The sequence below is a fragment of the Neomonachus schauinslandi genome, chromosome 16, assembly GCF_002201575.2.
Source record: "Neomonachus schauinslandi chromosome 16, ASM220157v2, whole genome shotgun sequence".
NCBI classification, from domain to species: Eukaryota; Metazoa; Chordata; class Mammalia; order Carnivora; family Phocidae; genus Neomonachus; species Neomonachus schauinslandi.
In genome coordinates this window covers 3,505,348-3,576,543 of record NC_058418.1, presented here as the reverse complement: position 1 = coordinate 3,576,543, position 71,196 = coordinate 3,505,348, and the positions used below count along the sequence as shown (strand labels likewise).

At 46.6% G+C, this 71,196-nt stretch overlaps 2 protein-coding genes across 2 annotated transcripts; both read right to left on the bottom strand.

Annotated features, from left to right (window-relative positions):
* Nucleotides 1-30,541: 30,541 nt before the first annotated feature.
* TARM1 (T cell-interacting, activating receptor on myeloid cells 1) lies at nt 30,542-38,953 on the bottom strand. The gene is made up of 5 exons (XM_021689533.1): nt 38,920-38,953; nt 32,996-33,031; nt 32,575-32,865; nt 32,004-32,300; nt 30,542-30,745 (listed from the first exon to the last, which is right to left on the bottom strand). Exons 1-5 carry the CDS (start codon nt 38,951-38,953, stop codon nt 30,603-30,605), a joined length of 801 nt encoding a protein of 266 aa, XP_021545208.1. The 3' UTR covers nt 30,542-30,602.
* Nucleotides 38,954-42,997: 4,044 nt separating this feature from the next.
* On the bottom strand, nt 42,998-53,718 carry LOC110579901. Its single transcript, XM_044911337.1, has 7 exons — nt 53,704-53,718; nt 46,021-46,065; nt 45,525-45,605; nt 45,395-45,422; nt 44,899-44,960; nt 44,537-44,574; nt 42,998-43,141 (listed from the first exon to the last, which is right to left on the bottom strand). The coding sequence occupies exons 2-7, from the start codon at nt 46,037-46,039 to the stop codon at nt 42,998-43,000; spliced, it is 372 nt and encodes a 123-aa protein (XP_044767272.1). The 5' UTR covers nt 46,040-46,065; nt 53,704-53,718.
* Nucleotides 53,719-71,196: the final 17,478 nt, after the last annotated feature.

Sequence of the window (71,196 nt, the reverse complement as noted above, 5' to 3'; positions counted from 1 at the left end):
ATTGGGGCTTAAGGTTTCTACATGCGAACTTTTGGGAAGTATTCTTACTCTTGGCTACTCTTTGGCTTCTGTGCATGCACGTGCTTTTTTCTCTCTCAAATAAGTAAAAATAAAATGTTTAGGAAAAAAAAGATTAAGACCTAAATGTAAAATCTAAAGCTATAGTAGTTACATAAGAAAACATAGAAAAAAGATCTTTGTGACCTTGAGTTGAGCAAAGATTCCTTAGGACAAAATTCTCAAGCCATAAAGAAAAAATAATTCATAATTGGTGAGCTTAACCAAAATTTAAAACTTCTGCTCTTTAAGAGAGGTTTAAAAATGAAAAGACAAGTCAACAAACTGTAAGAAAAAACTTGCAAAGCAGATGTTTGTTAACAGACTTGTGACCAGAATATGTATATATTCTTTTTTTTTTAATTTTTAAAGATTTTATTTATTCATTTAAGACACAGAGATAGAGAGAGAGAGAGAGAGAGAGCACGAGCAGGGGGAGAGGCAGAGGGAGAAGCAGGCTCCCTGCTGAGCCAGGAGCCCAATGTGGGGCTTGATCCCAGGACCCTGGGATCATGACCCGAGCCGAAGGCAGATGCTTTTCCATCTGAGCCACCCAGGCGCCCCTGTATATATTCTTGCAATTCAGTATTAAGAAGACAAATAACCCAATTAAAAATGGGCAAATAGGGGTGCCTGGGTGGCTCAGTCATTAAGCGTTTGCCTTTGGCTCAGGTCATGGTCCCAGGGTCCTGGGATCAAGCCCCGCCTCGGGCTCCCTGCTCGGCGGGAAGCCTGCTTCTCCCTCTCCCACTCCCCCTGCTTGTGTTCCCTCTCTCGCTGTGTCTCTCTCTGTCAAATAAATAAATGAAATCTTTAAAAAAATAAAAATGGGCAAATATTTAATCAGATACTTCATCAGGAATTAAAATAAACGTCGTATAGTGACAGATGGTGACTATGCTTACCATGGTGAGCATCAACTAACGTGTAGAATCGTTGAATCAATATGTTGTGTGTCTAAAACTAATACAACATTATATGTTGATTGTATTTTTTTTAAAGATTTATTCATTTGAGACACAGAGACACAGAGATACAGAGAGAGAGAGAGAGAGAGAGCATGAGCAGGGAGAGAGGCAGAGGGAGAGGAAGAAGTAGGCTCCCCGCTGAGCCAGGAGCTCGATGCAGGGCTCGATCCCAGGACCCTGGGATCATGACCTGAGCCGAAGGCAGACGCTTAATCATCTGAGCCACCCAGGCGCCCTTGATTGTATTTTTTTTTAAGATTTTATTTATTTGACAGAGAGAGAGACAGAGGGAACACAAGCAGGGGGAGTGGGAGAGGGGGAAGCAGGCTTCCCGCAGAGCAGGGAGCCCGACGTGGGGCTGGATCCCAGGACCCTGGGGGGATCATGACCTGAGCCTAAGGTAGATGCTTAACCACTGAGCCACTCAGGTGCCCCATTTGATTGTATTTTGATAAAAAATTTTAAAAAGGCCAATAGTATGTGGGAAGACACTAATTATTATTAGCTATGAGGAAAATGCAAAATAAAGACACACCAAATAACTAGAGTAATGATCCCAGAAAGAGGTTCATCCATGTATGGAAATTTGGGGTGTGACCTAAGTGACATGTCATATTGGTGTAACCAAATATAGAGTGTTCAGAGTGGCATAATCATTTGTTGGGTGGATTTTTATGCCCCGTCCTGTTCTCTGCTGCAGGTGAGGAGTACAGAAGAGGAAACCATCATCTTGTCCAGGAGGGGCTCTCAGCAGAGGTGAGAATGCACGATCCACTGGAAACTGTTCAGGGTCAGTGGGTCCAACTTCATCAACAGTCATCATTCCCCTCAGCAGCTGTGGGACTTGTAAGTGGAGAAGAACCGAGAGAGAGGTCAGGCGAGGGAGGAAGAGGAAGATATGATTTCTCCTGGCCTCCAAACACAGGTCTCCGCCAGTGGAACTCTCCCCCCGCCCTCCGTATCTAGGGATGTTGAGAGGGCATGGGAGTGTTAGTTAGTATGTCTACACAGTGACTGGGGCTTCAGCTGATTTAACGAGAGATGAGGGAGATGCTGAATGTTCTTGCAATGAACCAGACAGTCCCTACATGGTAAGAAATGTCCCACCAGAAATACCAATCATGCCACATTGAGAAACATAGGAGGTCCCCACAAGGCAAGTTTGGTGTTGACATGCTCCCTATCACTAGGACAGCCCATGAAAAAGAAGGGTGCTCAGTTGTTTACTTGGGTCCATGCAGACACTCCTTGCGGCTCTGCCAGGCTTCAGCCAGGACAGCCCCCACAATAATCAGAAAGGGGGCCGCCAGACCCAGTCGGAGGTGGTTAATCTTGGTGTGATTTCCTGGTGCCCCATTTGAGGAAATTGAAAGAGACAAGCGTTCAGCACTGACCACAGAGCACCCTCCCTCCTACTCGGTCAGAAGTCAGAGCCCATTTGTGTGTCCTGGTCAGTGAGCTTACCATCCTGAGTTGTCAGCTGAAGCAGAAGCGCCAGGACACAGAATGCACTGTATCCCATTGCCTAGGATGATGGTTTCTTAAAATTCCTAACCAACTAAAAATATATAAATGTACATTGGTGAGGGCCAAGGGATAAGTCTACACATGCGATGCATCGTGACAAAGAAGAAATAATGCAAGGAGGAGAATGGATGGGGAAAGAGGGGACGTCTTAAAACCCCCAGAGGCAGAGATTGCTGCTCGTCACAGGTTAGGTTTGTGGGGGAGAAAGTCGCCGTCCTGTATCACACTCTGTATGCGAGGGTCCCTTCCAATGTGATTCTTGGCTTGTGCTGGCTCCCAGGGGCTCGGTTCTCCCACCGTGACACTGAGAATGACAGCTCTGTAGAGAGAATACACTTGCACATGGGCTGCTTGATGACAGAGTCCCTGGTCCCTGAGCAAGACGGAGTCCCTGATCCAAGGATTTCCCCAGATCGAGAGGACCGAGATCTTGGCTTCCAGTTTCTGGTTGCCCATGGAAGTCACTACTCCGTAGTAACAGTGAGGAAAAGCAGAACAAACTGAAAAGTCTGTAAGTCTTGTGAGATCTGAAATGGCAGTGAGGTCACAGAGCAGCCCTCTGCCCTGCGACTGGAGAGGCCAACCTGTGAGTCCTGAGAATCAGAGTTTGCCGAGCAAAAACCCACAAGCCGAAACCTCCCTGGGGACCAGAGCCAGGTCCGGATGCTCGGCTTGGACAAACCTGGGAGTTAGGAACTCCGGGGAGCTGGTCACGGGGTCCCGGTCATGGGGTCTGGGAGTTTCACCTCCTGGAGTTCTACCAGGTTCTCCTAGTGAAGAGCCAAGAAAACCCCCTCCTGCTTCTGGCAGGGAGAGGGGGAAACTCACTTTGAAATACAGCAGAGCACTGTGTTCTTCTTAACAAGGCCAGGGGAAACTAGCTCACTGGGCCTAACCTCCTGGGGTTTTGTCAGAGCCTAACTGACCTGGAAGAAGAGAAACACCCAATCCCAGCCAGCTCTGGCCACCCTGTCCCACCATAGCAGGGGGACTGAGAAACCCTGTGAGGGTCACATCCCAGGGGCACAGGCTCTGTGCAAGTCAGAGTCCTAATCCTAGGAAAGATCCTACCAAGTCACTCAAGGCCAGTCTCCAGCAGTTCCTTTGCCCGGCGCATCATGGCTGGCCATCAGGAACAAAGGACAGGGTGTACTAAAAGCCAAAAAAGAAAACCCAAGCAAAAACAGTTTGAAGAGACATAGCAGCAGCAGAACCAGATGCAGCTATGGCAGAAATGCTGGAATGATCATCTCAGGAACTTAAGCCACAGTGACTCATATGCTAAGGGCTCTCGCAGGCAGAGTAGGCAGCATGCGAGAACAGATGGGTGATGTGAGCAGGGAGGTGGAAATCTGAAGAAAGACTCAAAAAGAAGCTCCAGAGACCAGAAACCCTGTGACAGGAATGAAGAACGCTTTTTGATGGGCTTGTGGGTGGACTGGGTGTGGCTGAGGGAGTGAGCTCGGTGCCTGAGGATTCACCAGCAGAAGCCTCCGAAACCAAGCAGCAAACAGAAACAAGGCTGGAAGAACACAGAAGGGAGTGTCCAAGGGCTGTGGACCAAGGTGTAACCCGTGCGTCATGGGATCAACAGGAGGAGAGAGGGAGAGAGAGAAACAAGAAATATGAGAAATAGCAACTGAGAATTTTCTCCAAATTTCAGACACAAAACCACAGATCCCGGAGAGAACAGCAAGCAGGATGAGCATCAGAAATGAAGCAAAAAACAAAACAAAACAAAAACCCTACCTCTATGCGTATCCTTTTCAAACTAGAAAGGCAGAGGTTAAGAAACTCCCGAAGGAAGCCAGAGGAGAAAGCACCTCAGCTGCAGAGGAACAATGGTAAGAATTGTATCCGACTTTCTGGAAACGATGTGGGATGAGAGTGGAGTGAAGTATCAACGTGTTGAGAGAAAAAAACCACCGACCTAACATCCTGGACCCTGAGATACTTTCCTTCAAAAGTGAAGAAGTAAAGCCTTCCTCCGACAAACAAAAACCGAGGGCGGGCGCCTGGGTGGCTCAGTTGGTTAAGCGACTGCCTTCGGCTCAGGTCATGATCCTGGAGTCCCCGGATGGAGTCCTGCATCGGGCTCCCTGCTCAGCGGGGGGTCTGCTTCTCCCTCTGACCCTCTTCCCTCTTGTGCTGTCTCTTATTCTCTCTCTCAAATAAATAAAATCTTTAAAAAAAAAAAACAAAAAAATCCGAGGGCATTTATTGCCAGTACACATGCCTTGCATGGAATGTGACCAGAAGTTCTTTAGCGAGAGGGGAGGTGATGTGGATCAGAAACTCAGATCCGCGTGGAGAAAGGCGAAGTATCGTAGAAGGAATAAGTACAGGTGAAAATAAGAAGTTTTCTTTTTCCTGTCTTTCAGTCATCTAGAAGCTAAATGTTTGAAACGAGCACAGCAGCACTGTATTCGACTGTGTTTGCTTACTTCGGTGTATGTGTTTGCGAGTAAGTGAAATGAACACTCCAAGGATGCAAGGCATGACAGCGAGGGGTTAGGGTTATTTTATTATAAAATCATCCCAATCTTTATCTGTCACCCACAGTTCTAGCTGTTGCTGGGCCGTGAGGCCCAGAAAGGAGCCTCGGTTTGGTAGTATACACATCTGTTACTGCCACCGTCCCTGACTCTCCGACGGCGAGGTGAGCCACGTTCCCTGATGGTCTCTGGGACGTCAATAGGCTCAGGAATTCCCCGCTTCAGCAGAGCCCACATGATGAATGCAATCTCGAGGTCTGTCTTCTGGCACTGAAGAGTCACGTTCTCTCCTGGTGTCACTGTAAGCCTCTTCTGATTGAGGAAGTTTGGTTTAGGTAAGCTTCCTGGAGGAGAAAGAGGGTCAGAAATAATGGGGAGAAGCTCAGGGTCCCCTCATCCCTGGTGTTCTCGAAGGTCTTTCCTGGGAGCATGGGACCAAGGATACCAGACACACCTTTGCCCAGCTGTGGGCAAAGTCTTGTTGAGGATCAGAATTTCACTTTCATTAATCTCCAAATCAGACTGCTCCTACTGTCCTCAGGCCCCTCTGTGGGAGCAGAAACCACTTCCTGTCCTCTCCTCTGAGTCCCTCTTCGTCCTTTTATGCTGGGGGTGGGGGCAGATGGGTCAAGCCAGACTCTTTCTGGGACACTTCCTTCTCACCTGTAACCACGAGAAGGACATCTCTGGCTGGGGAACACTGGCGGGGGGCCTCTGTCCGGCAATATTTGCAGGTGTATTTCCCCGAGTCTTGCCAACTCAGGTTAACGAGGGGGACTTCAGCCATTCTTCCTGAATGATACACGGACACCATGGACTTTGAGGGTAGCAGGATTCTTCCCTTGCTGAAAGTAAACTCTACATTCCTGACAGGAGTCCAGCATCTTAGGGTCATGTTACTCTTGGCAGGAACCAAAAAGCTGGGTGAGGCTCTGAGGAAAGGCTTGGGGAGTATCCCCGAAAAGAAGTAGAGCCCGGGGCTGGATTTGATGAGCTCGCCAGTTCTCAGGGGGCCCTTTGATGAGATGTCACCTCACACCTGTCAGAATGGCACTCATCCAGAAAACGAGAGACGAGTGTCGGCGAGAAGGAGGAGAACAGGGAACCCTGTGCACTGTTGCTGGGAATGTAAGTAGGGGCAGCAGCTACAGAGAACAGTAGGGCGGTTCCTCAGAAAACGAAAAGTAGATCTACCCTTCGATGCAGCGACCCCACTTCTGCGCATATAGCTGAACGAAATGGAAACACTGTCTCATAAAATTATCTGCACCGCATGTCCTCTGCAGCATATTTATAACAGCCAAAACATGTCCAGTGATGAGCGAATGGATAAAGAAAATTTGGTGTGTGGGGGCGCCTGGGTGGCTCAGTCGTTAAGCGTCTGCCTTCGGCTCAGGTCATGATCCCAGGGTCCTGGAATCGAGCCCCGCATTGGGCTCCCTGCTCAGTGGAAAGCCTGCTTCTCCCTCTCCCCCTGCTTGTGTTCTCTCTCTCGCTGTGTCTCTCTCTGTCAGATAAATAAATAAAATCTTTAAAAAAAAATTTGGTGTGTGTGTATGTATAATGGAATATTATTCACCCACAGAAAGAAGGAAATATTGCCACTGTGTCAGTACAGATAGATCTGGAAGTATTGTGTTAAGTGAGATAAATCAGACGGGGGAAGACAAATACTGTATGCTGTCATTTATATGTGGACTCTAAAAAGGAAAAAAGAAGGAAAGAAATCGTAGATACAGAGAACAGACTGATGGTTGCCAGCGTGAAATGGGTGAAGCGGGTCGAAAGGTCCAAATCTCCAGTTATGAAGTTAGTCCTGGGGATGCAACATGCAGCATGGGGACTATAGTTCGCAATGCCGTAGTGCTTATTTGAAAGCTGCTGAGAGAGTAGATCTTAAAAGTTCTCATAACCAGAAAAAACAACCAAAAAATTGTTAACTGTGTGGTATGTAGGTTGACTACATTTATTGTGGTGATCATTTCCCAGTATATACAAACTTTGAATCCATTATGCACCTGAAACTAATACGATGTTATATGACCGTTATATCTAAAAAGAAAACATGGGGGCGCCTGGGTGGCTCAGTCAGTTAAGCATCTGCCTTCGGCTCAGGTCATGATCCCGGGGTCCTGGGATCGAGCCCCATGTCGGGCTCCCTGCTCAGCCGGGAGTCTGTTTCTCCCTTTGCCTCTGCCTCCTGCTTGTGCTCTCTCCCTCAAATAAATAAATAAATAAATTCTTTAAAAAGAAAATGGGAAGAAGAAGCCTCTGCCCCTTGACGAGACCCGGAGAAGAAGAAAGAAGAATCAGGGCTGCGGAACAAAGGTGAAGAGGGTATCACCAAGAATCACTCACCGTTGGTACCCCTGCTTCCTTGGCCAGCACACAGCCCTGCAAGAGAACCATCCATGTGACATGAGCATCCACCTGGAGCCCTGTCCTGAGGGGCCTCCCCGGGGGCTGCTGCTGAGCACGGACCCTGGAGGTCATGCATCTGGGGCTTCTCATTTCCCCACCTGGACTGTGGCTGCAGCTCTGCTCTGGGCTCCTTCCCCACTCTCCCAGAAGGTCTCCTGTGTGGCTCACTCCTCCCACGGCCCCAGGACCTGGCCTGGTTCCACAGATGTCCACAAACCCTTCCATTCACATCCTCTGTCCAAACCACCCTTATTCTTAGCTTTGCTACTAGAGTCCACGTTCTATTTCCTTGACTCCCCGTCCCCCAGGGAGGAAAGCAGGACCGTGCAGGAGTTTGGTGAGCCTGGACTGAGCATTGCTGCCAGTTTAAGTCCTGAGGATCACCAGACCGTGAGTGGGCCTGGCCCCCTCCCTGTCCGCAGACAGTCTCCTCTGTGATAAGAGCATCCCCCATAATGAAGGCTGCCTGGTGCTCTGGGGGGCGTGAATTAAGACAGAAACGATTGGGTCATACAGTCTTCGAGTTTATAAAGTCTGCAGCTCATGCCACGGGAGACAGAAGATGTCACTACCTGGGAACAGCTAGAAGGCAGGGACTCTGTGTTCTTCACCTCAGTGTGCCCAGCGTCTGCACAGGTCCTGGCACATAGTAGGACCTCAGTGAACGCACACTGGCCGGCTGACGAGATGCCTGTGTAAGCACAGCTCAGATTTTATAAGGAGGGTAAAAAATGCAAACTCAGGGCGCCTGAGTGGCTCAGATGGTTAAGCGTCTGCCTTCAGCTCAGGTCATGATCCCAGGGTCCTGGGATCGAGTCCCGCATCGAGTCCCGCATCGGGCTCCCGGCTCAGCGGGGAGCCTGCTTCTCCCTCTGACCCTCTCCCCTCTCATGCTGTTTCTCTCTCGCTCACTCTCTAAAAAATAAATAAAATCTTAAAAAAAAAAAAATGCAAACTCATAGGGCTGTTTTAAGTCCTATCTTAATCCTCAAGGACCAGAAAAGGATGGGCCTTTCCAGATAGATACTCCATTTACGAACCTGACTGATGCTGAGTCCTCCACTAAATTGTGGTTTTTTTTTTTTGGAGATGACCGATGTCCGTTCATCCCGTTGTATTCTTGGCACCGTCTGGAAGTCCCCACCCAGTAGATGGTCCGTTCATTCAAACAGTGCAAACTTCCGATAACTGCTGTCATTCCTCCAGCCCCTGGGATGACGCCGTCCTCACCCACGTCCGTGTGGCTGGACGGTGCAGCGTGCCCTTTTGTGGGAAGGAGCTCGTGAGGACAGCCTCAGCCTTTTGTGCTAAAACGTTTCTGAGCCCATCTTTTCCATTATGTAGTTTCATCCCGTATTTCTCCAAGCAGGACAGAGCTCACTGCACAGCGCCCTAAAACAGATCTCGGGAACAGACCATGTTTCTCCCCTGTCCCACACAACGGCTGTGTTTGCAGCAGACTCCAACACTGGCTGCGCATCGGGCTCCCCGGGGCACTGTGGAAGCTCCCAGCGCAGATGGTGACATCAGCAAGATGGTGGGCTGCAGGGGCCCCGGTGCTCGGGTCCCCCACAAGAACAAACTGAAAGCACAGCTACCAATGGGTGGAAATAGCTCCGGGGAATCTCTGGACTGCAGCGGAGAGGCAGCAGAGATGCGGAGAGCTCAAAAAGCAGGTGTGGCCACGTAGGGAAGCGAGGTCAGCCTTTGGCCTGCAGCCCTGCAACTCCCAGGCCAGAGCAGCTGGGCGCCGGGGGGAGATCCCCTCGGAGGGCTTGTACCGCGTGGGGGAAGGGAGGGCAGGAGAACCCCAGCAAGCCTCACCCCAAGAGCCCCACGGTATTCACCCGACGCTGACCCCGGCTGACAGTGGCCCTCAGTCCCAGCCACTGGGGCTCCCTGGGACCGGAGCTGTCACTGCCGTGGGACCTGCCCCAGGAGCCCCAGTTGCTGCCGTGCCCTGTCATCCCAGGGCCTGTGCTGCTGCTGGTCCCCCTACCCGGCTGCGCTCCCGAGACCCGGTCCCGGGGGAGGCCTGCACGGCCCACACCTCAGGCACTACGGCAGTTGCCCTCGAGGAAAGCCTCCCCCCGAGCCAGACCCGAGAGGCCGGGAGAGGCGACCGCTCCCTCAGACGTGCACCACTAGCAGCGTGAAAATGCAAGCAGACAACACCATCAGGGAACACAGCCGTTTGCCAGGAAGGGACTCCAGAGAAGCAGAGCACTCTGAGTTACCAGAGAAAGAATTTAAAGTAACGATTTTGAGGAAGCGCCGCAACATTCAAGAGAAGACGTGTTCGCAACTCCGTGAACTCCAGAAAGCACGGCATGGAGAAAACAGACGTTCAGCAAGAAGCAAGACCCCCAACTGGACAGAGCCTGGTCTCTGTGCACTAAAGCCCTGGGGCCTGGACCCTTGTCCCTCCTGCCCAGTCCCTGCCAACAGGTGGAGCCCCCCGGCAGACCCTTCCCCGTTGTAATGACCATGCTGGGTGGGCAGGATGTGCGCCATTTCGGCTGTTGTGTAACTCTGCGTAAAGGTGGAGGATTCACACCACACACGGAGCAAAGGGAGCGGACAGGGCAGTGTGAATGGGATCTCTGTGGACAGGAGTGTGAAGGCTTAGAGAATGTGCAGGCTGCTGTTTGCCCAGAGCTGGTGGAGAATCAGGGCAGAGGAGGGATTAAGGAGTGAGAGTCCAGTTCATCTCGGTTAAGAAAAGATTCTCAGCATCATGAAGCAGGTCCTAAGCGATTCCCATTGGAACTCAGTACCCTCGCCCTGCCGTCTCCTGACTGATGATCACACAGTGTTCTGAAACATCCAGACCTCTTCAGTTCCTGCCTTTGCAACACCCGCCATCACTCACCCCTGCAGAGACTGCTGGGGGCGGGGAACTGGGACCCTCTACTGCCTCCCAAGTGGGGTATCCCTCTGAGGCTTGAGGGCTTCACCCAACGTGGTTGGGAGAACATGTTGACTGGATACACACTTGACCACCTAGCTTCTTATCTAATTGGCATCTTCTGTCAACTCTGCACATCACCAATACAGTGATAAGAGGAGACCATTCTCAGAAGTCTTATCTTACAAGGGGTCAGTGCCTCGGAGCCTGATAACAGGGGCACACATTCTGTCAAGGACAGAAGAAAGCAGGGACCTGCATTCTTCAGTGACAGATGATGGAGACTTCTCTGTGAGCAATTTCCAGCAGAAATAGCACCTGAGCCAGGGAGGGGGGGGGATGATAGAAGGATTCATTCCCCCATGGAAATAACAGTAATCTTCCTATGCAGACACAGTCTCTCATCACTGTGACGGCCCTGCAGATGGTCATAATTATCCTCATTGTATGAATAAGGAAATCAAGCCCCAGCACCATGTGATGTATTTCAAATGCAGTCAACCAGCATGTGTAGGAGTGGAAGCCCAGAACACACACCTGATTCACTCCTCTCCTGGAAACGCAGGTGGGCGGCTTACGATGTGGACCCCTTCACCATCCCAAGATGACACTTTTAGATCTAGTCTAGAGTATTGGAATCAGAGGAATGTGGTGAAGACAGAGCTAGGCCATGGCGGCCACTGCCTGGAGACCATGCCCACTCCCCTTGTGGACACCAGGCTTTCGTGGTGCCTACAAACAGACATCCTGAGATGCACTTCCTCCCCACACTTGTTTGAATCACTCCTGTGTCACCTCTTTAGATTCCTCAGCCTGTGTCTGTACACTCCCCCTGAGGACATTTATACTCTGAAGACCCCATGCACACATTCCTCTTAATATCCCGTTATGACTGGGCAGAAACAGCAGTGATTTTGGAGCCAGGCCTGGGTTTGAATGCTGACTTTTCTGCTCCTTTTCTGTGTGGCCATGAGCAGGAACCCTCAGCTTTTGGTCTCAGGGACCTCATCTATGTCTACGGGCCTAGTTCCCATCACAAAGGATACTTTGCTTAGAGTGGTATTTCTCACAGCATGAGCTAGGAACCATAGGTGCTCTGTGGGATGATTTTAGGGGATTCAGTGACTAGCATTCTGTAGTATTGATCACGGCTTCAGAAAGTTACTTCAGTAACTTCCAGTCACATTAAGCCTTTTTATCACAGCGAGGATAAAGGCTCAGGTAGGGATGGGCACCTCTGTGTCTTGCTAATCACCCTTCTAACAAGAGGTGAGCCATCTTGGGCTCAGAAACTTGACCAGCAACTGCACATGGCTAGAAATCCTAACATTTTCTTCTTTTTCCTCCTGCATACACTTACAGAAACCTTCCATTCTTAGTAAGTGAATCTGGATTATTGTTGAAAGTATTGCTTGAAAGTGTTCATCCTTCATTAGAAAATACCGAGTCGCTAAAACTAAAATGTTAAGTAGAGGCAATGTGGGCGCAGAGCACAGTCATGGATACGGAAGGTAAAATTTTAAACGTTGACATCACTTGTTAGAGGAAGCCTGTCTGGAGCTGCCAGCGGGGCCCTGACACCTGTGAGCTGTGAATGAAGACAAGCAGATGGTACTCCCTTCCCACTTCATTACCTTCCCTAGGTCTCCCACTCAGTCCACCCTGTCTCGAATCCCAGTATATGCAGTCCAAGGAACTTACCAAAGCAGATAAGGGAGAGGAACGCAGGGATCATACTGGCCCTGGAGCCTGCTCTGGGGGCCCTGCTTCAGTGTTGCAAGCATGGGAGGGAGGAGAGCCTCCCCCCCCCCCCCGGGGCATCTCTGGCCAACCCTCCCCTTCCGTCCTCTCCTGTGACTCGTGGGTTTTGTGACTTACCCGCATCCCTGTAGTGAGAACCAGGTGTGTGCATGAACAGCCCCACAAGCAACCACTTCTTTTGTCAAAATCCTCATCTGAACACACTCAACCGCAGGTTCCAGTTTTAACTTAGAAAAGCCCTTAGGGACCAGAGGATTCTCTGTGAGGAGACAGAATCAGGTTGATATCAAGGATATTGCCCATTCCCTAGTTAGTGGGAAAGATGCTGGGCACCAGGATGAAATGAGGTCATCAGCACTGCTGAATAAGTTTTTGAATGGCTATAGTGAGACATTCATCAACATCCTTAAAAAGTCCATGAAACGCTGCCACCCATCTGCCCAAACACACACACACAAGGGTCTTCCGTCTTGGAAGGTTTTTATCTACATAGTTATTGATGAAACAAACAAAAATATCACGCTAAAGAAGTTGGAACAACGTGATTAACCAATTTGACCTAATTAATATTTTTGGAATCCTGCTACACCCAGCAATTACAGAATGTATATTATTTTCAAGGACACATGGAGCATTTACCAAAATAGGTATATGCACTGTTAAAAAGCAAGAAGGAAGGAAAGCGAAAGGAAGGGAAGATTTGTGTCTCTCCCAAGTGAGAGCTCTAGATCCTAGTTTAATATGTATTTAGGAGCTTGGAGCCTGCTGTGGTTACCTTGGACTTACAGTGGTTTAAACATGTCCATATATTCTTTTCTATTCATCACATCAAAAGTTAGAGTCAAAATCTCCTCTCCTTGAACATGGGCCATTTTTTAGTGGTTTGTTTCTAATGACTAGAATGCAGGAAAGTGTGCAGGGAAGGGTGAACTCAGGTGGCCTGCCTTGCTCAAACACCGCGTATTACTAAGAAAAGCCTGTCTTCCCCTCAGGGCTTACCTTTGGCAGCTCCGGGGGATGGGCTCTGAGCCATTGGAATATTCTGCCGGGTCAATGCAGCAGGGAGTGTGGTGTCCCCTCTGTAGTCCTGCACAAATCTCTGTAGATAATCACATGCTCTGAGAGGATTTTTTTAGGAAATCTTTAGGGAAAGTGAAGTGTTAAAATCGATCTAACAAGACAAGTCAAAATGGTGTGCCACTTGCCAGGAGGTAGTGAGAACCCAAGATCATGTTTGTGAAGGTCCTATTGAAGATTCACAGATAACCTGAATCTAAATGTGAGGAGAAAGGAAACTAACCGACCTGAGACCTGTTCTGCAAAGTAACTGGCCTGTAATCTCAGGGCCTGAAAATCAAGGGAAAACCATTCAAGAGTGAAGAAGACGAAACACGGCTGCTAAATGCAACACGAAACCCTGAACTGGGTCATCTTGCTGCAAAAGGAGGTCCTGAAGCAATTGGCAGAATTCAGACGAGCTCTGAGTACTAGAAGGCAGTCGTGGATAGTGTCTAGTCCTGACTCCGAGGTGTCCTGTGGTCATAGAGGAGAATGCTGTATTCATAGGGATCACACAACGGATTGAATGTTGGGAGCATCACTATTATGCACTCTTAATTGGTTTGCAAATCAGAAAGCTTTCATGTTGTACTTGGAAACCATGTGTAGGTTTGAAGTTGCTGCAAAATGAAATATCTACAAAGTGCGTCTTTCTTTAAAAAGATGTTATTTGTATGGTGTGAGATTATTTTAATTTTTTTAAAGTAGGCTCCATGCCCAACATGGGGCTGGAACTCACATCCCTGAGGTTAAGAGTCACATGCTCTGCTGACTGGAGCCAGTCCAGCACCCCATGAGATTATTTTAATCTTCATTTTCTGTGTTTTCTAATTTGATATATACTTCTTTTATTCCATTATATAGATGTTATTTAGGTTTTCCTTAAGAATCAATAATGGAGGGGCGCCTGGGTGGCTCAGTTGGTTAAGCAACTGCTTTCGGCTCAGGTCATGATTCTGGAGTCCCGGGATCGAGTCCCGCATCAGGCTCCCTGCTCGGCGGCGGGGAGTCTGCTTCTCCCTCTGATCCTCCTCCCTCTCATGCTCTCTATCTCCCATTCTCTCTCTCAGATAAATAAATAAAAAATCTTTAAAAAAAAAAAAGAATCAATAATGGAAACATTCCCATTATTAATAGATTTCATGAACTACTGTAAGCTGAATAAATACCAAAGAAAGCTCCATGCATTTTATATCTTTTGTAGTGTTCGGTAATTGAAAATTGTTGCTCCATAATAATTCTTAGTTCAAAAATTCACTAGCATACGGGGCGCCTGGGTGGCTCAGTCGTTAAGCCTCTGCCTTCAGCTCAGGTCATGATCCCAGGGTCCTGGGATCGAGTCCCACATCGGGCTCCCTGCTCCGCGGGAAGCCTGCTTCTCCCTCTCCCACTCCCCCTGCTTGTGTTCCCTCTCTCGCTGTGTCTCTCTCTGTCAAATAAATAAAATCTTTAAAAAAAATTCACTAGTATAGACTAGGGTTTTTATGTCAAAAAGAGAATCAGGAATCAAACTTTGATACTGAAGAAGTTTTAAGAATTTCTTAATCAAATTATTAAGTATTTTCCTTGTGCTTATTCTTAAATTGTATCTTTCTTATATGTTTTCTATTATAGCAGGTATGATAAAAACAATAAAGACCAGCCAATAAATACACACACAAAAAAAAAAGTAGGTAAAATTCATGTCCTAGGGTTGGTCCTCTGACTATAAGAAAGAATAAGAACTTTATTTCACGAGTAGAAATATCTCTATTCAATATACTTTTGTGTGTGGGGGGCGGGGGGAGAGGCAGAGTGAGAGGGAGAAAATCTTAAGCAGACTCCATGCTGAGGGCAGAGCCTGATGTGGGGCTCCATCCCACAACCCTGAGATTATGACCTGAGCTGAAATCAAGAGTCAGACGCTTGACTGACTCATCCACCCAGTCACCCCTGCAATATACTTTTCATATGCTGTGCCTTTAAGCATTGTTTTCCATAATCTGATAAATAGAGTCAAGTGGAGAAGTGGTTACAGCAATTCCAACTAAGGATATACAAGCACTTCCTTAAATAATAGGGGTAGACAGGCAAGTCAGCCATCTCCTATATGGGTTGATTTGTGGCCCCCAAAAAGATGTTGAACTCCTATCCTCCAATACCGATGAATGTGGCTTTATTTGGAAATAGGGTCTTTGCAAATGTACACTTGTTCAGATGAGGACATTATGGTGTGTCCTAATTCAGTATCACTGGTGTCCTTATAAAAAGAAAAGAGACACAGGGCGCCTGGGTGGCTCAGTTGGTTAAGTGACTGCCTTCGGCTCAGGTCATGATCCCGGAGTCCTGGGATCGAGTCCCACATCGGGCTCCCGGCTCAGTGGGGAGCCTGCTTCTCCCTCTGACCCTATCCCCTCTCATGCTGTTTCTCTCTCTCTCTCTCTTTCAAATAAATAAATAAATAATTTTTAAAAAAATTAAAAAAAAAAAAAAAGAGAAGAGACACAGAGGGAGTAGACCAGGTGACCAGAGAGGCAGAGAGTGGATTGATCGCTCTGAAAGGCAAGCACGCCAAAGATGTAGCAAGGCTAGAAGCTAAGAGAAAGGCAAGGAACAGATCTCCCCCTAGAGCCCTCAGAGAGAACATGGCTTTTCCAGTACCTTGATTTCAGACTTCTAGCCTCCAGACTGCAGGAGAATAAATGTTTATTGTTGAGAGCCACCCAGTTTGTGGTACTTTGTTGCAGCAGGTGAGGAGATGAATACAGTCACTAACGTTGATTACATCATTCCATACCAATATCCAGCAAATTTTTGATTAACCAAAGAATTCCTGATAGGCTCAACACCAACCTCAGTCAGATCCTTCAGATCTTAGGGGTTTGGGGTCCTTCTGTGTGAGTTAGTGCTTGAGGCCTGAATTCATGAATTTGACCATGTCTGGGCACTGATTTCACATGAATGAAAATCTTTTGTGTTGGAGAGGGGTGGTCTACATTAATGGGATCAGACAGCCTGTGAGTTTTTGAGATTGGGTTTTTTTTTTTCACTAAGAAAATGCCCTTGATACCCATCCAAATTGTATGTCTCAATCTCAGTAATTTGTTAATTTTTATTCCTGAGCAGTAGCCCATGTGGGTGTATGAGTTTAACTATTCACCTGCAGACATTGTTGATGTTCCGTGGTTTTGGCTATTGCAAATAAAGCTGATACAAACACTTATGTACAAGTTTTTTGTGGATGTGTAATTCCATTTCTGTGGGATAAATGCCCAAGATTGAGATTTCTGGGTCATATGGTGAGTACACATTTAGTTTTATTAAAAAAAAAAACACACGAAAAACAGGGGCGCCTGGGTGGCTCAGTCGTTAAGCATCTGCCTTTGGCTCAGGTCATGATCCCAGGGTCCTGGAATTGAGCCCTGCATTGGGCTCCCTGCCCCACGGGAAGCCTGCTTCTCCCTCTCCCACTCCGCCTGCTTGTGTTCCCTCTCTCGCTGTGTCTCTCTCTGTCAAATAAATAAATAAAATCTTTTTAAAAAATTAAAAATTAATTAAAAAAAACCAAAACTACCAAAATAATTTGCAGAGCAACTATACCATGTAAGCTCCCAGAAGCATTGTATGAGAAGTCCACTTTCTCTGCATCCTTCCACATTTGATATTGTCATTATTCTTAATTTAGATGTTCTTATTGATATGTTCCTTAAGTTGTGGTCTTAATTGGAATTTTCCTAATGGCTAGTGATGTTGAACACACATTTATGTGCTTATTTACCATCATATAATCTCTTTGAGGAAATGACTGTTTATGACTTTTGCCCACTCTCCAATTTTTTTAAAGATTTTATTTTTAAGTAATCTCTACACCCAATGTGGGACTTGAACTCAACCCTGAGATCAAGAAATGCATGTTCTACTAGAGTATATTATGCTAAGTGAAATAAGTCAGAGAAAGACAAATACCATATGATTTTACTCTGATGTGGAATTTAGGAAACAAAGCAGATGAACATAGGGGAAGTGGGGAAAAAAGAGAGGGATGCAAACCATAATAGACTCTTAACTATAGAGAACAAACTGAGGGTTGATGGAGGGAAGTGGGTGGGGGATGGGCTAAATAGGTAGTGGGTGTTAGGGAGGGCACTTGCTATGATGAGCACTGGGTGTTCTATGCAAGTGATGAATCACTGAATTTTACTCCTGAAACCAATATTACACTATATGTCAACTAACTAGAATTTAAAAGTTTGGGGGAAAAAAAAAGGAATTGCTCTACCAACTGAGCCAGCCAGGTGCCTTGCCATTCTCTAATTTTTTCCCAATATTTTTATTGTGGTAAAGCACACGTAATGTAAAATTTAGTACCTTGACCATTTTGAAGTGTGCAGCTCAGTAGTATTAAGTACGTTCACACTGTTGTAGAACCACCACCACCATCTACCTCCAGGGCTCTCTTCTTGCAGAACTGAAACTCTGTCTCCATTAACCAACTCCCCAATTAAAAAAAAAATTCTTTATTGTTGATACTTGAGAGTTCTTGATTTATTCTAGATAGAAGGCCTCTGTCAAATACAGGATTTGCAAATACTTTCTCCCAGACTGTAGCTTGTCTTCTGACCCCTTTTGAGTCTTCTGCAGAGTGGTAGTTCTTAATTTTGATTAAATCTAACTTCATGCATTTTTCTGTAATGGGTCATGCTTTGGTGTTGTGTCTAGTAACTCTTCACCAAGCCCTTGATCCTGATGATTCGCTTCTGTTTTCTTTCAAAGGTTTTTTTTTTTTTTTTTTTTTAAGATTTTATGTATTTGACAGAGAGAGACAGTGAGAGAGGAAACTCAAGCATGGGGGAGCTAGAGAGGGAGAAGCAGGCTGTCCTCCCCATCCCATGATGCTGGGATCATGACCTGAGCCGAAGGCAGGCGCTTAACAAATGAGCCACCCCGGCACCCCTCTTTCAAAGGCTTTCTAATATTACATCTTAAATTCAAATCTTTAATCCACTTTGATTTCATTTTTATAAGGTGTGAGGTTTCAGCAAACCAGGAACATAGAAGGGAACTTCCTTTGAGGTATAAAGGACATCTGTGAAAAACCTATGAGTAATAGCATATTTAATGGTGAACAACTGAATGCTTTCACTGTAAGATCACGTAGAAGGCAAGATCACTAATTTCCTCAACAGCATTCTGGATATTCTAGCTAGAGAAATTAGGCAAAAAAAAAAAAAAAAAAAAAAAAGTAGTATACAGATTAGAAGTGGAAGAAGTAAAACTGTGTCTAGTCACAGAGAATATGATGGACTATGTAAAAATTTCTAAGGAATCTATAAAAAGTTAAATAATGTCTGAGCTTGGCAAGGTAGCAGGATGTCTTGGTAACAAAAAAATAACTGAACTTATATGCACATGCAGGGAACCACTGCAAGTGATAATTTAGGAGGGAGTATCATTTGTATCATGTAAATGAACATGAAAAACCTAAGGATAAAATTTAGTTGACATATGCCAGACCTGTATGTTGAAAAAGGCAAAACACTGATGAGAGAAATGAGAGAAGTCTAAATAAAGATATAAACTGTGCCCCTGGATCAGAACACTCATTATCAAGATATCCATTCTCTCTGAGTTGATATATAGTGTAAACACAAGGCCAATCAGGATCCCAGTAGCCTTTGGTAGAAATTGACAAGTTGATTCTAAAATGTATATGGAAATTTAAAAGATCTAGAACTGCCAGAATAATTTGAAAACCTGATAACGCCAACAGCCTCTGTTTTCAAGACTTAAAAAAACTACAATTATAAATATAGTGTGGTATTGCATCAGTGGACCAACAGAGTTCAGAAAGCAACTAGTTAATCTATGGTAAACTGGTTTTTATTTATTTATTATCTTTTTATTTTTTATTTATTTGACAGAGAGACACAGCGAGAGAGGGAACACAAGCAGGGGGAGTGGGAGAGGGAGAAGCAGGCTTCCCGCCGAGCAGGGAGCCCGATGTGGGGCTCGATTCCAGGACCCTGGGATCACGGCCTGAGCCGAAGGCAGACGCTTAACGACTGAGCCACCCAGGCACCCCTAAATCAAGGATTTTTTAAAAAAGATTTTGTTTATTTATTTGACAGAGTGAGAGCGCACAAGCAGGGGGAGCGGCAGAGGGAGAAGCAGGCTCCCCGCTGAGCAGGGAGCCCAAATGCGGGGCTCAATTCCAGGACCCTGGGATCATGACCTGAGCCGAAGGCAGATGCTTAACGACTGAGCCACCCAGGCACCGCTGGTAAACTGGTTTTTAAACAAAAATGCCAAAATAATTCAGTGGAAAAAGAATAACCCTTTCAAGAGATGGTACAGGAACAATTGGGTTAATCTGTATGTTAAAAGAATGAACCTTGACTCTTACCTGATACCATCTCTATAAATTTTGAAAAGATAATAGACCTAAATATAAGGGGTAATACTATCATACCTACAGAAGAAAACAAGGACTCACAATCTATGTGTGGCAGAAATTTCCTAGATAGAATACAAAAGCTCTAGCTGTAAAAGAAAAACTTTCATAATTTATAGGCTTCATGAAAATTCAAAACTTTAGCTTTTAAAAAGATGCAAAATTTCAGAGAGTGCAGAGAGGAGTAACAGACTGAGGTAAATATTTGCAGTACATGTCTGTTAATAATGGACTTGTGCCCAGATTATATATATATTCTTACAACTCAATATCAAGAAGATTAACAACCCAATTTAAAAATGGGCAGAGTTGGGGTGCCTGGGTGGCTCAGTCGGTTAAGTGTCCGACTCTTGATCTCAGATCTTGATCTCAGGGTCATGAGTTCAAGCCCCAGGTTGCGCTCCTGGAGTCTGCTTACAAAATGGGCAAAATCCTTCATCAGATACTTCATTAGGAATATATACATATATCCAGTAGTACATGAGAAGATGCTCAACGACATTAGCTGTCAGGAAAATGCACAGTAAAGCCACATTGACCAAATAAATGATGATCCCAGAAACAGATCTATATACTTACGGAAGTTTGCTTTATAACAGAAATGGTACATCATATAGTAGGGAAAAGATGTCCTGTGTTACATAAATTAATATTCTGTTGGATTAATCTTTATGCCCAGGCCTGTCCTCTGCCCCAAGTGAGGAGTACAGAAGAGGAAACCATCATCTTGTCCTGGAGTGGCTCTCAGCAGAGGTGAGAATGCACGATCCACTGGAAACTGTTCAGGGTCAGTGGGTCTAACTTGATCAATATCCATCATTCCCCTGGGCAGCTGTGGGGCCTGTAGGTAGAGAAGGACAGAGAGAGAGATCAGGGGAGGGAAGAAGAGAAAGCATGTTATTTCTTTCTTTTTTTGCCTGTTTTTTTTTTTTTTAAAGATTTTTTATTTATTTATTTGACAGAGAGAGACACAGCGAGAGAGGGAACACAAGCAGGGGGAGGGGGAGGGGGAGAAGCAGGCTTCCCGCTGAGCGGAGAGCCCGATGCGGGGCTCGATCCCAGGACCCCTGGATCATGACCTGAGCCGAAGGCAGACGCTTAACGACTGAGCCACCCAGGCGCCCCGAAAGCATGTTATTTCTCCTGGCCTCCAAACACAGGTTCTCCACCAGGGGAACACCCTGCTCCCCATTGTCTGTATCTAGGGATGTCTGAGAAGGTACTGTAGTACTTGTCTTTTTTCTTCTTCCACGCTTATTGTGGGTTTTAGCTGGTGTTTAGTGGGGAGGGAAAATAGATGCTAAGTGTTTCTATAATCAATAGGACAGTCACACGTGGTAAAGAAGTATCCCACCTAAAGGCCACTGGCCCTCCTACTGAGAAACGGGAAATCTCCATGATATAGTTTGGTGCTGAAAGAACCCTGTATCACTATAAAAACCCATGAAAAAGATAAGTACTCAGATGCTTTATGTGGATCCTCATGGAGACTCCTTCTGGCTATGCCAGGCTTCGGCCAGCAAAATCCTGGTGATAATCAGAAACATGGCAGCGAGACCCAGTCGGATGAGGTTAACCTTGGTGTAATCTCCCAGTGTGGTACCTGGGAAAACAGAGAATGAGGTCATCACTGGTATCCCTTCTTCTCAAATGAATCTACCAACTGTGACTCTCACACACCCACTTGTGTTTCCTGGCGTGGTCACCTACCTGTACCTTCACTGAAGTTTTATTCACTGAAAACATAGGCTTTCAAGAGGGCTATAGTGGTCCTTCTTTGGTCTTCTTTTCTTTATATTCTCTCTGCCTCATCTCTTTCTTCGTTTATTTGCTCTTTATTTCATTTCCACCCTCTCACATTTCCTTTCTCCCTCCATAGATTAGGAATTAGTCTTAGGAGCACACAAAAAGACTTAGAGTGCTTTTATTGGTTTCCTAGGGCTGCTGTAACAAAGTCCCACAAACTGGGTGACTTAACAGAAATGTATTATCTCACAGTCTGGAGGTTAGAAGTCTGAAGTCAGGGTGTTGACAGGGCAATACTTCCTCCAAAGACTCTAGGGAAAGATCCTTCTCATCCTTCTCTCTTTGCATCTTGCAGCTTCTGGAAGCTCCAAGCCTTCTTTGGCTTGTGACAGCATCACTTCAATCTCTGCCTCTCTTGTCACATAGCTGTCTTTCTTCTGTGTGTCTCCGTGTCTTTACTCTTCATCTTTTATGGACACCAGTCATATTGAGTAAGAGTCTTCTCTAATCCACTATGACTTCATGTGAACTTAAATGATTATCTGCAAAGACCAAGTAATGCTATTTCCAAAGAAGATCACATTCACACACACCAGGAGTTAGGAGGACCTAAACATACCTTCTGGGGGACAAAAATCAACCTATTACAGCACCAACAGAGTACTGAAATCTAGGAGCTGGCCCAGTATCCTCCTAGAGCACAAAACTTAATTTCATACAGGGAGTGAGCTCAGGAATTTTGGAATTCAGCAGCTAAGCATCTGGGTCATGGTGCATTTCAGCTGCACCTAAGAAGAGCTTGAGTGTGGCAGTGGCTCTGATTCCTAATGAGGAGCCTGTGCATGTCCCTGAGGCAAGGTCCATGGAGAGAAATTTGTAATGATGCCACCAACTTTAGAAAGCCCCCTCCACCCCTCATTACTGACCATACAGACCTTTCTTTCTTTCTTTTTTTTTTTTTTTAAAGATTTTATTTATTTATTTGACAGAGAGATAGAGAGAACAAATAGGCAGAGAGGCAGGCAGAGGGAGAGGGAGAAGCAGGCTCCCCGCTGAGCAGGGAGCCCGATGCGGGGCTCGACCCCAGGACCCTGGGATCATGACCTGAGCCGAAGGCAGACGCTTAACCGACTGAGCCACCCAGGCGCCCCCAGACCTTTATTTCTAATTATAAAATATTCACTGGCTCTGGGAAGAATCAGTAAGACAAAAAGGAAGTTATAAACTGAGAAATTAGTGTGTAGCATCCAGGGAAGCAGAATTATAGTAGGACCCAAAAGATAATTTTATTTATTTTTAAAGATTTTATATATTTGAGAGAAAGCGAGAGAAAGCATGAGCTGGGGGAGGGGCGGATGGAGAGGGAGAGGCAGACTCCCCACTGAGCAGAGAGTCCGATGTCAGGCTCTATCCTAGGACCCTGGGATCATGACCTGAGCTGAAGGCAGATGCTTAACTGACTGAGCCACCCAGGCTCCCTGAAACAAAAGATAACTTTAGAAGGCAACAAGTAGTGTGGGCCAGGATATACAAGTATGTACTGCACCCATGCAGAAAAGCAGTCTGCTGGGGAAACACCACATTTGGAGAACAAGATAGAGTCATCGAGAATGAAAGTCACTCATACCAAGATAAACCAAAATTGTAATAGCTGCAGACAACAGTAGAAGGAATTCTGCTGGTGACTAGCTTAGTAATTTTATTTTATTTTATTTTTATTTATTTATTTTTTTAAAGATTTTATTTATTTATTTGAGACAGAGAGAATGAGAGAGAGAGAGAGAGAGAGCACATGAGAGGGGGGAGGGTCAGAGGCAGAAGCAGGCTCCCTGCTGAGCAGGGAGCCCGATGCGGGACTCGATCCAGGGACTCCAGGATCATGACCTGAGCCGAAGGCAGTTGCTTAACCAACTGAGCCACCCAGGCGCCCTAGCTTAGTAATTTTAAAGAATGACATGAGAAATCGTCCAAGAATGCAAAATAAAAAAGGCAAGGAAATGGAAATTACAAGAGACATAAAAAGAACATAATGGACATGATGGAGAAATGAGAATCAGAGACTAACAGAACACTCTCTGATTTAAAAAAAAAAAAATCTGGCGCCTGGGTGGCTCAGGTCATGATCCCGGGATCCCGGGATCGAGTCCCGCATCGGGCTCCCTGCTCGGCGGGGAGTCTGCTTCTCCCTCTGACCCTCCCCCCTCTCATGCTCTCTCTCTATCTCATTCTCTCTCAAATAAATAAATAAAATCTTTATTAAAAAAAAAAAGATGGGGCGCCTGGGTGGTTCAGTCGGTTAAGCGACTGCCTTCAGCTCAGGTCATGATCCCGGGGTCCCGAGATCGAGTCCCGCATCGGGCTCCCTGCCCCACGGGAAGCCTGCTTCTCCCTCTCCCGCTCCCCCTGCTTGTGTTCCCTCTCTCGCTGTCTCTCTCTCTCTCTGTCAAATAAATAAAAATCTTAAAATAAATCTTTCTTAACATCATGTAAAACCTTACCTGTTACCAGGATTTCAAGGCGGTTACTGGGGTGTGAGGCCAAGAAAGGAGCCTTTGGTCGTAGACACAGCTGTAGTTTCCAGTGTCACTGACTGTCACGTTCTGAAGGGAGAAGTCTGCTCTTCCTTAGGTCTCTGGTGCTGTACCTGCTTTCTAGTACTTGTTGTCAGGAGAACAGACATTACATCTTCAAGCATATTGTCTGGCCTGTGGCACTGCGGAGCCACATTTCTTCCGGGGTTCACCTTATGCCTTCCGAGGGCCTGGAGACAAAGTTTGGGCAAACTTCCTGTAAGAGAAGGTCACTTCCTGTAAAGAAAGGTCACTTCCTGTCAGAGAAGGTCACTTCCGGTAATGGAAGATCGCTTCCGTTAACAGAAGGTCACTTCCGGTAGCAGAATGTCAGCGGTAGCCTGGTTTCTCTTCTTCCCTTGGCCTTCCGGGAGCGAGCTCTGACATGGGAGAAAAGACGGGAGATCCCTGATCTTGGCCCTCTTTCGATGTCAGGGCAGGGTTATGACTCCCACCAAGGCGTGGATTCAACCAGCTGACTCTGGATTATTCTCTTTTTCTCAGTTGGGGGCACGGAGGGTGAGAGCGTCTCATCTCCCAGTCTTCTTTTAGTTCTGCCTCATTCTCTGTGCCAAGGAAGGCTGTATTTGATGCCAAAAGTCATCCTAAAGTACCCCCACCTCACCTGTAACCACCAGTAGAGAAGTATCACTGGCTGGAGAGCTGCTGAAAGGGGCCTTTTCCATGGAGTATTCGCAGGTGTACTCCCCAGCATCAGTGACTCAGGTGAAAGGGGTAGATTTTAACCTGGATCCCTGTAGAACTGGGTAGCGGCATGGGATCCAAGAGTGGCTTTCCTTCCTTTCTGAAAGCAAATTTTACGTTCCTGGTAAGAGTTGAGCACATCAGAATCACATTACTCTTGGGAGATACCACCCAACTGGGGAAGGCACTGAGAGAAGGCTTGGGAAGCAACCCTGGAAAGAAGTAGAGCTCAGATCAGATGACACACTCACCTTACATTCCATTTAGAGGAGAAGGAAAGGATGGGGAATTTGGGATGAAAAAACTAGTAACATTTAAATAAGAAAAAAAGAGCACTCACGAACTATTGTGTCTCTTTGGCCAACACACAACCCTGTAAAGGAATCAGCCATGAGATATAAGCCATTATTGAGGGAGAAGATTCCTGGTCACTTTATGCCAGATGGCCTTATGTAATGGCAGGAGTTGGCTAGAGTCAGACCCAGTCACTAGGCTTCTGCATGGTTACTGCCTCCTCTCTCAGGTGGAGCAATTTAGAACATGTAACACAGGCTGTAGAAGAAATGGCTAGATTAAATGCAGTTTGGCATAGAGGATGGTAATAGTACGATTTGTGGAGTATCTGTGTGGGGTGGATACTTTTGCCTGAGTGCTAAGATCTCCTGGAAATTTATATCATATACATGAATATTATTGTAAGAAGGATATTATGTTAACAAGGAGAAGTAGGAGTTTAGCTAGGCCTGTGTTTCTAAGAACAGAAATTTCATTTCTTTCTCCTGTATGGAGGAACAGTTTGGTGTTTCAGGGGGAAGGTGAGAAGTTACTGGGACTTTAAGGTGCAAACACATGCAAACATCATGAAAATTAAATCTGCAGTCTGAGAAAATGGAAGGTAGTGGACATGTGCCAAGGTATGTGAAGGAAAGCTATTGCGAAGTCAGAGGACCCCAGGAAATGGAGGAAGGACAAGTGTGGAGACAGCAGAGGCCTGTGGACACCTGAATCCACTTGGAAGCTGCACATGGGAAGCAGCATTGACCCCCACTTCTGGACGGAGCCTAGTCCCTGTGCATCAAAGCCCCGGGGGCCTGGACCTTTGTCCCTCCTGCCTAGTCCCTGCAGGATGGGTGGAGCTCCCAGGACAGACACGTGCCACCTCAGATGTTGCTGAAAGTAGGTAAAAGGTAGAAGACCTACATCAACTTCATGTAACTGCACAGAGCAAAGTGAGCAGAGTTAGTGATGAAATGAGATTTTCTATGGGAGCAAGTGTGATGTTGTAGAGTCAGAGAATATGAAGGTACTTTAAGCTGTCCATAGTTGTTGGAAAATCAGAGCAAAGGGAGGAATTCAGGTGTGAGAACCCAGCTTAGCCTATAAATTAAACTTAGTTAAGAAAAAAATACCATCATAAAGCATCATGAAGTGATTTTAAGTGAATTCCTACTAGAACTTAATGCCCTCAATGTGCCATCTCCCAGCTAAGGACCACACAGGGTTCTGAAACATTCAGACCTCTTCAGTTCCTGCCTCAACACCTGCCCTCACTCACCCCTGCAGACACTGCTGGGGTGGGGGCACCGGGACCCTCTACCTGCCTCCTGAGTGGGGTGTCCCTCTGAGGCTTGAGGGCTTCACCCAACATGGTTGGAAGGACATGTTGGTTGGATACACACTTGACCACCTGGCTGCTTATCTAACTGGCATCTTGTGTCAACTCTGCACATCACCAATACAGTGATAAGAGGAGACCATTCTCAGAAGTCTTATCTCACAAGGGGTGGGTGCCTTGGAGCCTGTTAACGGGCACACATTCTGTCAAGGACAGAAGAGAGCAGGGACCAGCAGGGACCTGTGTGCTTCACTGACAGATGATGGAGAGTTCTGCATGAGCGATTTCCAGCAGAAATAGCACCTGAGCCAGGGAGGGGGGATGATAGAAGGATTCATTCCCCCATGGAAATAACAGTAATCTTCCTATGCATACACAGTCTCTCATCACTGTGACGGCCCTGCAGATGGTCATAATTATCCTCATTGTATGAATAAGGAAATCAAGCCCCAGCACCATGTGATGTATTTCAAATACAGTCGACCAGCATGTGCAGGAGTGGAGGCTCCAGAACATACACCTGATTCACTCCTCTCCTGGAAACACAGAAGACCTAAGAATGGAATCCTTTTCATTTTCCCAAGGTGCAGGTCTGACATAAAGAGAGCCCTATAGACTATCCTAGAGTCTAGGGGTCAGAGAAATGTGGTAAGAATTCAGATCTAGGGACGCCTGGGTGGCTCAGTTGGTTAAGCGGCTGCCTTCGGACCAGGTCATGATCCCAGGGTCCTGGGATCGAGTCCCACATTGGGCTCCTTGCTCAGCGGGGAGCCTGCTTCTCCCTCTGCCTCTACCTCCGCCTCTCCCCCGGCTTGTGCTCTGTCTCTCTCTCTCTGACAAATAAATAAAATCTTTAAAAAGAAAAATTCAGATCTAGTCATGGTGCCCCAAAACAAGCTGAAAACCACACACTGTCCTTGTCTGAGGAAACTAGGGTTTTTCGCACCTGCAAATAGACATCCTGAACTGTACCCCATTCCACACCCAGGAAATTTTAAACAACTTTGTCGAGATGTAATTCACATGCCTGCCATATAGTTCACCTATTTACTATGTACAATTCATTGGCTTTCCTATATTCACAGATATGTGCAATCTTCACACAGTCAAATTTAAAACACTTTCATGACTTCAAAATGATACCCCATTACTCTTCTACTTTTGTTACATTTCCCTACCTCCACCATCTCCAGCCCTAAACAACCACTAACCTACTTTCTCTGTGGGTTTCCCTATTCTGGACTTTCATATGAATGGAATCGTGTAGAATGTGGTCTTTTGTGACTGGCCTTTCACTTGCCATGATGAGCGGCTCCTCTTTTATGCTTTAGAATTTGCCCTACTCAGCATCTGTTCAATCACCCCAAGGACATTTCTGTTTTGGAGATACCATACTTGTATCCATTTTAGTTTCCTGTTATAACCCAGTGGGAACAGTCATGACTTTAGAGGCAGACAGGCTGGGCTTGCATTTTGTCTGTTCTGCTCATTCTCTGTGTGGCCCTGCGCAGGAACCCTCAGCTGTCAATCTCAGCGTCCTCATTTAACCCTGTGGGCCTAATTCCCACCATGCAGGACTGTTTGCAAGGGTCAGAGTGGTATTTCCCACAGGTTGGAATATGAACCACAGGTGCTCAAGGAGATGATTTTAGGCAACACAGTGACACAGTATCCTATAGCTTTGATCACAGCATCAAAAAGTTATTACCCTTTCAATCAAACCTTTCTGATTACATCAAGGAGAGAAGATCATTTTGACGTACTTTAGAACAACTTTATCTCTGGCTCATCGCCCTTTATAGCTAGGAAGTGGTCAGCCATGGGCTCAGAAACCTGAAAACAGCATAAGGCTATAATGTCCTAACATTTTCTGCCTTTCCGTAGTATTATATATTTGTATTAATTCTCCTTTTTCAGGTAGGTGACACTGCATTGTTAAATTATTGCTAAGTAGTTTCCATTTTCAAATAAATACCTTTATTTAAAGAAAAATATTGACTCACTGTCAGTAAATAATATATTAAGTAAAGGTGGTGTAGGCATAGCATACCATCACAAATGTGGAATGTACATATTTGAATATTGGCAAAAACTTGAGCGGTGGATGGATGTAAAGCCTCCAGCGTGGGTCCTGACGTGTGTGAAGCCATCAGTAAATACAAACTGACGTTATTTCTTTTTTTTTTTTTTTTTTTTTCTTTTTTTAAAGATTTTATTTATTTATTTGAGACAGAGAGAATGAGAGAGACAGAGAACACATGAGAGGGGGGAGGGTCCGAGGGAGAAGCAGGCTCCCTGCTGAGCAGGGAGCCCGATGCGGGACTCGATCCAGGGACTCCAGGATCATGACCTGAGCCGAAGGCAGTCGCTTAACCAACTGAGCCACCCAGGCGCCCCAAACTGACGTTATTTCTTTTGTATTCTTCTATCTCTCAGTCTGTCAGTCCACCCTCATCTTGAACCCCAGCACACCATCCTAAGGAGCTTACCAAAGCAGAGGAGGGAAAGGAGTTCCAGGGTCATACTGGCCCTGCAGCCTGCTCTAAGGTCCCCTCTTCAGCTTTGCATCCATGGGATGGAGGGAAGCTCAGTGTGGGCAGTGACCTCTTTCCTCCAGCCTTTCCCTTCTTTCCTCTCATATGACCCACAGGTTTTTGTGTCACACCCACATTCAGGAAATGAAAATAATATGACATAAAACATTCAGAAAATGACAGAATTTTAAAGATGGAGAACAAGCCAGTGGTTGCAATGGTGTTGGGGAGAGAGATTGGGTGTGACAGTAAGGCACACCGTGAGGAACATCTTTATGGTGACAGACTACACCAGTATGTTGATTATACCCATGGCCAGTTGAATCTAAATGTGATAAAATTATATAGAACCCTACACACTGTACTAGGGTCAACTTTTTGGTTTTGGTATTGTGATGGACCTACAATGGAACCATTGGAGAAAATGGATGCAGGGTGCAAGTATCTACTGAGTTTGCAACTTCCTGTGAGTCGAATGAGTTCAGAATGAAAGTAGGATCTGATTGAAGAGGAAACACAGTCTAAAGTAGACGTGGGCAGTCACACATTAGGGAACAGGAACATCATGAAGGCTTTTCCATACATGGCCAAGGCAGATACTGCAGCAAGAGGTGGTTATAGACTGAGCAGCTGGTGTCTGTCTGATGTGCCACACATAAATCCAGAGTTCTGTCCATTTTTACCACTCTTGACCAAGTAGCAATGAAAGGGGTCTGTTGTCAGGAGGAACCATGAGTTTTACTACTCATTACTACTCTACTCCGATCAGAACTGGGTTTTTATAAGTGTATTTCCCGGGTTATAAGAGAGGAGATAACAGTTCTAGAATAAGAATGACTATTTGTGAAAAAGAACAGGATTATTAACAAACAACAACAGATCTTGAAAATGAAAATATTGAGGATAACATTTTACACCTGCACCAGAAGATGAAGACATGCTGGGTGCACCTCAGGAGCAACTTGATGCTGTGAAACTGAGAGGAAGTCTCCCCAAATTAGGTAAAATGTTGGGACTATGTGAAATAAAATTTAAGACATGTGTGATAAATACAGAAATTTAAATACTTGACTAATTGCTGGTCCAGAAGCACAAAATAGAGAATGGAGAGAAGTCAATCATAAATATGCAGGAAGCAGTGTTTTTCCCCACTTTTCAATGGAATAACAGTTCCTACAGAAGTTACTACACAGGTTACCCAGCCTGACTCTGAAGCTTTAAGTATTTTTTCAAGTCATCCAAATTTATTAGGTGTGTCTTTATGGTCCAGCCTGTCCTCTGCCCCAGGTGAAGCTACAGCAGGAGGGAAGCCATCTCTTGTCCTCAAGTGGTTCTTCATAGAGCTAAGAGTGCAGGTTCCATGGGACTGTTAAGAATCAGCAGGGCTGTCTACCAACATTCATCCTTCCCTGGGCAGCCAGGGGCATGTGGGTAGTACAGACCTGAGGTCAGGAGAAGGAGGAAGAGGAAGAATATTATTTCCCTGCCCTCCTAACACAGGCTCTCCACCAAGGCAACACCACCCCACTCCCATCCTCCATATCTAGGGGTGTTGGAAAAAGTACAGTGTATTGCTTGTTATCTTCTTCCACAATGACTGGGGCTTCAACTGCTCTTTAATGGGAAAGAGGAATGGTGCTAAATGTTCCCACAATGAACAGGACGGTCCCATATGGTGAAATATCCCACCAAAAATGCCATCTGTGCCCATGTTGAGAAACACAAGAAGTCCCATGGGAGAGTTTGGTGTTTAGAGAACCCCATGTCACTACAGCAGCCCATGAACAAGAGAGGCGCTCAGGTGTTTCATACGGATCCACGTGGAGACTCCTTCTGGCTGCACCAGGCTTCCACCACGAGAGCCCCCATAATCACCACCATTATGGCAGCCAGACCCAGTCGGATGAAGTTGCCCATGGTGTAATCCCCCGACGTGGCATCTGGGGGAGCTGGGAAAGAAGAGGATGAGCACCAGCCGGAAAGGAGCATCCCTCCTTCTCACGTGGATCTGCCCAATGTGACTCTCCTGCACCTGCTTGTGCTTCCTGGGCAGTGGTCAGCTGCACCTTCACTGACGTTGTAATCACTGAAACCACATGTGGGATTTCCTGAGCGTTGTGGTGGGTCTTCCTTTGTCTCCTTTCTATTCTCTCTGCCTTACCGCTCTTCCTTCATTTCTTTGCTCTTCATCTCATTTCCACCCTCCCACACTGCCCTTTCCCCTTCTCCTTCCTTGTAGTAGGAATCAGGCTTAGGAGCAACCCCAAAACCCAAAGGTGCTGCACGGAGAATGAAAGTAGTTCAGGGCTCCGTCTGCTCCCCTCCTCAGAGCAAAGACAGTGCAGCCAGCGAGCTCCAGAAAATTCAAGCTTAGTAGCTGAGCATCGGAACCACCATGCATTTCATTTCAGCTTCACCCAAGAAGAGCTAGGGCTCGCCATTGGCCCTGGCTCCTAGACAGAACCTGCACTTGAAACTTCCAGCTCACACGTGCCATGAGTGCAGAGTTCATGTCTGAAGACATCATCAACAATGCTCCCTGGAGACAGAGTCCATGGGGAGAGACCCGTGATGACCCCACCAAGCCCAGGATGCCCTCTGCATCCCTCAGCACCGCCTGCCCGGACCTTGCTTTCCAACTACAGAACGTTCGCTGACCACAGCGCACACGCAAACTTTTACACCACCGAGGAAGCAGGGTGTAGCATCCAATGAAGCAAGAAGAAGATCAGTTTAGAAGATCCCACATCTATGCCAGAAAAGCAGGCAGCTGGGGGAGCACCGTGTTCTAAGCGTGAGAAAGGTACCGCCATGCAGTTGCCATCAGCAGGATGCACCACAACTCTAAGTGACGCCCAGGGTGGCAGGAGGGGCTCTGGTGGTGGCGGAATGGATCGTTTGGAAGAACAGCCTGAGACATTCTCCAAGAATGCAAAGCAACAAACGCCAAAGACTAGAAAGTAGGAAAGGAGAGATTTAAAAAGGAGATGCTCAGGAAAGTGAAGGAGAAACAGGAATCAGAAAGAGAAGAAATGCTCTCCAGTTAAAAAAAAAAAAAAAGACGCACACCTTAAACTAATACAGTGTTATAAGCCAGTTATAGGTCAACAAAACAGGAGAAAGAAAATAAATAGCCAAAATAAAAACAAACTAATTAATGAATTAATTAAATTTTTAAAATGTCCTAAGAATCATGCAAAACTTCACCTGTCACCCGGATCTCAAGATGATCACTAGGCTGTGAGGTCAGGAAAGGAGCCTTCACCAGAAAGTACACACAGCTGTAGTTCCCCGCATCACTGATTGTCACAGTCCGGAGGGAGAAATCCGCCTCCTTCCCTGCAGGACTCTGGACCTGTATGGGCCCTGCTGCTCCCGCCTTCAGTAGAGCGAACATTACAGGCACGAAAATATTGTCTGGCCTCTGGCACTGCAGGGTCACAGTGTCTCCTGCGGTCACCTCACCCCTTTGGTGGGCTTGGAGGGAAGGTTTTGGTAAATCTCCTGGAAGAAAAGGAGGGCTCCAAGGTCATGGGGAGCAGCCCGGGGTCCCCCACCCTCCCTCGTTCTCCCGGCAGGGGTTCCCGCCAAGGGGGGGAAATGACAGATCCCTGGTCTCACCCTCTTTCCACTCTGACTGTGGGAAGATTTCCCCAGCAAGCCCTGGATGAAGCTGAGCCAGGTCAGTCTGTTCTGTGTTTCTCCATCTCCCCTTGTTCCCTCCCTCCCCCACACCTGTCCCTGCAAGACCCTATGTCCCTCCGAGGCACCTCCTCACCTGTCACCAGCAGTAGGAGGATGTCACTGGGCTGTGAACTTATGTACGGGCTCCCTAGTCTGTAGTACTCACAGGTGTACTCTCCAGCATTGTTGGTGTTTAGGTCAGTGAAGTGAAATTCAGCCAGGCCCTCTGTGGAAGCCCATGATTGCACAGACTGCAAGATATTTTTTCCCTTTCTGAGAACAAAGTTGACATTCTTGGTAGAAGTCCAGCATTGCAGCGTCACATTACTCTTGCGAGACACCACCGAGCTGGGCCAGGCCCTGAGGGAGGGCTTGGGAAGGGACTCTGGAAGGAAGCAGATTTGGGGATGGGATTTGGTGCCCTTGTCTGCTCTCAGGAAACCCCTTGAAGGAAAGAGAAGGGACACAGGGAGTTTGGAGTGAAGGGGAGGGAGGGTCTGACTGAAGGAACTCACCATCAGTTGTCCTGCTTCCTTGGCCAGCACACAGCCCTGCAAGAGAACCGTCCATGAGACATGAGCATCCACCTGGAGCCCCGTCCCAAGCGGTCTCCCCGGGGGCTGCTGCTGAGCACGGACCCTGGAGGTCATGCATCTGGGGCTTCTCATTTCCCCACCTGGACTGTGACTACAGCTCTGCTCTGGGCTCCTTCCCCACTCTCCCAGAAGGTCTCCTGTGCAGCTCACTCCTCCCACAGCCCCAGGACCTGGCCTGGTTCCCCAATGTCCACAAGCCCCTCTCTTCTCAGCTTCTGTCCTGAACCACTCTCAGTCTTGCATTTCTGTCAGGCTGGCATTATCATCTGTGGACCCCCCACCTCACCCTGGGGGTAGAAGGCAGGAACCATGAGCCAGATGTTGTGGGAGCACAGGACTTAAATGCGACCCTAGCCCACCTCTGAAGTTATTTGAGACCCTGGGTGGACCCGAGGGTCTGCTGACAGTCTCGCCTCTACCAGAAGAACCCTCCTGCTGAAGGCTGCTTGGTGCTTTGAGTGACATAAACTAAGATGGATACCCTTAGTTTGTAACTGAGAGAGCTCAGAAGCTATGGACCTCATACCGCGGAGACACAGGATGCCACGACCTGTGAGCAGTCGAAGGCAGAGACTGTGTTCTTCATCTCAGCATCCCCACTGTCTGTGCAGGTCCTGGCACATAGGAGGACCTCAACAAATGCACACTGCCCGGCTGACGAGATGCCCCACGTAATCACAGCTCAGCTTTTACAAGGACGTGGAAAGATGCAACCTCACCCTAACTTCCCCATCCTCCTCCCACCAGGCCAGCTCCATTTCCAGACCTCACCCGGTCACCCATGTCCACTTGTGAGTCAGGACTGGCTCAAAGATGGAGCGAGCTCTGTCCCTGGACAAGGCTAGTTAAGTCAACCTCGGCCTTTAATCTGATGACTTTCTGATCCCATCTTTGCCATAATGTCTTTTCGTCTTTTGGTATTCCAACTAGGACAGAGGTTACTGCTTGGTCCTCTAAAATAAGCCTCAAAGAATCCACATGCATATCCCAGAAAGGGGAAAACCTACCTCCTCCCTTGTCCCACACCTGGGTCCATCTGTAGGGTACTACAGCTCAGTTGTTCTTAGCCTTGGCTTCACATTTAGCTTTCCTAGGGGGTGGGGGCAGTTAAAGATCCTAGGGCACAGACCAAACCACAAAAGCCTTGAATCACAATCACTTGGGATAGGGCTCAGGCACCAAACTTTTGAAATCTCCCGGGTGATACAAGTATTCAGCTGAGTAACCAAACCTAGAAAAACATTTCTCAAGACCGCAGCATAGATATTCGAAATCTGGTGGCGTGGAAAGAAACTTGCAAGTGATGATAGTGGTAATATGCGTCTCTGACCAACACAGACATCCTGCCATTATTACCCAAATGTGGTGGTTACAGCTTGCCTGAGTTCTAAGATCTCTTTAAAAATAACATCAAGCCTGTTTACAGAATTTATTGGGAGAGAGAGATTGCTCTAATTCCATAGATACTGGTTGGATCTGTGTTTCTAAGAACTTTACTCTTTTTTTTTTTGCCTGTGTGAAACAGTTTTGTGTCTTAGTAGTGAAAAGGGGTGAAGTTACCAGGCCCTTGCGCTAAAATTGCATAGGCCAGTCAAAAATATTACACTCCATGTTTTGGAAAAGAAAAGTGATAAATAGCTAAAAGGTGAAAAGACCCAAGCGTCCACTAGAGGATACATGGATAGAGACCAGGTATGTGGTCTCTGTAGACAGGGGAATACTATTCTTGCATAAAAAGGAATGGAGGGGCCCCTGGGTGGCTCAGTCGTTGGGCGTCTGCCTTCGGCTCAGGTCATGATCCCAGGGTCCTGGGTTCGAGCCCCACATCGGGCTCCCTGCTCAGCAGAGAGCCTGCTTCTCCCTCTCCCACTCCCCCTGCTTGTGTTCCCTCTCTCGCTGTGTCTCTCTCTGTCAAATAAATGAATAAAACCTTAAAAAAAAAAAAAGGAATGGAATTCTGACAGATGCTACAGAACGAGTGGACTTGGAAAACATTTTTCTGTGTGAAATTAAGCAAACACAGAAGGACAAATATTGTATGATTCCACTTACACGAAGTACCTAGAATAGGCAAATTCATGCAGACAGAACGTAGAATAGAGGTTATCAGGGGACTGGGGAAAAAGAGAGGAAAAATATTTATTGATTAATGAGTACAGGGTTTGTGTTGGGGATGATGAAAAGGTTTTGGGTGAAGGCTGCACATCATTGTGAATGCATTTAAATGCCACTGTACTAGATAGAGTTAAGAGGGTAAATGTTATTTACATATATTTTACCACAATAAAATAGGGAGCACAATGGATGTGTTTAAGGTATTGAAAACTCTCAGTCATTGAATCCACAGAGAATGGAAAAAGGAGAAAGGTGGTCAGAGCACACGTCTGTGGACACCCGAATGCATTAGAAGTCCCCCTGCCTGGGAAGCAGCATGACCTGAGCTCTGCACTGAGCCTGGTCTCTGAGCACCAAAGTCCTGGGAGCCCAGATCTTTGTTCATCCTGCTGTGCTTGGCAAAGAGGGAGAGGAACCCGCAGCACAGAGCCTGTTCCCTCTTGACTGACCACACTGAGTGGAAAGTAGGAGTCACTTCTCTCTGCATAGCAGGTGAGACCATCCGTGAATAGCAGCCTCGTGTTGCAGTGAAGAGCAAAGTGAAGGGCAAGAGCTCAAGGACTTCCCTGCAAGAGCCTGTAAAGTCTGGGGGCTCAGAAAGTCTCTGGGCTATGTGAGATGCCCAGAGAAAGTGGGAGTCTGAAAATAAATTCTCGATAGCATGGAACACCTCACGAGGGACTTGTGATCAGGACTGAGAAGTCTGTGTGGGCACTCTCTTGGCTCACGGGGCATTCTGGGGCCTATGAAAGTTCGGAGCTTTTGCAACCCCAAACCCCTCCTTCATCAGCCCTCTCCTGCACTCCCCCAGACACTCCGGTCCCAAGGCCTTTGAGGGAGGTGTTGTGAGGGATGTAGGAGGTGATGTAAAGAACACTCTGTGGGGCAGCCTGACCTCTTGGGATCAGAGAACTGTGGTGGTAGGGAGGCATTTTCAGCACAAAGACCTGGTGATGTCCCCTTTTCACTGCTAAGACACAAAACTGGTCCACATGGGGTAAAAAAAAAAAATCTTTTAGAAACGCGGGTCTAACTCCTTCAGTGGCCTGTGCTCCGGTAGCTCGAAGGGGCTTGAGGGCTTTGCAGAGCTTGGTAGACAGCAGCGGGACACACCCTCAGGTCACATGGGACTTATCTCCCGCTCACAGGCCCCAGCACATCTCATGGGATCTCATCTCAGTCTTCAGCAGGACGCTGCTCAGAGGCCTCGTTGCTTAGGGGGGAACAGGAAATCCACTAGGAGAGACTCACTATCTCTCAAAGACAAACACAAAAAGAGAAGGTTAATCTGGGGCGCCTGGGTGGCTCAGTCATTTAAGCGTCTGCCTTCGGCTCAGGTCATGATCCCAGGGTCCTGGGATCGAGTCCAGCATTGGGATTCCGGCTCAGCGGGGAATCTGCTTCTCCCTCTGCCTGCATCTCGCCCCTGCTTGTGCTCGCACGCTCTCTCTGACAAATAAATTTTTTTTTTTTTTTTTAAGGAAAAGGGTAATCTCACTGACGTGAGGAAGATCAGGAACCTTCAAAAGGTGGAAACAAGCCAGGCGACCACCAACAGGTGGGTGGATAAACAAAACGTGATCCATACATAAGCAGAAGAGTACTCAGCCATAAAAAGGAATGAAAATCTCATCCACGTGCCCAGGGAAGATCTCTGGAAGGGATGCTAAGTGGAATCAGTGCCTAACTCAGCCAGAGGGGAATGAATGATGCAAGGAATAATAAACATAAAAAGATCATTTTTTGAGCATGGACTGGCCACGCACGCTTGAACCTGATTATGAAAGTAATTCTGAAAGACGAGGGAACTTGTAACTACGGACACACGTTCCCCAAGGCCCCACAAGGACTGTGTGCAGGAGCAGAGTCCTCAGAACTCAGTCCTGTGTTCTTTCTAGACACAAACAGGTGTGTCTTCCCAAGGCAAGCCTCTGATGTTAGGGGTGCTCTGGGGAGGAGCCTGAAGTCTTGGGATCAGAGAACCATGGCGGTAACAGGAAGCCGAGTGCAGAGGGCCACGTGGAGGCGAGTCCTCCTCCCCTGACGTTTTGTGGATATCGAGCTTTGTTGGTTTCTGGAAACCAGTTCATTCTGAGGTACAAGTCTAGCATTCTGAACCACTCCTGTCTACCTCCTCAGGCTTTTCCCAACCCCAGAATCCTTTCAGACATGCCTAGAGTGCTCCATACGCTGGACCCTGTGGATGTGTCCCTCTTAATTTAACATCGTGGCTGAGTGGAAACGTTTTTGGAGCTCGGCAGTCTGGGTTGAGATTTGGCTTCCCTTTGAGATTGACACAGGTGGTAAACCTGTGCAGTCCGAGGCAAATCTCTTCACTTTGCAGACTCAAATTCGATTCCTCCTCTATAAAAGTGGACCTCATTCTCCCTTGCGGTTTTGTTTTTTTGTTTTTTTTTTTGAGGGGGGTGGATCAGAGTGGTATTTCCCAAATGTGGAATACATCCCATCTGTGTTATGTGTGATGATTTTAGGTGGAAGAAAGGACAACCAAAGCACGACATGGGGGCACCTGGGTGGCACAGTTAAGCGTCCAACTCTTAGTTTCAGCTCAGGTCGTGATCTCAGGGTTGTGGAATCGAGCCCTGTGTGGCGCTCTGTGCTCAGGGTGGAGCCCGCTTGAGATTCTCTCTCTCTCTCTCCCTCTCCTCTCCACTCTTTTTTTTTTTTTTTAAAGATTTTATTTATTTATTTGACAGAGAGAGGCACAGCGAGAGAGGGAACACAAGCAGGGGGAGCGGGAGAGGGAGAAGCAGGCTTCCCACTGAGCAGGGAGTCTGATGCGGGGCTCGATCCCAGGACCCTGGGATCATGACCTGAGCTGAAGGCAGACGCTTAACGACTGAGCCACCCAGGTGCCCCTCTCCCCTCCACTCTTACACAAGCACGCTCTCTGTCTCTCAAATAAATCTTTTTTTAAAAAGCACTACATGATTGCATGCAGTAAGCACTCCTGTAGAGTTTCTGATTATGTCACCAAGAAAGCTTATTGAAGCTAGTCTCTGATGTTGTGGATTGTGGCTAATTTCCTTTATTATTTTATTTTATTTTAAGATTTTATTTATTTATTTGACAGACAGACACAGCGAGAGAGGGAACACAAGCAGGGGGAGTGAGAGAGGGAGAAGCAGGCTCCCTGCTGAGCAGGAAGCCTGATGCGGGACTCGATCCCGGGACCCTGGGATCATGACCTGAGCCAAAGGCAGACGCTTAACCGGCTGAGCCACCCAGGTGTCCCGTGGCTAATTGCCTTTATAGCAAAGAACTAGCAGGTCTCAGGCTCAGAAGCTTGACGGGGACCAGTGTATAGTTACAATATCCTAACATTGTCTCTTTATCACTGCATTTACTTTATAGTTCTTGTATTTGACCTGGATTTTTATTCATGGTATGGAGAGTTTGTATTGTAAGCAGTTTTCTTTAAGCAAAAAAGGCTGAGTCTATATTAAAAGCAAAACCCATTAAACCAATAAAGTACAGGTAGCAAAGGCATTCAGCAGAAATCAAGAACTCGGAACAAGAGTAATTGAAATTTCCAATGCATTGGTTTAGAGGTAACGTATGCATTGTACTCAGCGAGATTTCTGATACATAGTATGCACTCATTAAACCAAAGCCAATGTTATGTTTTCTCTTTCCATCCGCAGTCCAAACCTCTTACCAATTCTGTTGTTTTCTATGGTCCCACCATGTTGCTCTGGGACACTTACTGAGACAGAGGAGTGACAGTAGCTTAGGGATCATGGCAGCATGTCACTGTCAGCCTCTCCAGCACCTTTCTTGGGTTGTGCCGTCTGCAGGTGAGCAAGGAACTGGGGTGGCCACGCCTTGCCCTGTATCTAGAGTGTGGGAAGTAATGATTTTTCTGACTTTTCAGTTCCTTCTTCCACACCGCATTCTGAAAACGTTGGTGCTGCTGATTGCAACATACTCCTTACGCACTGAGCGTCAAAGACTTGGCTCACAGAAAGTCCTCATCTGTCTCAGGTTTCCGGCATCAAACATGTGGACCCCCGCCCCCTCCAAATGCCTGAGGCTTGAGCCTGAAGGGTTCCTCCGAGGAGATGAAGGTACTTCACTGTTGAGAATATTGGAAAATCCTGGACAGACACTCAGGTTGCTAGACATTGCCCACTGTCTTTTTTTTTTTTTTAGATTTTATTTACTTATTTGAGACAGCGAGCGAGTGACTGAGCGAGTGAGCGAGAGAGAGCATGGCGGGGAAGGGCAGAGGAAGAGGGAGAAGCAGGCTCCCTCCTGACCCTGGGATCATGACCTGAGCTGAGGGCAGATGCTTCACCGACTGAACCACCCAGACACCCCAACATTGCCCACTGTCTTAAGAGCTAAGGACTACAGCCAAATAGTTCCTTTTTTTTTTTTTTTTAAGTAAACTATGTCCATTGTGGGTCTCAAACTCACAACCCCGAGATCAGGAGTCGCATGCTCTACCGACTGAGCCAGGCAGGCACCCCACCAAATAGTTCTTTTACTAACTGTGCTAGTGAGGTTCAATTGCTAAAGCAGACTTGTAGAACCCAAATATTGTGTGTTGCAGGAGAAGAATACAATATAGCAGCTGTCTAGCATTAAACTGAGAGTGTGTATCCCAGGCAAAAAGATCTCTCTCCTTTCACACAACTTCCTAGATGGACTTTCTGTCTTGGGTCAGGAGTCACTCGCAAAGCCCCTCAGCTTCGGGAAACCCAAAACAGATCCTTGGCTGGGGTTTCTTAGTCCATGACGGGCATGTGGCAGAGGCCTCTGGAGGGTCATCATTCCCACGTTTACCAGTAAATAATGCTGAGAAGCTGGCACCAAGCTCTCCAGGACCGCTGGGACCCGTGGTTACAGAGCAACACTATTAATCAGTAGGTTTTATTGCACAAGCAGAGGTCAGTGTCGTGGGATACATTTTAATGTCAGCAGAATAGCTCAGACCAATTCCTGCTGGAACAAACCTCACAGCACCATACTCGAATAACCATCATGCATGGGCACAGCACCACGTTCTTCAGGATTTGCAGTGGCTTTTGTGAAGCCACGGTCTCTATACCCAGAATCATTTTTGTCTCCTGGAAAAGCTGTGTGTGACTCACAGGCTCCTACTTAGCCAGGAAATGAAATTATCAGAAGGTCTGAAATGGCAGCTTTCCATTCTTTTTTTCACCACCCTCACTGATTTTTGTCTCTAGGTAGGAAAATGTGTCTCTGCAAATTAAAAATGTAAATCCTGGTTTACCTACATTTTGACCAACTTGCTGAGTTCATGATGCAGGTGAACCAGCGTGCTTCCTGCCAAATCGTATTTGGTGAAATTCGGGCAGCAGAAGCAAATTAACAGGAAATATGTAAAGTGAGGGGCAACAGGGCAGGTTCCCTTGTGCAAAGACTTAGAGGTGGGAGAGGCAGGTGCAGGAGTTGGAATCCAGCTCTGTCTCAGAAGCCCATTCCCTTTCCAGAAAACCATCTGAAGTTCCCTCAGCAGTGGTGAAGGTGCCTCCTTGTCTCAGGTTCATTGTGTGGAAGGGTACACACGAGGGTTTCAGCATTTTGGTTATCTGTTGCTGTGTAACAACATTACCACAAATACAGCAGCTTCAGCAACACACCTTCACTATCTCATAGTTTCTGGGGCCAGGAACCCAAGCACTGCTGAGCAGGATCCTCTGTGGGCTGCCATCACCATATCAGCCAGGGCTGGGGTCTAATCTGAAGGTTCAGCTGGGGAAGGATCCACTTCCAAGCTGCAATGCAATTCTGACATGAACCACCCAGTTAGCAGACTTCACAGGCTGAGGGTGCAGTGCCCACAAGACTGTCCTCGCTGCAGGCTCAGGTGTTCCAGAGTCACTTGAACCTCTGAACCAATACCTAAAATTTTGGAGAGTCCTACTACACCTGTCAGATTCATTAACTTGCTAGAAGCACTCAAGGAATTCAGGAAAGCACTATACTTATGATTATAGTTTTTCTTATAAAGGATACAAATCAAGACCACCTAGATGAAGAGACACATGGGGGAGTCTAAGAGGGCCCCCAAAGCAAAGTTTCCTGTATTCTCAGGATGTGTCACCAAGCAGGAAGCTCCCCGAATGTCCAGAGTTTTCATCGGAATTTCCTTACATAGGTGTGATTGATTGAATCATTGCCCACATGACTGACTCTGTCTCCAGCCCCCTCTCATCCCCAGAGGTCAAGGCTGTAACCCTGTAATCACATGGTTGGTCTTTCTGGCATCACCAGCCCTCATCCTGGGGCATCTCACTGACATAAACCCAGGTCTGGTACAAGGCACCCACTGTGAATAACAAAGATGCTCCTGTTACTCGAGAGATTCCAAGTACTTAGAGATTACCTCCCCGGAGCCAAGGACAAAGATCAGCCAAATTCTTTATTATATGACATAAGCCCACATGCTTGTTGGTGGGAGTCAATTCCTTACTGGCTGGAGACTATTCTCAGTTCCTTGCCAAGTGGGCTTCTCCAAAATGGGGAACTCACATCATCACGCAAGTGCACAATCATAGAAGGCAGGAAAGAGCCTGCTGTCTAGATCGTAGTTGTATTCTTCATTAACACGACTGCTGAAGTGACATCCTGTCTCCTTTGCTATATTCTGTAGGTTAGAAGCAAGTTTCCAAAACCAGGGGAGGGGATTACACGGAGGCACAAATACCAGGAGTGAGAATAATTGGTGGTCACAAGCCACAAGAAGGCTCGCTCAAGCCCACAAACTTGTGTAAGGTCATGGGGGCAGTTTTGTGGAGAGAAGGGAGTGGGAGCAGAAGAGTGGCAGTCAAGAAAGGCACTGAGCGCTTGTCAGGAAGGAAGCAGGAAGTGGGACAACCCCTCTGGAAAACTGCTGACAGGTGTCTAATGAAATGAAGCATACACCTGTTCTTTGACCCAGCCGTCCCACTATTTATAATCCAGGGAAAGACCTGCATATGTGCCTGTCATAGACAGGCTATGTCAAAGACATAGCCAAGAGTATTCGTGCAACCTGACCCATAGAAGCCTCAGCCTGGAGACAACCCAAGTGTCCTTCCACTGGAGAATGGATCAACAGATTGTGGCATGAACGTGCAAAGGAGTAATACTCAGCAGTAAAAAGGGAAGAAGGTACCAATGCGAGTAACATCCGGGATAAACCTCAGAAACAACATCTTCACATGGAAGCAGCCCACACAGAAGAATTCACGTGGTGTACTGCGTGTATATGAGTGCGTATGAGGAAGGGCCAAAAGTCATCCAAGGCGATACAAGTCAGAAAAAGGAATGATCTCAGGGGAAGGGTGGTTAGCTGGAGAGTGGCACAAAGAAAACTTCTGGAGTGCTAGAAATACTGTTTTTTGGGGTTTTTTTAGATTTTATTTATTTATTCATGAGAGACAGGGAGAGAGGGAGAGAGAGAGAGAGGTAGAAGCAGGCTCCCTGCTGAGCAGGGAGCCCGATGCGGGGCTCGATCCCAGGACCCTGGGATCATGACCTAAGCCAAAAGCAGACGCTTAACCATCTGAGCCACCCGGGCGCCCCAGAAATACTGTTTTTAATTGGACAGTGGTTATACCAAAGGAGATAGGTAGAGAGAAGGTTTGTGCATCTTACTCTACGCAAACGATACCTCTTATTTAAAAAAAATAAATTTTTAGAAGAAGTAAACAAGTCTTCATTGGAGATTTGAGGAAAGGGATCCCCATTTGCTTAGTGCCTCAAGGGTCCTCTCTCCATCGTCCATCCCCTTGTTGGAAGTTCTTCCTTCCCAGGCTCCAGGTGCTCTCCTGGCTATGCCTTAAGGGTTGAGTACACACAGGTTTCCAGAGGCTGCTCCATCTGGCTGGAGGGACCCTCACTTAGGGCTCTGATGTTCAGCTCAGCATAAGTCACTCCATGGGGTTCCTCAGCTCTTGAGACCTGGGATGTTTTATCCTGAAGGGAAGCAAGGAGAAAAGGATCAAGTATTCCCAGGAAAGAGTGTTGGATTGTGAAGATTTAGCATTTGTAACAACAGTGTGGTAGACAGCTGTATTAGAAAGAGCCTCCTGCACTTTGAGTCTTGGTGCAGTCCCCTACCCTCTTGAAGGTTGGTGGGACCTAGGGACATGCATCTGTCAAACAGAGTTAAGTGAAAAGGATGGGCTGTCCTGTGTCTTCGTGTCCCAGACTAGGTGGTGAAAGACTGACTTCCGTCTTGTTCACACCTGTCTATTTTCAGGTCCCTCACTCGTGCTGATCAAGCCAGCTTCTGGGTTACGATCTGTCCTATGGAAAGGCCCATATGGTCAGGGTGGTCTCTGGCCAGCAGCCAGCAAGGAACTGAATCCTGCCAGCCACCACCTGAGTGAGTGAGTGTGGAAACAAATCCAAGCCTGAACCAGCCCTGGCCAAGCCCTTCATGCCAGCCTGTGAGACCAGTGTGAGTCACACCCAGATTCCTGACCTGCAGACACCGTGAGATCATAAGTGTTGCCTTAAGCCATTGTGTTTGGGGATCATTTGTTATGAAACCATAGATAACTCATACAAACAGCCACCAAAGAGTGTTAATCTGAAATGTACAGAATAGGTCAGTCCTTAGGCACAGAAAGCTAGTGGTGGTCAGGGGCTTGGGGTGGGGGTATGAGAGTGCTTAAAGGCTCTGGGGTTTCCTCTGGGGTGATGAAAATGTTCTGGAACTAGATAATGGTGATTTTTGCACAACACTGTGAATATTCCAACAATTGCTAACTTGTACAGGTTAAACAGTGAGTTCTGTGTTATATGCATTTTGCCGCCATTTAAAAAAAAATTGAAGTGTAAATGGAAACAGTAAGGGTCACTATTGATAACTGCAGGTTGTAGTTTGCAGGTACTTCAAGGTAGGTGGTTGCCATATTTTCATAAATAGCATGAAGAGGTGGGGCACATTATCCCCATTGTCCAGATGAAGAAACAGAGGCTCAGGGTGGGAAAGTCACTGGCCCGAGATTATAACAGATAGTTTATAATAATAGCAGCTTCAGGAGCACCGAATGCTTACACCATGCCTGGGATCCTACTGATCATTGTGTGGCTCTGAGCTCATTAAATCATCCCATTCATCCCAGAAAGAAGGTGATGTGCATCCCATGTCACATGGGGAAATGTCCCCAGAAAGGACAAGTGATGGGATGAAGGTCCCCTGGCCAGAGAAGGCACAGAAAATTTCAGACCAGATTGTCCTGGAAAGTAGAGCAAGGGTGGGGGTAGAGGAAAGCAGAGGCCCAAACCATTGACAAAACTGGAGGGAGTGACAGAGAGCTTGGGTTGAGGGGATGACGGGAAATGGCCACAGCGGAAACTCACCGAGGCAGGAGAGCAGCTCGTCATAGCTGCGGGTGGATCTGGGAAGGAAAAATTCTGCTGTTGCTTCACCCCTAGGCTCCGGGGTTAAGTCTGCACGCACACACGTGTGTGCACACATGCATACTCACACACACAAGAACATGCAAACCACACATGTACACACACAACACACTCATACACATGTCTACACATGCATGCTCTCTCACACATGCACACACATGTTCACATGCATACATACATCCCTGCACACCTACACATGCGGACTCACATGCACACTCAAATACACGTGCTCATGTGAGCACAAGCAGCACACGTGTGTGCACACACCACACAAATAGAAATACACACACACATGTACCCACCACCACTTTCTTTCTCAGGCTGAATACTTGTCCCCACTTCTTCAGGTTCCTTAGAGTGGGACCTAAAAGAAAGAGTGAAGCATTAGAGGTAAAGGAAATTGGTAAAGGTAAAAGGAATCAGGATCATTGTGGGTAGATGGAGGTGAGGTGCCAAGCAAGATCATGTGTAAACCAAAGTCCCCCCCACTTACTCGACACTCATACACCCCTCCCTGGGGTCCCTGAGTCATTCGGGTGCTCAGCAAAGTCTTGAGAGGTGAGGAGGGGAAGTGGTTGGGGGCAGTGTGGTCCATGAGGAAAGGATCCAAGGAAAGAACACTGAGTGAGAAGTGGAGGGTGGTTGTAAGAAGGGAGGACATGGAGAGACACAGGATGGTTGCTGGGGCTGCTTGGGGCCACATAAAATGTTGAGGTAAGAAAGAAGGTCTTGAGTAGTCAAGGCAGCAATGGAGGAAGAGTTAAGTATGGGCATATGGGATCCTCTGAGTAGCTCTACCGTTTGGTCATCTTGTCCAGAGCTGGCCCTGGGGATAAAAGAGAGACAGGATCAACCCTGTGGTGTTACTTTCCCATTCTATTTCTCCCATTTCCTCCCACATATTTAGCTGTTGTTTTCCTGAACTCACCACATCGGGTGTATTTCCAGATGAAGGTTCCAAGGAGGAAGAGAAAGATGAAGATGACAATGAGGGTGATCCCAGTGATCCCTGGGGGAGAGGTGAGGGGTTAAGAGGGCCCACAGTTTCCTGAGACACTCTCTGGTGCCTCAGTGTGTCTCCATCGATTGAGTTCCTACCACGTGCTGGAGAGCTCACTACGTTTTTTTCATACTTACAAGTATCCTGGGAGAGAGAGTGATGCCCATTTTACAGATGCAGAAGCTGAACGTCAGAGGGTTGAAGTACTATTTCCAAAGTGGCCCAGCTACCGAGGTGGCAGAGCTGTGCCTCTGATCCTCCCCACCTCGGAAGACCTTGTACTGAGCCACAGCCTTCAGGCATCACCAATAGATAGACAGACATCCTCGAGAATTTTCCCAGGGGTGGATAACTCATGGCTGCACAAGGACGTCTCATCCCACGGGTGAATGACTGTATGTCCCAGGAAGCTCGACTCTCTTACCTAGCTCTGTTTCTGCCATCTTGGGAGACTTCCTTTCAGTTTTACCTAGAAGACGGAATTCTTGAGTTAAGTTTTAAATTTAATCAAAAATTTTTTTAAATTTTATTATGTTATGTTAGTCACCATACAATACATCATTAGTTTTTGATGTAGTGATCCAGGATCCATTGTTTTCGTATAACACCCAGTGCTCCATGCAGTACGTGCCCTCCTTAATACCCATCACCGGGCTAAACCATCCCCCCCCACCCCTCCCCTCTAACACCCTCTGTTTCTCAGAGTCCATAGTCTCTCATGGTTCATCTCCCCCTCCGATTCCCCCCCCTTCATTTTTCCCTTCCTTCTCCTAATGTCCTCCATGCTATTCCTTATGTTCCACAAATAAGTGAAACCATATGATGATTGACTTTCTCTGCTTGACTTATTTCACTTAACATAATCTCCTCCAGTCCCATCCATGTTGATGTAAAAGTTGGGTATGCATCCATTCTGATGGCTGAGTAATATTCCATTGTATATGTGAACCACATCTTTATCCATTCGTCTGTTGAAGGGCATCTCAGCTCTTTTCACAGTTTGGCTATTGTGGACGTTGCTGCCATGAACATTGGGGTGCATATGGCCCTTCTTTTCACCACATCTGTGTCTTTGGGGTAAATACCCAGGAGTGCAATTGCTGGGTCATAGGGCAGCTCTATTTTTAACTTTTTGAGGAACCTCCACACTTTTCCAAAGTGACTGTACCAACTTGCATTCCCACCAACAGTGTAAGAGGGTTCCCCTTTCTCCACACCTTCTCCAACATTTGTTGTTTCTTGCCTTGTCAATTTTTGCCATTCTAACTGGTGTAAGGTGGTATCTCAATCAAATTTAAATAAAATTTAAAACTCTATATATTATTTATTTTTTTTTTAAAGATTTTATTTATCTATTTGACAGAGAGAGACACAGTGAGAGAGGGAACAGAAGCAGGGGGAGAGGGAGAGGGAGAAGCAGGCTTCCCGCAGAGCAAGGAGCCCGATGCGGGGCTCAATCCCAGGACCCCGGGATCATGACCTGAGCCGAAGGCAGACGCTTAATGACTGAGCCACCCAGGCGCCCCTATACATTATTTACAAAGGCACGTCCATGTAGTAAAAATATATAAAAACATGCACAGAAATAACACCAGCTTCAGGGCAGAGGGTTCTACTGGGAAGGGGGGAAATAATGGGAATAATGTTGAGAAGGAAAGAGGACTCTCTTTTTTTTTATCTTTATTTGTGGAAAGAAAACAACTTGGAAGAAATACGACAAACTAAACAAGTCTAATTCTGGGTGGTGGATATGGGACTATCTGTTATTTGATTGTTACTTCTATTAGGTAGTATTTTTCAGATTTCTCAAAAGAAAGGAAATTCTTACCAGTTCTCTGGCTGGTTTGTGGGAGGACGGTTTTCTGAGTTTGGGGTCTATCTAGGGAACAGAATTAAGTAAGATAGGATGCAGAAAGAAAAGGCGAGTGTATTCCAGAAGTGTCCAGACCCCCTCAGGGACCCCAAGACTTGAGTGTAGGCGGGTGTGATCGTTAAATTTATGTGTCAACTTGACTAGGCTACAGTACCAGTTATTTGGTCAAATACCAGTCTAGACTGGTTGCCACGAAGGTGGCACCTGAAGCTAATATAACACTGTATTGTTAACCACACTGGAATTAAAATAAAATAAATGCAATCTTAACTAAAATTCATTTTTAAAAACAGATGTGGGGGCGCCTGGGTGGCTCAGTCGTTAGGCGTCTGCCTTCGGCTCAGGTCATGATCCCAGGGTCCTGGGATCGAGCCCCGCATCGGGCTCCCTGCTCGGTGGGAAGCTTGCTTCTCCCTCTCCCACTCCCCCTGCCTGTGTTCCCTCTCTCGCTGTGTCTCTCTCTGTCAAATAAATAAATAAAATCTTTGGGAAAAAAAACCAGATGTGATTAATACTGAAGTCAGCAGAGTTTGAGTAGAGCAGATTACTCTCTGTGATATGGGTGGGCCTCATCCAATCAGTTGAAGGCCCAAAGAGAAAGACTGATCTCCTTTGTGGATAAAGGAATTCTGCCTCCAGCTACCTCCAGGCTCAACATCAGCTATCTCCTGGGTGTACAGCCTACTGGCTACATGAGTTGTCCAGGGTCACACAGCTAGTGAGTAGCAGAGACCGGGCATGGGACTCTTGCTGATGTGATGATACTCACCACGTCACTCTTCATTGCCTTTACCATCCATAGGTGTGCTGGCTACGAGTTGACCAAAGCAGAAGAAGCAGACCCCTGAGACCATCTGAAGGGCCCAGCTCCTCCCCCAGCCTTGAGCTTCCAAGAAGGCAGCAGGCCTGGGAGGTTTGTTCACTCCGGACCACTGTTTCCTCTCTTCCCTGTAGCTCTTCGCGTCTCTGTCCTGTGGAGCCACACTGTCAGGAGGTGGGACACTGTTCGACTCAACCACCTCCTGTCTACTCACCCTCCCTGCTACCCCCTGCCAGGTACATTCTGCTCTCCTCCAAACCAGAGACTGCACTGATCTCATTCCAGCTTTAGAAATGATGAGTAAACCCCACGAACCATCAGGCTCCTAGGGTCTGGCTCTGAAGAAGTTGCTGGGAAACTGGAGACAAATCAAACTTCAGGATAAAAGGGAAAAAAACCCCAAAACACCACAAGTGACCTTGAAGGAAGACAGTACTCTGGTAAGTAGTTTCTGAAACAGCTACTGGTCCAGGGCACATAGTTTAAGGAATTAGAGGCTTCAGGAATTGGAGGAGAGTATGGTCTCCACCCTTAAAATCCCTGCAAGAACTCTGGTGTCTACCTGGAAACTAGACAGTGGGTCTGGAGCAGGGTTTCTCAACCTGGGCGCCGTTGATATTCGGGGCTGGATAGTTCTTGGTGGGGAGGGGTCCTGGGCATCACAGGGTGTTTTGCAGCTTCCGTGGTCTCTGCCTCCTAGATGCCGGGAGCATCCTCTATCCCCCATCCCCAGCAGTGACCACCAAAAATGTCGAAAGGGTTTATAAAAAGCTCTGGCGAATCCCAAAGGGAAATTCTTGGGCTCCGTTTACAGTAGTCTGTCAGTGCCTCTATTCAATCATCTCCCTGCCACCCCCCACCCCCCACTCCCCAGATGACACCCTCCTCCTGTTGCCCTTGGTGACGGTTGTCAGGGTTTGAACAGTTGCTGAAGGAACACGGGAAAGGTGGTGATTGGGCTTGACAACAGCTTCCTGGGTCCTTCCAGTTGAGCCGTTCTGTCACTGATGTACTCAAGCTGGGAGCAGCATATCAAGAAACTCAGAGGGTTCCTTATATGCCAAGGATAAAGAAGAGAAAAAACAAATGACTCACCAGTTGTGGAATAACTCAAAATTATTTAAAATGTCCGCCTTCTACAGAGAGCAGATCCAACCTACAGTATTTTTCTTCCGGTTTTGTCTCTTTGAGCGTCATGTTTTGAAGACCATCTCATCTGTGCTTAACCTTGTCACGTGCAGTTGAGCTGAGTTAAAGACACAGACGTGCACCCTTGGCCCTTTTAGAACCTGGAAGACCTTAGGAGGTCATGTAATTCTCCACTAATATTTGTAATTCATTGTAACAATGAGGATATTTACTGTTACCATCTGAGGGGTACACACCTCAGATGTTCTCTGTTTCCTGGAAAGTCTGGCATTAGGAGTGCAGCTCTTGATAAAGCTGTTTTGCCATGCAGAGGGGGACGTTTGGGGTGTTCATAATGATAATAATAGTAAAGACTTAGATGACTTCGATGACACTTGCTGTCCACCAGACAGTTTAGAAAGGATTTAGGTCCTTTAACTCCTCAAAATCTCACCATGAGTCCCTTGTGTAGGTCCTACTCTCAGTCCCGTTTAACAGGTACGGAAACTGAGGCAGACAGAAGCTAAGTAATCTATAGGAAGATAGCTTGTTAACTAACTAAAATCCAAATGCTTGTAATTACTTGCAAAACAAGAGCAGGTACACACTCCTCCAGACAGGGGGGCCATCTGCCTAAGTGACAGGTGCTCATCCCTGTTCAAATGGCTATGGTTGTTTGAATGTTCTTCCCTTTCTCCCAATTACCTGACTTATCCCTGGGGGGAATGTCCTTCACATTGACCTAGGAGGCAATGGAGTAGCTGGATCTTAGATGCAGGAAAGGTTTCCCTGGACCGGTGAATTCCCTGCCTCACTCCTGGGCTCTGTGGCCCCACCCTGGGGTAGAGAGAAAACTCCTTTACCCCGTGCTGCTGCCGGTGGTCTCCAGATCAACCTCAGGACCTTGGAATTTTCTTGCTCTGTCCAGGGTTCTGCCATTCTGTAGCAAACACCCTTGCTGAGCAGATACCCCACCCTTATTAGCTGTCTTAGTCCCTTTGGGCTGCTCTAAGAGCATGCCACAGGCTGGGGGGCTGATGAACAACAGACGTCTTTTTCTCACAGGTCTGGAGACCAGAAATCTGAGATCAGGGCGCCAGCATGGTCCAGGGGTGGGGGTGGGGCTCTTTTGGGTGGCAGAAGGGGCCAAGGGAGCTTCTGGGGTCTCCTTTTATTAGGGCACTAGTCCCGTCATGAGGACTCCACCCTTAAGACCTAAGCATCTCCCAAAGGCCCCGCCTCCTAATGATGTCACATTAGGGGTTAGGATTTCAACATGAAATTGCAGGGGTGGGGGACACAAATTTCAGACCATAGGATCAGAGGGTAGCTCCTCTCCTTCTTTTAGGAACTGCTCATTCCCCCCTACATTCGAGTCACCCTGGATGGCGCTGGGGTTTTTCTTGCACAGCATTCTCTCATGAGCATTTCCTAGGATCGATCTAGAGGCTAAGCTGACCAGGACTGTTCACAGCCCTCCCCTGTCCCTTTGTCTGTCTGTCTGTGTGTCTGTCTGTTTTGAACTGGGTCTGGGAAGGAGGGTCAGATGCTTCTCCAGGAGTAAAATTTGTGAGCTGCTCATAAATTCAGCTCGTAAAAGCCATGCTCTCTGCCCAAAAGAGGGAGCTGGTCCCCACTAAAAGAGCACCATAAGGACACAAACAAGTGTCAGAGGGGAAAAGAATCCGGGCAACACTCCAGTCCCTCATTCCAGTTTCTGAAGCAGGTGGCATCCATGCGCTTCCCACGATTTACTGGCCCATGATCCCAGTGGTTTCTAGCCACACATAGTCCGGACTCCGTGGGACATTTGCCAGTGTCTGGAGATGATGTGGTTGTCCCAGTTGGCAAAGGAGACTTGTAGCAGGTGGAGGTCAGAGATCCAGCTGAACATCCTATGATGCACAGGATGCACCATTCTCCCCCCCTCCCCAAAAAAAGAATTATGCAGCAAAAAATGTCGGTAGTGCCCGGTTGAGAAACCCTGAATGACCTCTTTAATCCCAAGGGCTGATCTATTCCCCTCACTTTCCCGAGGTCACGTCAAGGTAGGTGCTTTTCACTTGCAACCAAGTGTCTTGAATACAGTCCTCAAAACTATCCATTATAATTGATCGCTTACATTCTCTCTCCTTCCTACAGAAGTTGTATGGGTCGGAGGTGTGCATTGCTGCCTCCCCCCCCACTTGACAGATGAGGGAAAGGTAGGCAAAGAACTGAGTGGAGGAATATTCACAGCAAGCGCCAGAGCTGTGGTTTTAACTCAGGTCCACTGACTTCACCTGTTGTCCTCCCCTGCGTGGCGTTTCTCAGGAGCCCCGAATCCTGGCACCATGAGCTTTTTGGAAATTCCAGGTTCTCTGTTTACCGCCCTGTGCAGGTATGACTGGTCCTCATGTCCGTACTGGGGTGCTCAGCCCCCATCCAGGAGGATGCCTGGTTCCTACTGGCCTCTCTTCCTCCGCTTGTCCTGGACAAATTCAGTCATCAAAAATAGCCCTAGTGCACAAGGGTCAAAAAACATCCCTTTCCTGAACAAACCAACAGAACCCTTGTGCACCATAGGTAGCAACGTAGAACATGGCCACTATGAAAAACAGTATGGTGGCGGGTCCTCCAAAATTTAAAGGTAGAACTATCCTAAGATCCAGCAATCCCAGTTCTGAGTATACATCCAAAAGAATTGATAGCCACTAGGTGGCCAGTAGCCAAATAGGTGGAAAGGACCCAAATGTCCATCAGCTGAGGAATAGGTAAACGACATGTGGTCTGCCCATAAAATGGAACGTTATCAGCCTCAACAAGGAAGGAAATCCAGCTATATGCTATGGTATGGATGAACCTTGAGAACGTATTTCGGAGTGAGAAAAGCCAGTCACAGAATGACAAATACCGTATGATTCCAGGGAGGTAAGGTTCCTGGATTAGTCAGATATATTGAGACAATGTAGGATAGTGGGAGCCAGGGGCTGGGGGTGGGGGAGGGGTGCAGAGAGGCTATCTGATGGGGACAGAGTTTCAGTTCTGCAAGATGAAGGGCGCTCTGGAGGTGGGTAACTCATACGTTATGCACTTTTGCCATGGTTTTTTAAAAAAATCATTCCTCTCGACAGAAAGGGCTTGGCAGGAAGAGAAAAGCTCGACTCAGCTGAGCTGAAAGGCAAGAGTGCTAGAGTCCCAATGAAAATGGAACACAGATCTTGCTGCAGTCTCTGAGTCTTTCTCAGGAAGATCCTCCTGGGCTCTGTTACTCTCTGCCCCCTCCTCTGCCTTTTGGTTAGAACCTCCTCCTGCATAACCCCAGGAGGTGTCATTCACATTTTAGTCTAAATGAATTATGCCCTGCCCAGGAGATATGCGACGGTTTTGTGGCTACATCTTATTTTCCTAGTGGGGGTCAATTATTGCAAATCCCCCCTCCCTGAAGCCTGTCCCCCCAGAGTACATCCGGCCACCTACAGTGGGAAGCCCCCACCCAGCCTCCTTTTATGTGGTTCTCCACCATCTCTGCTCCCTGTCTTGGCAGAAGATCCTCTACACGGTTCCACAGAATCCTGGCCCTCCCTTGGTTCTTCCTAAATGATTTCTCCAAGCTGCAGAGTCTTGTGGAGACAGACTGTGCCCGCACCGCACACCCTCAGGTCCCAGCTCCTCAGCAGGCAGGTAATCCAGCTGCTGTCCTCCTGACAGTGCCAACCTCACCTGTCACCCGGATCTCAAGATGATCGCTAGGGTGCGAAGCCCAGAAAGGAATCCTTGTCTGGAAGTACACACAGCTGTAATTCCCGGCATCACTGACTGTCACAGTCCGGAGGGAGAAGTCCGTCTCCTTCCCTGCAGGACTCTGGACCTGTATGGGCCCTGCCGCTCCCGCCTTCAGTAGAGCGAACATTACAGTCTCGTAAACACTGGCTGGCCCCTGACACTGCAGGGTCACGTTTTCTCCTACGTTCACCTCACCCCTTGGGTAGGCTTGGAGGGAAGGTTTTGGTAAATCTCCTGGAAGAAAAGGAGGGCTCCAACGTCATGGGGAGCAGCCCGGGGTCCCCCACCCTCCCTTGTTCTCCTGGCAGGGGTTCCCGCCAAGCGGGGGAAATGACAGATCCCTGGTCTCACCCTCTTTCCACTCTGACTGTGGGAAGATTTCCCCAGCAAGCCCTGGATGAAGCTGAGCCAGGTCAGTCTGTTCTGTGTTTCTCCATCTCCCCTTGTTCCCTCCCTCCCTCGGGTTCCTCCCCCACACCTGTCCCTGCAAGACCCTATGTCCCTCCGAGGCACCTCCTCACCTGTCACCAGCAGTAGGAGGATGTCACTGGGCTGTGAACGTATGTACGGGCTCCCTCGTCTGTAGTACTCACAGGTGTACTCTCCAGCATTGTCGGTGTTTAGGTCAGTGAGGTGAAATTCAGCCAGGCCCTCTGTGGAAACCCATGATTGCACAGACTGCAAATGAACTTTTCCCTTTTTGAGAACAAATTTGACATTCTTGGTAGAAGTCCAGCATTGCAGCGTCACATTACTCTTGCGAGACACCACCGAGCTGGGCCAGGCCCTGAGGGAGGGCTTGGGAAGGGACTCTGGAAGGAAGCAGATTTGGGGATGGGATTTGGTGCCCTTGTCTGCTCTCAGGAAACCCCTTGAAGGAAAGAGAAGGGACACAGGGAGTTTGGAGTGAAGGGGAGGGAGGGTCTGACTGAAGGAACTCACCATCAGTTGTCCTGCTTCCTTGGCCAGCACACAGCCCTGCAAGAGAACCGTCCATGAGACATGAGCATCCACCTGGAGCCCCGTCCCAAGGGGCCTCCCCGGGGGCTGCCGCTGAGCCCTGTCATCACGCTCAGTGGCAGTCCCAGCCTCCTGCTGGAGAACCCATCTGGCATGGGTGCTGGCTTGCCCCTTATGTTAACTTCCTAGGGCTGCTGGTGTTACAGATTGTCACAAGTCTAGTGGCTCGTGATGACACAGATTTATTACCTTGCCGTTCCATGGGTTAGAGAAATCCAACAACACAAGTCCCACTGGCTCAAACCAGGGTGTCTTCGGGGCTGTGTTCCTTCTGGGGGCTCTAGATGACAACCCATTTCCTGGCCTTTCACAGCTTCTAGAGGCACCTGCACCCCTTGGTAGTGGCCTTTTCCTCTGGCTCTAAAACTAGGAATCGTTGGCGCATTGACACCCTCTTCTGCCTCTTTTGCTACCCTGGGGATTGCGTGGTTGGTGACCACCCAGATAATCCAGAAGAAGCTCCCTACTTTAAGGCCAACTGATAAGCAACTTTAATCCCTCCTGCCACCTTGCATTTCCTTTGCCACACAAAGGAACATGTCCACAGCTCCTGGGAGTCAAGATATGGACATCCTCCATACCACAGTCTCTGTCATTTCTCACATTTTCCCACTTCACTGTCCCAGGGTCATCTCTCCTCACAATGGTCCCAGGACTTTGGATGGCCTTGCCATTTTGCCTCAGAACCCAACGATTTCCCCCACCACCCATCCTTTATCCATCCACCCTATTCGTCTGTTGTATCCTGTGATGTCATCTCTAGATTTGATGGTGAAGAGAGGATAAGGGACACTACACTTGGCTCCTGATCATCCCTGTTACCCTAAATGTGTCACTCGGGGCGTCTCCTGAGCATGTCAACATTGTAGAGGGCACAGGACCCACCCTTCCCCTGGTGCCATGGCTTCTTGAGTGTGAGAGAAATCTTAATAATGACAAAAACCATTTGGCTGGGGGGAAAAGAAACCACTTAGGTTTTAAAGACACCTATTATTCCTGATGCTCTTGGGTTCATAAGAGATCTGGAATCACTAGAATTTAAGCCCCTTGAGCGCAGAGAATTCATCCTCACTACCTAGAATGCAGTGTGGACTTTGGCAGATGTTCAAATACATGTTGACCAATGGAGTTGGTCTTATGTAAAGAAAGTCATTTACAAAGATTTCTGAAATAATGATTTCAGAAATAATGATTTCCCAAATTCCCTCCCAACGCAACAGCATAACCATCCATATCAACTGAGAGCGGGGGAAGGAGTGGGGAGAGCCCTACCCTATGATAAGGGACATCTAGCTGCTGAGAATGCAGTCCTTTGCATGGAGAAGCTTCTGTCTGCCCTTGGGGAATGGCCTAAATGCATCCCTGACATTACGGTTGGCCATGAGTCCTCTCCTTGGTACCCCGGAGGAAATCTCAAAAATCTAAGATCGGTATTGCCTGGAAGGGTGAGGTGTATGTTCCCTGGTGGCCTTCCTTTCAGATCTAGACCAACTGATCCTAAGAAAAGTGAGTTCATACAGTATTTATCTTTCTGTCTCTGACTTGTTTCACTTCGTGTAATACCCTCAAGGTCCATCCATGTTGTCACAAATGGTGGGATTTCCTTCTTCCTCACGGCTGAATAATACGGACCACATCTTCTGTAACCATCTATCCATGGATGGACACTTAGGTCATTTCCATGCCTTGGCTGCTGTGAATAATGCTGCAGTGAACATGGGGATGCAGACATCCCTTCAATTTCATGTTTTCATTTCCTTTAGATATATAACCCCAAAGTGGGGTTGATGATCATATGGTAGTTCTACTTTTAGCTTTTTTAAAAATTATTATTAGAGAGAGAGCACGAGCATGTGGGGGAGGGGCAGAGGGAGGGGGAGAGAGAGAATCTCAAGCAGGCTCCGTGCTCAGTGAGGAGCCCAACCTAGGACTTGATCTCACGACCCTGAGATCATGACCTGAGCTGAAATCAAGAGTTAGATGCCCAACTGACTGAGCCACCCAGGCACCCCTATTTTTAACTTTTTGAGGAACCTTCATACTGTCTTCTGCAGTGACTGCACCAGTTTGCATTCCCACCAACAGTGCGTGAGTCCCTAGTCTCCATGTCTTCACCAACACCTCTTGTCTTCTTGATGAGAGCCATTCTGACAGGTGTTGAATGGTAGGTAACAAAGACCATATAACCCCAGAGCCTGTCTATCAGGCCCTTTACAGGAGAAGGTTGCTGGCACCTACTAAGATCATTGGATCCACTGCTCATTTACCTTCTTGAGGTTTTTCTAACCATGACTCCCTTCATCCACCCTCCAGACATTTCCACCCCCTGACCCCCAAATTAGGACCTTTTAATTCCTTCGTATGGCCCAATGGAAAATTATGGTCTTTGGCACTGTGCAGACCAGAATTTGAATTCAGCTTCTCCGCTTAGCAGCAGAGTGACCTTGGCAGGTACTTCAGCTGTGACTTTCAGATTCCTTGAATGCAGTATGGGGAAGAGAATTATTTGGGAGACTTTCTCTAAGAGATGTAAGATGACTTCAGGTCAATGACAGGAGAGGAAGTGTCACTGAGCCTGTGTGAGAAAGTCTGTCTTCTCGGTTCTTGACACTCTCTCAGATCCCATGGAAGAATACCACTGCCGAGTGCTAGACTGAAGCCGGCTTTCTGCATTCACTGCTACCTCTCAGAAACAGGACCTGGGGAAACTGTGGCCCAGAGGCGAACAGGGTCTGTTTTTGATGGGGGCACTGATTTTCCATTAATAGAAGTGTTTTACAGATTTTCTTTTAAAATAGAGTTGAGTACAAAAACAATAATACAAAAACCTGGGGAATTTAAAGAGGAAGATCACATAGGAAAGAATACAGAGGTCACGTACATAGGGAAAAATGTCATGGGGAAGTTCAGGGATGACTGAGTTTGGGGAAACAGGAAAATGTGTGTAAAGCACCCAACATGTCCCTTGTACATAATTTGTATTCAGGAAATGGAAGGTTCTAGCCTGTGTTTATTAACCCCACGCCATTACCCACCCCACAGGCCCCACCAACTCCAGCTGCTGCCACAGCCCAGCCCCACCCGTCCAGTGGCTGCCCTCCTCTGTGACTTACCAGTGCAGAGCAGAGCCAAGAGTTGGGGCATCATGGCAGCACCCACAAGCCTCTTCCAAGGATCTTCCTTCAGTCTTGTTGGTGGTGAGAAGCCAAGATGTCCTCTTGACTCCAGGACGTGCAGGAACAGCTTTGCCCCTGGTTTTTCAGTCCTCCACTCTGCATACCCAGAGTTTCTGTCTTCTAGTCTCTATCAGGAAATGACTATTGCAACACACTCTCAAACCACTTCCCACAGGCTTGATGCACTGAGTCCTCCCAATAGCCCAGAGGTCAGCCATCCACTTCTAAGGTATAGCCGTGAGTATGCAGAGCATGCGAGACACTGCTAACTGGATTTCAATCACCATCGTCCCCTTCTGCACGGTGACAGCAAATACCTGGGCTCCCAGCGATCCAGAATAAGAATACATTTCTCTAGGGGCGCCTGGGTGGCTCAGTCGCTTGAGCATCTGACTCTTGGGTTCAGCTCAGGTCGTGATTTCAGGGTCATGAGATGGAGCCCCACATTGGGCTCTGCACTCCACGGGGTGTCTGCTTCTCCCTCTTCCTCTGCCCACCCCCTCAAATAAAATAAAATCTTAAAAAAAAAACCCACAACATTTCTCTCCCTCAGGGAATTGTGGGTCCTTTTGGTCACAGGATGTGAGCAAGGTGACGTGCACAACTTCTAGGTTATGTCCCAGGGATGCTGAGGGCAGGAATGGGGTCAGAGCTGAGGGCAAAGAGGTGGGAAGTCATAGGGCATCGGAGTGGTGGGGATCTGGGAGAATGAGACAACAGGCCCTATAAAGAGAAGGTAAGACAGAAGAACCCTCACTGGCAGGCAACATAGCAGAAAAGGAATTTGAAGAAGAGAAATGTCTGTGGTGGGTTTGTAAGTGGTTTGTTGTGGGGACGCGATGTGAACTATCTCCTCAGTGAAATCTCTTCTGTGAAATCTGTCATTAGATCTCTGGTGGAAAGAGGCTCTTCAGGAGAACTTAGGGAGCTGTGTTCCACATCTGGTTGAGGTGTAGACAGAACAAGAGACAACCCAGGCATCATGTGCACATGGAAAAATCTAGAAGGTAAATCTAGTTTATTTACAAAAGTGTTATTCTCTGAGTAGTAGAATTGTGATCAATATTTTTTGTTCCTTTTTGCTTATCTGTGCTTTCTAAATTGGCTAAAATTGATATGTTAATTTATCCCTTTAAATGTTATTGAAATTTAAGCCTTTAGAAATTTTAAGTGAGGTGCTGTGGGATGCAAAAAATTCATAGTTTAAAAGAGGAGTGAACTCTTGTAAAGCTTAGAATTTGGGACTGCTGAATTTAGGAACAGATATAAGGACTTCCACATAAACATGCAGATGGGACATATACATTTCTTCCCAAAACCTCATTGAAAGACAATTAGGGGATTTATTAGGAGGACATAAGCTAAGAAGGAAAAAAGGCAATGAGAGAGGAGCAGATGTAGGACAAGAAACGTTGATACAATTATGGAAACTGAAAAACAAGCACGTGTGTGCTGCTAGTGGGGTGCCAAGAAGCAAAGTCACATCCCCTGACTCTGGAGTTGCATAGAGGCTCAAAAACTGAATCAAATTAATTACCATCAGCAATTCCACTTCCGGGTATATTTTTAAAAGAATTGAAAATAGAGTCTTAAAGAGATACTTGTACGTCCATGTTCTCATGAGCATTATTCACAGTAGACGAAGTGGAAACAACCCGAGTGTCCATTGACGAATGAATGGGCAAACAAAACGTGGTCTGTAGACGCAATGGAGTATTATTCAGCCTCAGAGAGGAAGGACATTCTGACAGCTGCCACAATGTGGGTGAACCTCAAGGACATTATGCTCAATGGAATGAGCCAGACACAAAAAGACAGATACCGTATGAGTCACTTCTGTGAGGTCCCTAGAGCAGTCAGATTTATAGAGACAGAAGGTAGATGGTGGAGCCAGGGGCTGGAGGAGGGGGAGTCGTGGTTTAATGGGCACAGATGTGCAGGATGAGGAGCTCTGTGGATGGTGGTGGTGGCGGTGCACAACAGCGTGAATGTACTGAACATTGCGGAACCACGCATCTAAAAATGGTCAAGATGGTATGTTATGTGTAGTTGACCACAGTGTTTAAAAAGGAAAGTTTCCAGGGCCACCTGGGTGGCTCAGTCAGTTAAGCGTCTGCCTTCAGCTCAGATCATGATCTCAGGGTCCTGGGATCGAGTGCAGTGTTGGGCTCCCCACTGAGTGGGGAGTCTGCTTCTCCCTCTCCCACTCCCCCTGCTTGTGTTCCCTCTCTCGCTGTCTCTCTCTGTCAAATAAATAAGTGGAATCTTTGGGGGGGGAAATTCTAAGATAGGGGCACCTGGGTGGCTCAGTGGGTTAAGCATCTGCCTTCAGCTCAGATCATGATCTCAGGGTCCTGGGATCGAGCCCAGTGTTGGGCTCCCCACTGAGTGGGGAGCCTGCTTCTCCCTCTGCCTCTGCCTCTCCCTGGCTCCTGTGCTCGCGTGGGCTCTTCTTTCTCTCAAGTAAAAAAAAAAAATCTTAAAAAAGAAACGGACTTGCACCAGATTATGGTTGCCTTTAGGGTTAGAGGAGAAGTGGATCAGGGCCATGCTTATAGTAGATATATTGCTTTGGCTATTTTGGGGTCTTTGTGGTTCCATTTAAATTTTAGTATTATTTGTTGTGGTTCTGTGAAAAATGCTGTTGATATTTTGATAGGGAACACATTGAATCTGTAGATTGCTTTGGGTAGTATGGACATTTTATCAATATTAATTCTTCTAATCCATGAGCATGGAATGTGTTTCCATTCCTTCAGCTTCTTTCATCAATGTTTTATAGTTTTCAGGGTACAGGTCTTTCACCTCCTTGATTAAATTTATTCCTAGGTATTTTATTCTTTCTGGTGCAATTCTAAATGGATTGTTTTCTTAGTTTTCTCTTTCTGCTACTTCGTTATTAATGTATATAGAAATGCTACCAATCTTTGGATATTAATTTTACATCCTGCAACTTTACTGAATTCATTTATTACTTCTAATAGCTTTTTGGTGGAGTCTTCAGGGTTTTCTATATGCAATATCATGTCATCTGCAAATAGTGAAAATTTAACTGCTTCCTTACCAGTTAGATACCTCTTATTTCTGTTTCTTGTCTGTTTGCTATGGCTAGGACTTCTAGCACAATGTTGAATAAAAGTGGTGAGAATGGACATCCTTGTCTTGTTCGTGATCTAAGAGACTTGAAACCATAAAAATCCTGGAAAAAACACAGGCAGTAATTTCCCTGACATCAGTCATAGCAGCATTTTTTCTAGATATGTCTCCTAAGGCAAAGGAAAAAGGCTAAAATAAACTATTGAAGCTACATCAAAATAAAGATAAAGAGCTTTTGCACAGCAAAGGAAACCATCAACAAGACAAAAAGGCAACCTACTGAATGGGAGAAAAGATTTGCAAATGATATATCTGATAAGGAGTTAATACTCAAAGTATATAAAGAATTATACAACACAACACCAGAAAAAACACAAACAATCCAATTAAAAAATGGGCAGATGATCTGAATAGATGTTCTTCCAAAGAAGACATACCGATGGTCAACAGACACATGAAAAGATGATCAGCATCACTAATCATCAGGGAAATGCAAATCAAAACCACAATGAGGTACCTGTCAGAATGGTTAAAATTAAAAAAAAAAGAGAGAGAGAAATAAAAGCATTGACAATGGTGGAGAAAAGGGAACCCTCTTGCACTGTTGGTGGGAATGCAAACCGGTACAACCACAGTATGGAGGGTCCTCAAAAAATTAAAAATAGAAATACTTGGGGCGCCTGGATGGCTCAGTCGTTAAGCGTCTGCCTTTGGCTCAAGTCATGATCCCAGGGTCCTGGGATTGAGCCCCGCATTGGGCTCCCTGCTCTGTGGGAAGCCTGCTCTCCCTCTCCCACTCCCCCTGCTTCTGTTCCCTCTCTCGCTCTCTGTCAAATAAATAAATAAAATTAAAAAAAAATAGAAATACTTTATGATCCAATAATTCCACTACTGGGTGTTTATCCAAGAAAATGAAAACTTTAATTCAAAAAGATATATACATCCTTATGTTCATTGCAGCATTATTTACAATAGTCAAGATATGGAAGCAACCTAAGTCCATCAGTAGATGAATGGATAAGAAAGAAGTAATACACACACACACACACACACACACAGAGGAATATTATGCAGCCACAAAAAGGATGAGATCTTGTCATTCGCAGCAACATGGATGGACCTAGAGGGTATTATTCTAAGTAAAGTCAGATTGAGAAAGACAAATGACAAATACCATATGATTTCATTCATACGTGGAATCTAAAAAACAAATGAATAAACAAAAAGCAGAATCAAACCTATAAATATAGAAAACAAACTGATGGTTGCCAGGAAGAAAGGGGGTAGGGATGTGCAAAATGGGTGAAGGGGAGAGGGAGATACAGGCTTCCAGCCATGGCATGAATAAGTCACAAGAATAAAAGGCGGCATGGCATAGGGAATATAGTCCATGACACTGTGATAGTGTTGTATGGGGACTGATGGTAGCTACAGTTGTGGTGAGCCCAGCATAACACAGTGAGAAGCTGAATCACTCTGTTGTATGCCTGAAAGAAGTATAACATTGTGTGTCAACTATACTAAAAAAAATCTTTAAATAATAGTAGCTATAAAGTAATAGTTAAATTTTACTGAGTGACTAATCTTGTGAAGTCATCTTTTTAATCCCAAAATATTTCAGTACATAGCTATCTTTATCAGATGAGAATCTTTTTAAAAAATATATAACCACCAAGGCAGTATCATCCCAAGAAAACTAACAGTACTTTCTCTTTTTTTGTTTTGTTTTGTTTTGTTTGTTTTAAATGCTCTTTATTTTTACCTTTTTATTTTTTATTTTCCAGGGAGATTTATCTTTTTTTTATTCTTATGTTAATGCCCATACATTACATCATTAGTTTTAGATGAAGTGTTCCATGATTCATTGTTTGTGCATAACACCCAGTGCTCCATGCAGAATGTGCCCTCCTCAATACCCACCACCAGGCTAACCCATCCTCCCACCCCCCTCCCCTAGAACCCTCAGTTTGTTTCTCAGAGTCCATCGTCTCTCACGGTTCGTCTCCCCCTCCGATGTCCCCCCCTTCATTCTTCCCCTCCCGCTACCTTCTTCTTCTTCTTCTTTTTTTTTTCTTAACATATATTGCATTATTTGTTTCAGAGGTAGAGATCTGAGATTCAACAGTCTTGCACAATTCACAGCGCTTACCAGAGCACATACCCTCCCCAGTGTCTATCACCCAGTCACCCCATCCCTCCCACCCCACCCCCCACTCCAGCAACCCTCAGTTTGTTTCCTGCCATTAAGAATTCCTCATATCAGTGAGATCATATGATACATGTCTTTCTCTGTTTGACTTATTTCACTCAACATAATACCCTCCAGTTCCATCCACGTCGTTGCAAATGGCAAGATCTCATTCCTTTTGATGGCTGCATAATATTCCATTGTATATATATACCACATCTTCTTTATCCATTCATCTGTCGATGGACATCTTGGCTCTTTCCACAGTTTGGCTATTGTGGACATTGCTGCTATAAACATCGGGGTGCACGTACCCTTTAGGATCCCTACTTTTGTATCTTTGGGGTAAATACCCAGTAGTGCAATTGCTGGATCATATGGTAGCTCTATTTTCAACTTTTTGAGGAACCTCCATACTGTTTTCCAGAGTGGCTGCACCAGCTTGCATTCCCACCAACAGTGTAGGAGGGTTCCCCTTTCTCCGCATCCCCGCCAACATCTGTCGTTTCCTTACTCTAACAGTACTTTCTTGATACCATCTAATATCCAGCCAGTATCCAAATTTCCTCAATCATCTCAAATATGCTCTTTTTGTCAGTTTTTTAAAATCAGGGTTCAAATCTGCAAACTACAAGTCTACAAACTGTATTTGATAGATACGCTAATTTAAATAAGACAAAATTCTCAATCTCTTTGTTAAAATAAGAAACCAAGCACATCATAAGTTTTTATGAATTTTTCCACTATTCATTTGGAAGAAGAGCAACATGCCCCTGAGACTATTGTCTTGACAGGGCTTACTTGTCTTTCCATTTAGTAATACAGAAAAATCAACAAGGCAATGAATTATCAAGGAGAGAAATGAATTATAATTACAGGTGTTTCTTTGAAGGTGATTTTCAAAAGATGTGGCAATGATTTTTAAAGTCTTGAGATTTTTAGGGGCGCCTGGGTGGCTCAGTTGGTTAAGTGACTGCCTTCGGCTCAGGTCATGATCCTGGAGTCCCTGGATCGAGTCCCGCATCGGGCTCCCTGCTTGGCAGGGAGTCTGCTTCTCCCTCTGACCCTCCCCCCTCTCATGTGCTCTCTCTCATTCTCTCTCTCTCAAATAAATAAATAAAAGCTTTAAAAAATAAAAAATAAAAAAAATAAAGTTGAGATTTTTATAAGACTCTTGTTTAAATAACACTTCTGTGTGTAGATTTATTTCAGTGGAGTAGAGAACAATTTAGTAAAAGTCATGAGTGAATATTTGTGTAATTCTCCTAGTTGCATCAGAAAACAAAATTGATACTTTTGGCAAAGCTTTCACCTCCACACTTTAACCAGATTGATTGATTGATTTTTTTAATTTTTTAAATTAACATATAATGTATTATTTGTTTCAGGGGTACAGGTCTGCAATTCATCAGTCTTACACAATTCACAGCGCTCACCATAGCACATACCCTCCCCAATGTCCATCACCCAGCCACCCCATCCCTCCCCCTCCACTCCAGCAACCCTCAGTTTGCTGCCTGAGATTGAGTCTCTTATGGTTTTTCTCCCTCTCTGGCTTCATCTTATTTCATTTTTTCCTCCCTTCCCCTATGATCCTCTGTCTTGTTTCTCAAATTCCTCATATCAGTGAGATCATATGATGCTTGTCTTTCTGTGATTGACTTATTTTGCTTAGCATAATACTCTCTAGTTCTATCCATGTCATTGCAAATGGCAAGATTTCAATTTTTCATGGCTGCATAATATTCCATCGTGTGTGTGTGTGTGTGTGTGTGTGTGTGTGTGTATCACATCTTTATCCATTCATCTGTTGATGGACATCTAGGCTCTTTCCATAGTTTGGCTATTGTGGACATTGCTGTAAACACTGGGGTGCACATGCCCCTTTGGATCACTACATTTGCATCTTTGGGGTAAATAACCAGTAGTGCAATTGCTGGGTCATAGGGTAACTATATTTTCAACTTTTTGAGGAACCTCCATAGTGTTTTCCAGAGTTGATTGATTTTAAGTAGGCTCCATGCCCAGCATGGAGCCCAGTGCAGGGCTTGACTTCGCAACCCTGAGATCAAGACCTGAGCTGAGATCAAGAGTCAGATGCTTACCAACTGAGCCATCCAGGTGCCCCTAACCAGATTTCTTAAACAATCTTTATCACATTACATTATTCCATTACAGAGACAAGATTGATTAAATTATTGGCCATTGAGTTAATCACTCAATATCCAGCCTCTTCCTCTCTCCTCAGAGATGGGCGTGGTGCAGAAGGTTCCAAGCTTCTAGTCACATGGCTGGTCTTTCTGATGACCAGCCCCCATCCTGAAGCTACCTAGAGGCTCACCAAGAGTGGCCTCCTTAGAAGAAAAGATGCTCCTATCACCCTTGTCACTAAGGAAATAAGGGTTTTAGGAGCTCTGTGCCAGGAACCAGAAACAAAGGCCACATGTCTTTCTACAGAACTGCAAGAGCCAAATCTAGACCCCAGCTAAGCATTTTTATATTCTGCAGCTCCAGTCTGAGGGGAACAGGGCAGAAAGTGCCACACCTCATCGGAACCTGAGAAGCAACGAGAAGCTGTCTGGCGAAAGTCTTCCAGGGCGGGGGATGGGAATAAGGTGAGTGGGAGATGGCCTCACAAAGCTCCTCACAAGCCTCTCATCTTCTTATGTTCCAGGAGGATCATAAGGCATTGTGCCCAGAGTCAGATTAGCTGCAGTTCAAGTGTCCATATGGACATGTGAAGGGTTTCCAGGATGCCATAGCGGAGCCTCCCCACCCCCTTACCTTGGAGTGAACTTTTCGTAATTCTTTAAAAATAAGCAGTGGATCCAAGATCTCCAGAAGGATGCTGTTATCGGCTGAATGTCTTTGTCTCCCCAAAATTCTTATGCTGAAGCCCCTAACCCCCAATGTGCTGGTATTAGGAGGTGGGACCTTTGGGAGGTGGTTAGGTTTAGGTGATATTATGAGGGTGGCGACCACGTGGTTGGGATTAGTGCCCTTATAAGAAGAGACATGAGAGAAACCTTAGGTCTCTTTCTCTCCCTCCCTCTCCACCGTCCCTCTCTCTCTCTCCCCCTGCCTTGTGAGGATACAAGAGGCCACCTGCAAGCCAGGGAGAGGGCTTTCACAAGAACCATGCTGGCCCTCTGATCTCGGACATCCCAGCCTCCAGAATTTTGAGAAGTAAGTTTCTGTTGTTCAAGCCCCCCAGTGTATGGCATTTTTAAAAAGCCCGAGTGGACCGAGACAGGTGGACAAAAAGATGGTCATATCGATGGGCTCCTAGTAGGAGTGCCTGGAGCCAGGTGGGGCAGGGGGACCACAGTAGAAACTACTGGCAGGGGGCCTGGTTCATCCTTGTCCCTCAGGCGCCCGGACCAGTGGAGCACTGTGTCTAGGTGAGGAGGGAGTTCTTACAGGTAAATGCTCCAGCTTGGAAGTGGCACTGGTCACTGCCATTCCCAGCTCAGTGTCCAGCCGGAATAGAGGAGCGTGGCTACAGTCCTATGATGCACCTCTAAGGGAGTTCAGGGACTTCAAGGGAAAAGGTGTGACCACTAGGTGGCAGTAGCACACAATTTAGCCCGTCTCTGAACCACTGTCTCCCGGCTTCCTCCACCGCAGGGCCTTTGCACATGCTATCCCTTTGCTTAGAACACCCTTCCAGCACCTTCACCTAGTTCAAAGTCTGCTCAACTTTCAGATCTCACCTCTGCACTTAAGCAAAGCCATCAGAGATCTCCAAGACTAGATCAAATCCTCAATTATAGGCTTTCAAAATTCTCTCTCTCTTTTTTTTTTTTTTACTATAGTTGTACTGATGGAGATGGTTCATGGTTTCCTAGCATCCAAGTTTCCCTTCTTCCTTTAAGTAATAGAACCCCCCCTCCCTCATTTTTAGAAGGGCACACGCTAGAGCCCAGCCACTTTTGCAGCTAGACCTGGCGATGGAACCGAGTTCTGGCCAATTGGATGAGAGCAGAGGAGACATTTTCAAATCCTGGGTCCTACTCTTTAAAAATGATTGTGTGATCTCTTTCTCTTTCTCTCTCTCACTCTTCCTCCTTTCGTGCTGACTCAGAACCACACAGGAAAGCCGTATGTTGACAAAAGCAAAGCTGTTGATAAATGGCCCTGGACTGTTTCAACTATATACTATTAAGTGAGAGAGAAATAACATTTTTTTAAAGATTTATTTATTTATTTGACAGAGAGAGACAGCGAGAGAGGGAACACAAGCAGGGGGAGTGGGAGAGGGAGAAGCAGGCCCCTCACAGAGCAGGGGGAACCCCATGTGGGACTTGATCCCAGGACCCTGCAATCATGACCTGAGCCAAAGTCAGATGCTTAACTAACTGAGCCACCCAGGCGCCCTGAGAAATAAAATTATATAGTTTTTTTTCCTTAGAGGGGGTCTGTTTGTTACAGCAGCTTAAAGTGCTCCCTAATCAATACGCTATGTAGCAGTTTGGTTAATGCTTTTTTCCGTGAGCTTCATGAGAGCAGGGTTTATGCCTGCTGGCGTTCCCTGCTTGTCCCCAGCACCCAGCACAGTGCCCCACCCGTGGTGGGCATTGAATAAATGTGTGCCAAGTAGATAAACGGGAACTTGGGGCAAGCAGGGTTGGGGACAGAAGTGGAAATCCTAACGGTTACATGCCTGGGTTTGTGGGAAGAAGAAAGAGGTTCTGTTGAAGCTAACAGTATTAGTTTTGCTATCGCCATTGTGACAAATTGTCTCAAACCAGTGGCCTAACCATAAATTTTTTATCTTTCTCTTCTGGAGGTCAGAAGTCCAACGTGGGTTGAGAGGCTGCATTCCTTCTGGAGGCTCTAGGGGAGAATCCAATTCCTCGACTTCTCCAGCTTTAGGCGAGCCTGTGTTCCTTGGCTCGTGACCCTGCCTCACAGTGACCTCTGCTTCCATGTCTACATTCCCTTCTCTGACTCCGACCTCTTTCCTCTTATACATGAGGATCCTTGAGACTTCATGGAACCCAACTGAATAATCCAGGATAACCCCCCCACCTCATGATGCTAAATTTAATCACACCTGGGAAGTCCCTTTGGCCACGTACAACATTTTCACAGGTTCCAGGAATCAGGACATCACACGTGGCGGGGAGGGGGGCATCATTCTGCCCACTACACAAGGGCAAAAGTATGGAGCTCACTTAGATCATCTGCAGCGTGCTGAGCTCACTGAGCCACACTGTGCATGTTTCCTCAGACCTATGCCAGACCCCAGACACACGGAGATGCAAAAACCTGGTCCCTCTTGGGAGGAGCTTGTGGTCTAGTGTGGGAGAGAGAAAATCCAAATACAGTGTAAATATTCAGTTCAGGTACAACAAGACACTATGGGAACACAGATGGGCCAGGCAGCAGTTTACAGTGGAAACAGCATCCAATCTGAACCCGGAAGGATGAGCACAGTGGACCAGGCGCGAGTGAGTAGAAAGGACAGCTGGTAGCAGATCTGTCACAGTCTCATTATGAACACCCTGGAAGTGCTGAGCATTTGTGGGTGACAAAAAAAAGTAACCATGGCCTTGGGGCACCTGGGTGGTGCAGTCAGTTAAGCATCCAACTCTTGGTTTTGGCTCAGGTTGTGATCTCAGGGTCGTGGGATCACGCCCCACATCGGGGTCTCTGCACTCAGCAGGGAGTCTGCTTGAGATTCTCTCCCTCTCTCTCTGCCCCTCCCCCCTCTCTAAAATAAATAAATCTTAAATTTAAAAAAAAGGAACCACTGCCTCAAGAATGGTAAATTGCTTTGCAATAGTTAAATGTGATAATATTCCCCTTTCTCTTCCTCATTCAAAAGTGGAAGTGACGGGGGTACCTGGGTGGCTCAGCAAATTGGGCAGCCGACTCTTGGTTTCTGCTCAGGTCATGATCTCAGGGTCCTGGGATGAAGCTCCAAGTCATTCTCCATGCCCAGTGGGGATTCTGCTTGAGGATTCTCCCTCCCTCTTCCTCTGCCCCTTACCATGGTCTCATGGTAAATAAATAAATAAATAGGGGCGCCTGAGTGGCTCAGTTGGTGAAGCATCTGCCTTCGGCTCAGCTCATGATCCCAGGGTCCTGGGATCGAGCCCCGCATCAGGCTCCTTGCTCAGTAGGGAGTCTGCCTCTCCCTCTCCCTCTGCTGCTCCCCCTGCTTGTGCATGCTCCCTCTCCCTCTCTGTCAAACAAATAAAATCTTTAAATAATCTTTAAAAATAAAAACAATATTCTATTACTAACATTATCTATCAATAATATTTTTTTTTTCATCTGGCTAACATTGATTCCTTTCTCATCTTCATACACACATTTTCCATCTCAGAGCACTTCTCACCACTCAACACTCATGTGTTCCTTTCCTGATTTATGCCTAATTTTGGTGGAGCACACATCTTCTTCTATCGTTATTAAATTTTCCAACTCCCCCTCCCCCTCTCCCCAATTTAGGAAGAAGAGATCTTCAGCCTTGTTGGATAAATAAATGCAAAGGTTGGCTGACAGATTCTGAATAAGTACAATAAATAGGTGAGGAGATTAATAAGTTGATTAGCTGATTAATAAAGGGAAATATGGATGAATGGATGTAATAATGAATTAATGAGGGGTAAGGGCAAAAGGAAGGGTACATATTCAAATAGGAGCAAGAGGAAAGGGGATGGATGGATGGATGGATGGATGGCTAGAAAGAAGGATGAGAATCAGTGAACAAATGGATGGATGACAATGAGTGGGATGAGTGGTTGACTAGTAAAGTGAATGAATAGATGTGGCCGAGTTGAAGTACAAATTCCTGGGGAGCCTCCCTGATGTGCCACTGATTTCTCGTATGACTATGGGGGAGCTTCATGCCACCCCTCCATTCCACCATTTTCCCATCTGTAAAATGAGAAGACTGGATTTGATGACTTTGTAGCCCCATCCAGGTCTGGTTCCCTCCTGTGAATCTGGATCCCTGCTTCTCCCTTGATTTCCCACGTCCACATCCAGTTCACGGGGAGATTGCCCAGGATATGCTCCACAGGAGTCCCACATTGGTACTAAGTACAAACCCAGAAAGTCCTGCTCCGAGTGTCTCCTCCAATCTCTTCAGCAAGTCAGTGAACCCAGGTGGCTAACTTGACTTCTGATTTCAGTTCTGCTTAACTGCAGTACCCAAATCTCAACTACTAGGAGAACTGGGTGTTGAAATAGCATCGTTTTATGCTGTTTATCCATATTTTGAATTTCCCAGTCTTTATACGAGTCCAGAGATCAGTTTCTGTAACCAAGGAACACCAACAAATATTGCTCAACTTCCTCAAATCGTGTCTCACTGTGGGTGTTAGGGAGTTGTTCCATCAATGAAAGGAGTCATGATCAGCATTTTTAATAAAATAGATCATAATAAAATAGTAGAAGTGAATATTGCTTCATAGAACTTGAATTCTAGTTTATAGATGTAAATGGATGTGTGTACAGGGCTGTGATGTAAGCTTTGCTTCCTAATCATGTCTCCCCAAAAGGGGGGGTGGGATAGATTAAAATTGCTGATCTGAGCTTTTATGATCTCTCTCCACATGTTGGGGACAAGTTATCCTGTTTGATTATCTCAAACCAACGTGGCAGATATTTTTAGTTTCCTCTTTCAGGGATAAAAATTCAGGAGGGTCTGTAAATTGCTCAAGGCTCATCCCCCTTGTGGGTGATGGAGCTGGGGTTGTCCAAAAAATGGAAGGCATCCTCTCCTTCATAGAGTGGGAAGAAGAGAAGGGGAAGGTGGAAAACTTAGTAACAATAGAAGAGGATGTGTGCTCCATCAAAATTAGGCATAAGCAAGAAGGGAACACAAGTGTTGTGTGGTAAGAAGTGCTTAGAGACAGAAAAATGTGTGTATGTGTGTATGAGGATGATAAAGGCATCCGGGTTACCAAGATTAAAATAGAAGTTAAATTACTAAACTCAGGAGAAACTGAATGTAGTCAGGCCTTCCAGAAAGAGAGGCAAGAGGGGAGAGCAAACGGGCTGCACTGGGGAATGGTTTGCATTAGCTTTACAACTGTGAAGGCAGCCAAGACCCCGTGGGAAGCAGGCCAGGTGCCATGTATAAATGTCCAGGTCAGTGCTCGACTGCACACACTGCACTTGCTGTTGCCTTGGCAACGGACTCCACTTAATCATAATGACGGTTCAAGAAAACAGCCTGCACTGCACACAAATGAAGCTTTAAATAGGGAAGAAGTTCTCCTTGATCTCATCTTGGTCTACCGAGGTCAGAAGGTCTGAGGAGGGGTTTGGAAGAGGTTTGCTTGTCGACCAAGGAAGGGGGGAGGCGAAGGGGGAAGGCGAAGGGGGAGAGAAGTTCAGAGAGAAGTAGAGGCTGGGGGGCATGAAGGAAATGGCGGTGAATTGCTGAAAAGTTCAGCTGGAGCATGCGCAATGGGGGGGGGGAGACTACATTCCGGCCTTGAGCATCTGGTAGAAACCGCAGTTATAGGATAGCTAACATTTATTGAGCATTTACTATGGGCCAGTCACTTTTAAGG

What these genes read in the sequence shown, in the direction of transcription:
- LOC110579901 (XM_044911337.1), bottom strand. An exon ending in CTGGAAATACACCCGATGTG is followed by an intron (nt 45,423 to 45,524) that starts GTGAGTTCAGGA and finishes TTTTATCCCCAG; the next exon opens with GGCCAGCTCTGGACAAGATG. An exon ending in GCCTGAGAAAGAAAGTGGTG is followed by an intron (nt 44,575 to 44,898) that starts GTGGGTACATGT and finishes TTTCCTTCCCAG; the next exon opens with ATCCACCCGCAGCTATGACG.
- TARM1 (XM_021689533.1), bottom strand. Translation starts at nt 38,953, where the DNA reads ATGATCCCTAAGCTACTGTCACTCCTCTGTCTCA. An exon ending in AGGAAGCAGGACAACTGATG is followed by an intron (nt 32,866 to 32,995) that starts GTGAGTTCCTTC and finishes GCTTCCTTCCAG; the next exon opens with AGTCCCTTCCCAAGCCCTCC. An exon ending in TCTTGAGATCCGGGTGACAG is followed by an intron (nt 30,746 to 32,003) that starts GTGAAGTTTTGC and finishes CTTCTTTCCCAG; the next exon opens with CTCCCCCAGATGCCACGTCG.